The sequence below is a fragment of the Eufriesea mexicana genome, unplaced genomic scaffold (genome assembly GCF_001483705.2).
Source record: "Eufriesea mexicana isolate 0111107269 unplaced genomic scaffold, ASM148370v2 scaffold9115, whole genome shotgun sequence".
Taxonomy (NCBI): Eukaryota; Metazoa; Arthropoda; class Insecta; order Hymenoptera; family Apidae; genus Eufriesea; species Eufriesea mexicana.
In genome coordinates, this window is record NW_016916828.1 from 72,078 (window position 1) to 134,273 (window position 62,196).

Here is a 62,196-nt window from a genome sequence, read left to right on the forward strand (position 1 = left end):
AATTTTCAGGATATAAAAAATTAAAAATATTAACAGAATATTTAAGTACATTTGTGATTAACAAAATTAAAGTTTACGAAGTGTACTTTATAAATCTATGATTCATCAAATTCATAAAAAAATTGTGAATTGTATGTGATTCAAGTTTGTAATGAACTCTATCTCCGGTTGAAATCCATTCCGAAAGACCTCTCTGAACGCTGTTGCGGTACCGGGTGTAAACTAATTACGCGATGATGCTAAATTAATTTTCACAAGATTCCGATCGTTGTTTCTGACCTTTGTCACGAGCTTAAGCCGCGCGGAGAGGCCTCCTTTGTGCACCTTTGGGATCCAAGTTGCGCGAACACTTCTCTGAAACTCCTTCTGTGTGCGGTAGCTCGCTGCTCTGCCTCTGTGTGGCGGCGCGCATCCCTTTGTGATCCGACGTTTGTTCAAGTTCAAACGCTGCGGATCGGGAACACATCTCCGGCACAGTTAGACGCGCTGCAAACGGAGGGGCCCGTGTGTGCTCCGCTAGCGGAAGAACACACTGCGACGCTCGGTTTCAGCGGTGTACACACGCGAGAGATTTAAATCGCCGAGTCCTTCGCGCCGAGTTGACTTTGGTCCGATCGTTTGTCGACGGGAACAAAGAAAACCGGACACGGACGCAAGGCAGACGGATGGGACGGAGCGGAATGCGGAATAGGGCCGCGCCGTTCCGCCTCGGTAAGCCGGCGTGTATCGAAGGAACGAATACGGCGAAGGGAAAGGAGTTAAAGGGAAGGAAAAGGGGAAGGAGCTTTTTATGGACGCGAATTTTTAAAAGGGAGAATGGAAGTACATAAGGCGCTACGGAAGGATACGGCTTCACGGAGCATGAATTTTTATTAAACTTTAAAGTTTCGTTGGTTTTCCCTATGCATAAGGGACAGATGAGATGCAGAGGAATGGCGCGAGGGAAACGTTTGGATGTAGAAGCGAATATAGAAGGTGTCCTGGCTGGCTGTATGGCCAATGGACGATTTCTTGTCAAAGAAAAATTTGATGAGAAAATTATTGCGAAGATTGACTCAATTTTTCTCGGTGACTAAATTTAAATTATATTCGGATTTTCTTCTTGCGAGTTATTAGATTAATAATTCTATTCTGTGAAACATATTTTTCTCCTTTTAATATACACTTACTGCCAAAGTCGACGAACTTTTGTACACCTTTTGTTCTCTGAGAATAGGATATGGGATAATAAGATTTTCTCAAATATTTCCTATGGAGATATTTATAATTTAATTCTACATTTCAATCTACGAGACGAATATTCATCGCGAAATAGCAGAATTCTATTCACCAACACTCGTCACACCCGCAAGGGACATTACGTAACTCGAAAATTCTGATTTTCGCGAAACTTTGCAAGTGTGTCAGAGACCTCGAGAGATGTCGTAAACCATTTTCTTTCTTGGCTACAATTTGACCCTTTACACTCATTTCCGCATTTTCCTATTTACTCGTACATTTTCCAAGCTACACCACCTTCGAAAGGTCTCGAGTGAAAGCACGATAGCGTTTATGCTTTTCAAAATTACATCATCGGAACAGTAAACATATTTCAGCTGCCTATAAAATTCTCTTTAATCTCTTCGGCAAACCTGCGAGATTCAAACTTGCCGCCAGAAGGCGCAGAGAAAGGGCAATAAAAAGGGAATAAAGGGGAAAAGAGAGAAACGAATCTTCTTCTATCAAAGAAAACATTAACTGGCAGCCGTTCTATCGCGCCGAGATTAGTTCCTGGCGAACAAAGAGGGCTGGCGCGTCGTCCGCGCGATACGGATGCGAATCACGAATTTTTCATCGCGCACGCGAGCGGAATCCCGCCGAGCTGTGATTTCTGCCGGGAATACGACCGTGGGATATCATTGCCGATCTTCGTTTCTTCGATTTAACGATCTGACCCGCCGAAAACGCAGACCTCTCAATCGCGAGGGTGTCTCACTCGCCAAATATTTAGCGAATGATAATTCGCAAATAAATTATTATCGTCTATGTCATCTGTTTCACTGAATTCTTGGCGAAAATCTGCTAAGCAACGTGGTCCAGTCGGTGTGCGATGGAGAACCTGTCAAACGACGTGGTCCGCTTGGTGTCCGACGAGAAACTTGCCAAGCGACGTGGTTCGCTTGTTGTCCGATCAAAAACCGACTTTGTCCTTTGGAGCCAAGAGTAATCGAGAACTTCCAAAGGACGAGCCTCGGCTGATCAACAATCGGTTGGTCCAAGGGTCCCTTGGTCCTCCGATCGGCCACCCTGAAGAGGAAGAAGCATCCTCTATAGCGAGGTCGTCGCTGGTGGAAACCCCTCCATCGGGGTGAGGCTCTAGGGGAGTGACCCGCTCATCGGTGACCTTTCTCGAGAGGTGACCTCGACAACGTCACCTTTGTTTCGAGCGCGCTCGACCTGGTCCCCACCTCTGCAAACCTCTGTCAGCCAAATCTCAAACGATGTCTCCTGATTTCGTCGAATTAGGATAGAAGCTAAAGAATTCCTCGTGTGCAATAATCCGGGGCAATAGAAAGAAATTCGTTGAAATGTTCGCGAAACAAAGTGGAAATAGAAGATAGCGAGCATCCGACTATTTATCATTTAGGACCCCGCTGTTGGAAGACCTAGCAGATCTTCCAGGCTTTCTTTTTGTTCCACAACGGAACAACTTAAAAATATTAAATCCTAAACAGTGTTCGACTGCCTGCTGCGAAGCATGGCGGAGGTTGGGTTCCGCGAAACGCAATCTGTTTTCGCGCAGAGCCTGGGGTCTGCAATAAAGCTCGACGTCGCGAGAAAACGTAAAAACCGAAGTAGCAGGGTAGCGTGGAAACGTCGGGACGAGGGAGAAACAGGGGAGGAAAATGGGTGAGGAAAAAGGAGAGAATCGTCGGCTGCACGAGCACGAACGTTCTTTAAAGACGATCGGATCTTGCTTTAATAGATTTCCGAGTTCCCGTGGTGAATTAAAGTTATTTCTTCGAAGTTTCTGCGCCGGCAGGAACAAAAAGGAGGACGACGTGCCGGCTGGGGATTCCATAAAACCAAAGCTCCCGCACGGAAGCTGCAACTTCGCTACAAGACGCCATTTGTCGCTTCTACTTGTCACTTTCGTTCGATCCTGGCGCAGGTTGGCGAGGGAGAAAGAACCGGGGGGAAACGACGGATATAATTTGAACAGAATTTTCCCGTCGTTTATTGGCTTCGCGACAGAAATTCCTGGCCGCCGGAGATATCGTTGTCGCAATTTCGACGGACTCGAACCGCTCGTTAACCCGGCTGTACTGTAAATTTGTAGGTGCCGTAATTCGAGAAAAATTTCATTACCGGAGAGCAACTCAACGTACGATCTCAAAGCTCCGGCCATCCTTGATCCCCGGCTCGACCCGAATCGACGTTCGAGGAGCTGACCAAGGAGAGAAAGGAAAATGGATTACCCGGAGAGATCCAAGAAAAACAGGAGGAAGCGAGTGGAACAAATTGTAAGAAGATTGTATCGCCAAACGAAGTTATCTCAAACAAAAGAGGCACGAATAGATCTTCCAGCCTCGAGACTGTCTTCGTTATAATATAGTAGTACTACGCCATTAAAGGGCCATTTATGCTATCAATGAATCCCGTGCAACTATTGGATGCAATAAAAATATTGAAAGAAATCGATAATAATAAATGTGGGAATGAAATAAGCGTGGCTCTGGGAAATGTCGAGTGTGTCTGGACTTAGAATGAAAGTGACCATGTGCGCAAGGATCGACTGCAAGGATTATTTATGGTAGAATCGAGCGAAAGTTTAAGGATGCGTGCAGAGGGGTTGAAGTGCCTGGCCCACCGAGGTTGCGTGAGAAAGGAGCATGACTGGAGAAGAAAGTCAGGGTATGAATGAGGAGGATGAACTGTTTAAATAAGGGTGCAAGGGCGCGGGCGAGGACAGTCCTTCACGGTCTTCAAGATAGCGTCTAACAAGTAAAAGTCGAGCGTACCCGTAGCGAGTCTTTAGTTTCGTGGTCGATAATATAAGCATAAGCTTATTGTATTTTAAGAAGCAGTAAAGCAACGTTACTTTAGCCAATCCACCCACCCCGAGCCTACATAAATGTGGAGACGATTTCGGGGTTGATGGCATATATATTTATTTAATAATAAATTAACAGTGATAGAGTATGCGAGTAACAATAAAGATACTAATTATTACAACTTATCACAACACTCACAATTGTTAGCAACTCACAATTATTAACAACAACTACTCTGGCAACTAACTTCGACAACTGCCAACTCGACAACAACGCTATTGACAACTCTGCTCTCTTCGACAACAACTCTCTTGACTTAGAACATCCTTGTCCTTTTATGTTCTTCTTCTCACCATGCACACCCTGCACGCGTTTTCCAATACCTCACTCAACATGACCAAATATGGCCATGCCAAGGGCCTGACGCATCACCCAGTGTTTTTCCTACTGACCTGACCTTCGAACCCTCGGTGACTTTCGTAAACTACGTGTATATGCAGTGGAAAAGTTGCGATACTATATAAATTATCGTCATTTCTAATTATTTTTTAATACATATATCTATATACGAAAGTCGATTTCGAAATGACTGTGATTGTGATATATAGTCATTTATTTCTCGTCCGAAATTCACCGATTCCGGATAGTGAAGATTAAATAAAATATGGCGACAAATGAAGAATTGCAGAGTGTACACTGGTGTACTATTAATTTTTCCAATTTTTTGGTAGAGGAAAGAATTATTCTAGTATCTTCGATTTGCTCCCCTAAGACCGGTAAATATTTCTCGTATTATAATTCACGCTGTAAAATATAATTCGTATTATTAATAACTGGGAAGTATCGTTTCATACTGATTGAATTAGTAAGAGAAGACACTGTGTGATTATTCACGTGCACAGCTCGTCGATGGAGTAAATGGACCTTAATTCGTTGCAAGGCGCATCGCAGTCGTGTTAAGCGAAATTTAGGACGAATGCAAATTAGATGGATGTCTGTATTATATGGAAACCTTCTCGAAATACCGTATTACGTGAAAATCATGCGAATGAGACTCGGAAATAATGCAAACCCGATCAAATAATTCCGAATATTCTAATGATTTTAAAATTTCATGCTTTAAATAAAGTACGAGATTCACATCTGTCCAACGTTCGTGTGATACAGAAATTAATTAAGTTTTCGAAACAGTGCTGTGTAGAGAATGTTTTATAAATGTATCGCGATGGAGAAGGACTGTCACGATTTTTGTGCCATGTTATAGTCCATTTCCTGTCCCGAGATCTAATAAATCCATTGATCTCGAAGTATAAAGAACCCTGTTTCATGCCGCCCTCCTTTACCTCGCTGAGAGAAAGCTAGAAAGAGAGAGTTTCGTCTTACCTCAAAGTTGCTGACTCGACGAAGGGGATGGCCAGTCTTTTGGCCGTTTCTTTGCCTTTGGAAACTAGAATTCAATATCTCCTCGGCTAGTCGAGGCTTTCGACGCGAGGGCGAGCGTGCACGCCGCGGTTAACGATAGCGTCCAGAAAGTGGAGCAGAAACAGCAGCGAGTAAGAAGTAAAAGGGGTAAGAAGTTTCACCCTCTTGGAGAAAGCCTGGATTCACTGCGAATTCGATAAAGAGCGAAACGTATTTAGCTTCACGTCGTTTAAACGTATCCTAGACGAAGTGGAGTGAGTCTAGCAGCCACGTCGTGGCTGTTTACGATCCTTCAATGACGATGATCGACGAAGATCGACGAATTATCCATGGTGGTTATTCCGAACGAAAAATGGAAAAATTGGAACGAAGCTTTCAGGCATCCGCGATGACGAAGATCGACGTATTATCAGTCGTGATTATTTCGAACGGAAAATGGAAAAATTGGAACGAAGCTTTCAGGCATCCATGATGACGAAGATCGACGAATTATCAATCGCGATAATTCCGAACGAAAAATGGAAAAATTCGAGCAAAGCTTTTTTGCGTCAATGGTGACGAAGCTCGACGAATTATCAGTCGTAATTATTCCGGACGAAAATTGGAAAAGTGCGAATTATCAATCGTAATTATTCCAGACAAGAAGTGAAAAATTCGAGTTATCAGTTGTAATTATTCCAGACGAGGAATGGAAAAATTCGAGCGAAGCTTTCAGGCATCAACGATGACGAAACTCGACGAATTATCAGTCGTAATTAATCCGGACGAAAATTGGAAAAGTGCGAATTATCAATCGTGATTATTCCAGACGAAAAATAGAAAAATTAGAGCGAAGCTTTCAGGCATCAACGATGACGAAGTTCGACGAATTATCAGTCGTAATTATTCCAGAAGAAAATTAGAAGAATGCGAATTATCAATCGTAATCATTCCGGACAAGGAATGGAGAATTCGAATTATCAATCGTGATTATTCCAGACGAAAAATAGAAAAATTAGAGCGAAGCTTTCAGGCATCAACGATGACGAAGATCAACGAATTATCACTCGTAATTATTCCAGACGAAAAATAGAAAAATTAGAGCGAAGCTTTCAGGCATCAACGATGACGAAGATCAACGAATTATCACTCGTAATTATTCCAGACGAAAAATAGAAAAATTAGAGCGAAGCTTTCAGGCATCAACGATGACGAAGATCAACGAATTATCACTCGTAATTATTCCAGACTAAAAACAGAAAAATTCGAGCAAAGCTTTCCGACATGGACGAGGACGAAGATCGACGAAGTATCCATGGTAATTATTCCGAACGAAAAATGGGAAAATTCGAGCGAAGCTTTCAGACATCGACGACACCATTTATCTCTTCGAACGTATCTCTCTCTGCTGGTTGGTAAACGAAAATAGCGTACTGTTCGGTTTTTCGCAACGAATGACCTATTGCATTTGCTCGTGAAATTGGACGAAATCTCCTCGTCGATATTATTACTATCGACAAGTCGAGGAACTGGAGTGATCAGTCACCAACGTGTCACGAATCTATCAATCGCAAGAGCGACGTAATGGGATTTGTTAAGCAGACACCTGTATTTTTGGTTTCATTAGGAGATAGGAAAACGGGATGTCATGGATCTACGATGTGAAAGACATGTAAAAATCCGAAACCAGTATTGCGAGATGAAACGAGATATAACTGGTTTGACACGGATAATCTCCAGATTTTGCGTTAACGTTTCGCTAATCTTCGCCAACTCTCAATTTTAAAACCCTTCAAGAAGACTTTAAAGAGCCCTGACTACACCCTGCAATTCTTTTTATCCTATTTCATCTCCTTCCCTGGCCTGAGTGGCTTCGCTCACGCGATGGTTCTCGCTTAAACCTCGCACAATCTAAACTCCAAGATCGTAACTTCGCCTGCAACAGTTATATAATTGGTCGATGAAGAAAACAGTCTGAAGAACGACTATTAACTACTTAAACTGCTTAAGCTTACCATAATTACTCCAAATATTAGCTACACACTCCAACTTTTCAAAGTCCACTCTCAACGCCACTCTTAACAATATTCTTCAGCACCCAAGCATGTTCTTGGCGAGTTATCCAGCCTCCACCTGGAATTCGATCCGCGTGCTGGATGAAATGGAATCGTCCAGTGCGTCATGGATGTCGGAGAAATATCCCCGGGCATAGAAGAACGAACGAATGGACCAGAGAAACAAAAATAGCCAGCTTTTACCCCTGCGACTGGGGATACACGCAGCCTCCAGGATCTCCCATCGAGTTGTTGATTCCCAGTGGAAGTGGAAATTCCTGCCGATTGTAGGAGATTAAAATGGCCACGGTTTTTCTCCCTTTCTCGTCAAATGCGAGCTGTACTTCGCATCGAAGAGCACGAAAGAAGTTAGGATACCAGGAGGGAATAATAGAAGGTGTATTTCGTCCAGGGCCTACTATCTCGTCAGTAAGGCCGGTGCCTCAGACGCAGATTATTGTAGAAGATTTATATTGACAGTTCACTGGATCTTCGTGGAAGAATAAGAAGTTCAGCTATAGTTTTTGGACTCGAGACATGTCTGCTTTGACTGTTGATAGATGAAATGAAGACACGAGAAGGAAGAATAAGCATGAAATTATTTCGGAATGTCATTTGGCACATTATGGATAGAGACATGACATGTCAATGATTAGAGACATCGCGATTATGAGTAATTAGGTATCGACTAATTCATCGCTTGCTTGTCGAATAAGTATTTTATTGCGCTCTAGGTTAGTGAACGAATGCCGAAATATGCGATACTCTTAGTCTTATAGGGGTGTGTCTCTTCTTCGTGGCTCCCTCCTCAAGCGTAGGTAGCCTCCTCAGTCGGATTCCTATCTCGACGCCCAAGGCGTCTAACCATCCCCATTAGTCCTTGAATCTCGACGAGAGATTCGGAAATATCCCGTTGTCGCGAGACAATTACCGCAGTGACTCTAAGAAAATAACGTTCGGCTTACTCTCGGGTGGAAATGTGGTGATTGATACTAACGCGGATAATTATGTATAGTCACGAATACTAAATACAATGACAAAGTACTATGATAGGGAAGGCGTGCATTGTGTTTTGGAGAATATCCATTGACTCAGACTTGGCTCCTGAGTCATTGGTGGACTTTGGTTAGTTTTGGATGATTCGTGTCTAGCCTAAGTTTCTGCACAATTTTGCATAACATGAAAAAGTATGGAAAGATGTCTTGTTAAATTCGAGTTATTGGTCAACTTCTCCAACTCCGGCTGTAATTTTGGTCGATTAGGTCATCTTCGCAAGCTCTTCCTAGAAATACCGATAGGCCGAAGAGCTATCCCCTGCCAAAAGACGAACAACATGAAACGGACCCACGCGATATCAATCGCACTGGACCAGCACGTAACCCTGGACGTAATCGAATTTTCCCTCCAGTTCGACGCCCTGACCCTTCCATATTTCCATCAGCAATGGCGGTCGCCCTATACAGACGACACCGTTCTTCGAGCGTCACGTTGGGCGAACGTCGTTGCAGAAACAACACAGAACGAGACCGTGTAAATCCGGCAGAACGTTTCACGAGTCACCTCCGAGGAGATCCGCTTTATTGGACGCTCCGGGTAAACCCTGGCAATTGACCGGAAGTGAGAGACCGATCGAACGTGCTCGATCTCGAAGGTGGGCTTGATTACTGTTCTCCGCCGGCGTTGTTCAATCTGGGGCCAAGACAGCTGGAGTCTTCTTTTCTTCGTTACGCCATCCTTATCTCGCGGCGATAAATTAATGGCTCGCTTTGGAGAGGGAGCCACCAGAGCGGAGTAACAGGTACGTGTACGTTGCGGTATTCCCGACGCTTATAGGGATTTCGTGAGACTTGCTGGCGAGTCTTGGAATTTCTAGGGTTATTTTCTAGCGGCGAGGAGTCTTATTTTCATGTTCTTGGAGATTCGAGGGTAACATTGATGCCTCGTTTTTTGAGATGATAGATAGACTGGTGAAGACAGTGTTAGGTGAGGTCATCTGACTTGACGTAATATATAATAGTGTAACAAGTGACAGTTTTTTGATTTTATATTAATCCTGGAATAGTCTGGAAGTCTATTAGTGACTCTCGTCGTTTTCTTAATTATTTCAACACTGTGAGAGATCATTTTGCACTTGTGTCTCTGGGGTCCTTTTAGAACCATCGTAGAGGAGTCTTATGAAACCTTATGAAATAAAAATTCGACTATATTATTGTATCAGTATCACATGAAATATGTGATACGAGATGTTAAAAAGGATAGAAATACTGTCTGTGTAAAGGTGTGAGAAATGTAGAAAATTTGTACGTAAGTAAATGGCTCTGTTCTCCGTTATGCATTATTATTACACGATTCGGTTTTTCCGACCAAAAGACCCTAAGCGTGCAGCGAAATGGAAGTGCTTTTCGTAGATATCACCGACCATTCCAACAAACGACGAGGTTTCGAAATTCGCGAAAAGTCATAATCGCGTGAGAAATGATGGACTTAGTGGGCTACGACCAATTAAACTCGGCTTCCTTCCGCGAGGCTCCTTACGAGGTACGAGCAGTACATGGTAATACGTACTTAATGCGGCTGTATAAATTCCATTGTTGAGAATGTCTGAGCGTTTCCGAAGAACGATCCCCGAGTATGCCTTCGTGGAATCGTCTGGCGGCATTAAAGGAGATTAGGATCCCGGTGGTAGACTGTTTTTCGAGGGAACAATGACGCTCAAGATGTTCCAACGAGCTGTCCCCGTTTTCGTAATCTCGTTAATAAACAGCGGCCGGGATTGGAGTAAAGGCAAACGCACGACCTCGTGGATCGCAGTAAAAATTTGCTGAAACGTTAGGGGGGACGACGTAACGACGATAAAGCGGATTAAGCGATTTAAGGGGGCTTCTTCTCGCGTGCAGCCCACTTCCGGTTACGATAATTACTCGAACGAACACGGCCTGCGCCCTGTTTCGCGTAAACCTGCAGCTGCCCGTTGTTAATCTGACAGCGTCCTGACAGCCGCGAAAGAGTTTCCTTAGTCACTTTTAACGACCAGCTTGCTCCCGTTTTGTTGCTCCCTCGCTAAATGTGCCCAGGCTCCTTGGAAACGTGACTCAAAGTCCGGTCTCCTTTTCGGGTTCTTTGACACGATTCGCAGCTTCTCGCGCTCTTTGACGTTCCTCGCGGATGTGCACGAAAATGGCGACAGCGTCGCCCTTTCTAAAACTCGCCGGGTTTTTAGAGATGATTTCTTTGGGGCATACACTTCGGATCTCCTTTCATTAAATCACCGCTGAGTCGCTGAAACGAGTTTATAAAATTGTTGCCCAGTCCACCGAGGATCTTTTCGTGGTATCATAACCGAGCTTAACCATTTTAATCGGACCGATTCAACCCCACAGAGTCTGATGACACCGTCTAGGGTTCTTTCACGCGGAACGATACGAGAACGAGATACACTGGCCGAGAAACTGTCATCAACGACGAGTCTATCGGGAGCTGAAGTTCGTCGGAGTTCGAATTCGCGGAATTTGTCGCTGACATCCGGTGCAATTAACGATGACGGAGTTACCGGATAGAGGCTGTTCAATACGTATCATAATCCAGGCGATAAAATATCCAGCTAGGTTCCATTCGAAAGTTTCCGGTGAAATTCGCCCCCAGCCGGCGAAGTTCTCGGCCTTAAAGCCGAATTGTTCTCCCGAAAGGTAATTGATCTGGATTTCCCCTCGCTCGCGTCTTTCTGGCCAACTTTTAATAGCATTTTACTCGGGAAATACACTCGCAGACAACACGAGCAGCGCAACCAGGCTGCGACCGAAACTCGGTTGATCGAATCTTGGATTTCGCCCGTCTATAACCGTACCGAAAGCTCGCGTGATTGCCGTGCCTAATGTCCCTTCTTTTACACTGTCATTTCCTATCTTTATCTTTGCTTCTCTTTCTTGCACCACGCCTTTATCTTTTCGCTCTTATCGACTTCTTTCCAAGCTTTATCTTCGTACCTTGCTTCCCTAATCTATAAACCCTTTTTTACTTCATTTCCTCGCTTTATCTGACAGTTTCGTCTAGCTTTTCCCGATTTTTAAAGTTCCTCTTTATCCCTCTGTCATCTTTTGTCCGTGTCCACTTTTTTATTTTTTTGTCTTTTATTTTTGTTCCATTTTTTCCTCTCGGGTTACGTGTATTTTTTCCTCCTTTTTTATTTGTTTTTTCCAGTTCTGCCAGCCTTTTCCGTTATTTTTTTAATTCGTTAGAACTTTTCCTCATTTCGAAAACCAACACTCTTTTTTTTCAATCCTTTTTAGTTATTTTCTACTCGACGCTTTTTCCCATTTTTGACACCTTTTTTTCCACCGGTTTTGTACCGCGAGATTCCTCTTTTTTTATACATTTTTTAAAGCGCTTTTTTCCCAATGTCCACGCGGTATTTAGACTTTCAAAAGCTCGGGGGAATATCTCCCTTCAATCGAGTCCGATCAAATCCAACATGAGGGAGATCAGTCGTTCACCACTTCGTTTATTATAAAACTCCGCTTCAGGTCTTTTGGTGTTTAAGAGTGTCCTCTAATGGAATTTATATTTATTAAAAAGTGGGAGAAAAATTTTCTGAACAACGCGAAATCGTTTAGTTAACTCAAGCACATAGGTGTCGAAATTTTGTGAGACGGCTTTCTTATATTCCACGGACCCATGTGATATTCTCTATTTTTTAAACATCTCTAGGTTGATTTATTCTTTTTAACAAGCAAAGCAATCTACCAGATGAATTTTTTATTTTAATACGTATTAAAGTAACATGATTTATATATTATTCATCTTCTAAGACCCAGTTTCTTGAATTTTTCTATTTATTATACAATTTAATTCTCTATTGACATTAAACCTACTAAGCCCCAAATAATCATCCCTCAATTTTTCATTAAAAATTTATATTTTGATTTTACAATTTTTCTTTTAATATAATATTTCTGTCAAGTATATTCCATTCTCTTTTGTCATTTTCTTTAAAGAAGAAGGATCTCCTTCCTTTTCTTTTTTTCTTCTAAGACCCAGTTTCTTAAATTTTTATATTTATTATACAATTTAATTCTCTATTAACATTAAACCTACTCAGCCTTCAGTGACCATCCCTCAATCTTTCATTAAAAATTTATCTTTTATTTTACAATCTTTATTAAGTATATTCCATTCTCTTTTGTCATTTCCTTTAAAAAAGAAGGATCTCCTTCCTTCTTTTTTTCTTCAATTTTGTATGATCCTACCCATCAATTAATTAATCAATCGTGTTATTATTTAACCAATAAATTCCAAGTGGTATTATTACTTATCCAATAAATTCCGACTCTCTTTAACCACTCCTCCGGCATACCCCACGAAAAATTTCACGGAAACCTTTATGTTTCCACGAAACCTCTTGTAACCAACCCTGTACTCCCCAGAATTCCATACCCTCCAAACTCTCTCCCCTGAATAGGAAATTCACCGAGCGAAGAAATGCTCAAAATCAAAGATAAAAATTAGCAACGCATTGTACAGGAGTAAAGAAATTTCGTACACGTCTTAACCGACGTTTTACCGCATCATCAGCTCGAATCGCGTGTTTTTAACCACCGTGCCGCAATTGAGTCGCTCAAAGACGCGAACGAACGCGATTGCGAACGCAATCAAGTTTTTGCATAGCAGCCGGGTTGTTCGCGCGGCGTTATTTGCCAAACAATCGTGTCGTCGCGAAATGTGGGACGGGGACAAGATGGATGCAGTTAATTACGACGGTTTTAGCTCGCGACAATTTGTTCCGCGGAACGGAATGCAATAACTGGAAACGTTTCCGGCCGTCTTATCGCGGCCGCGGCCGGAATTTTGACCGTCGCGTGTTCTTGCGAGAGCCGCAAGGATGGCGCAGCAATTACAAGATGTATCCCTGCCGTAGCCCGTCTGGAACGCGTGAAATTCGCCCTGGGAAAGGTAGAAAGGGGTGGAAAAAAGGGAGCTAGAACGGGCAAGGAAAGAAGCTGTTTATTCAGCCGCGTGTTTATTCAACGCTTTGTTCCGCGCGTTGCACGCGAACAATGGCCCGTGTCAACGCTGCAGCAGCGTTGCAAGGCAAGGAAATAATGATGTTCACAGCGACGGAAGAAAGAAGGACGCAGGGAAAGAAACGGGAGTCGAGTAGTCTTCGAGTGGAGTAATAATAACGGTACACAATTAAACGTTTTTCGTTTTTCGTCCGGAGAGGGCTGGCGCGACGGGGAGTCCCGGATTGACATTTTCCATTGTACCGGGACAGTTTTTAAACGCTGTTTGGTTTCCAGCGGCCGCGAGAGACCGGACAATTCGCTGCGAATTTTCTCCTGTCCGCTGTCCCCGGGCTTTTAATGGGGATCGCGTGTCGCGAGATAAAACACGGAGATAAATATACCCGGTATCGTACTTTTCCATAGCTCGAGTGTGGCTTCAAGAGGGTTGTAAGAGGGAAGCGAGGGTCGACGGAGCTCGAAACTAAATGTCGATGATTAAGTGGAACCCAATGGCAGGATCGAAAGGAAATAAAACACAGTGCACATAGTGCAGCATAGACAGTACTGACAGGGAACCTCAAGAACCCCAATAACTGAGCAAATCATCCTTGGAACGATAATGGTCGTTCCATCTCACATTTTCCGTCCATTTCCAAACACTCAGAGTCAATGGGAGAGTGTTTTATTTTTTTATTACCAGAGCCCCATGATTCGTGTACACTTAGGTTAACACCACCGGTGTTAGGTCCAAGTAATAGGCACGTCGGCCTGAATTTGTTTAAAAATGTCCACCATAACTGACAGACGTCGAAATTCATACGCACCACCTAACAAACATACGGAACCAATGGACAAACATGCACCCATCACTTACAATGTACACTAACCAATCACGACACAACCGATTTCACAAAAACATTGTTACACGGGATGGAAATCTAGTCAGAAACAAAACATTGAGCTCAACATGCACAACGTACGATTCGAACATTATTCATACTCTGTGTCACAGTAAATCGAATAGGAATGGGTGCAACTGGCATAGAGTTTTTCTTCTTTTTAATAATGTTTAATGTATTAATTAAAATACAGCTCATTATGAGATTCACAGTTCTTAAGATTAACTTTCGCTAGCAGCTGTCAAACGACTCTTGTGACACTCTTTTGTGACACTCTTTTGTGACACTCTTTTGTGACTCTCTGCCACGAATACCGTGGCAACCCTTTTTGTACCCACACTAGTACAACACACTGTCAAGCATCCAAAAATACCACGTGCATTCCAGGAACTTGTTCATTAATCTCTAACTACCGATAGTCTAGCCTAAACACCCTCTCAACCCTCTGTCAAACTACTCCAAACACTTACCAATCGCATTGACAATCACTCGGTCCACTCACCAGTTACAGTAAGTCACTGACTCGATCTACTCACCAGTGACAATAAGTCTCTAACTCGGTCCACTCATCAGTGACAATAATCAGTTACAATAAGTCACTACTGACTCGATCTACTCACCAGTGACAATAAGTCTCTAACTCGGTCCACTCATCAGTGACAATAAATCAGTGACAATGAGTCACCACTCGCAATAAAAATCTACAAAAGGACAATTAAACTAGTTACAAAAATTTGTAAAAGTTTAACTTCATCAGAGTTTGTTAATTCTTCCTATATAATTATCAAACGGAACAATGGTAACCCGTCTAGCGAAAAGTATTCTTATTGTCACTACAACTCTGGAACCCGTTCTTCAAACACACTGTACATCCCCCTATCCATCACACGTTCGAATAATTCCGGAGGGACGAAGCGCAACCACACGAAGAAGGCAAGGACATAAAGCAAACTTCGTCGAGGGTGGTTTCATCCCTCTGCAAACGTGGTTCTGGACTCGAACCAAACGACGAACGACGGAGCGATCCATGATCCGAGGATCCGATCGAATGACCGCAAACAGCGTAACTCGGGATCGGAACGAAAATCCTCCGTCGCGATATCTAAACGAATCAGCGGCAATGAGTTGGAGCGAATTTGCGAGCATCCCCTGTGCATACTCCTTTCGCGTAATATGCATACAGCTGCTCGGCCGTATCCTTCTCCTCCCGATAATTCCTCGACGAATCAATTAGGGGGTATTAAGCTATTATCGCGGTGGAAAAACAGCCGAGGGAAAAGAGAGTATAAAGGGTAGCCGTGCACGAGGCAACGATAATCGCAATTATGCGCTAAGTGCCTTCCCTCGGCGGGCTCGCTGATCAATTAGCCGACGATCTTCTGCTCGATATCTGCTCTCGATTCTTATTTCGTTAATTGCACGAATGTCTGACGGAAAATGCGACTCCTCCCCTGTCGGAATAGTCCCTGCGGTTCCTCTTGGAATCGTCGAGTTAGCCGCGATTGATCGAGGGTCGATCCTCAGCGTCCTCGAGTTCGTTGTTTGCAGTACTTCAGTCTTTTATTTATTAAAAATAAATTAGAGAGGTGAGTTTGAAATATTAATACTAATTCTCTTGATCGTACTTTTATCTTTCTGTGTGTTGGTACGAGAAACAAAGGACTCTTTTGCTTTTATGTTCCATCGGGGTCTTCAGGACCAAACGCACGGACTCCTGTGGGCAATCGATGAGATATTTCATTTCTCCAAACGTGTTAGGACATTGGAATATATGGAAATTCAGGAAAAATCCAGGAAATTCTTGAATATTTGTAAATTTATTACGCTTTTCTTTTTATTTCTTTGTGAAGTCTTAAAATTTTGGGGATTTAGGTAAGTGGAGATATGTAGTTGAATAGTGAAAGAGAAACTCAGGGTGGGCCACCTTATGTGATTATTTAGATCGCTTTCATTTAGTTGAATTTCGATGTTTTTCACAGATATAATTGATCTTAAAAATTTTTTGACGTCTTACTGCTTCCGACATTATAAATTTTTATCCTTTCGTTAATTGAATAACTGGAAATAATTGAGGTTAGGTACCACGTTAGATGGCGTACCCTGTATATCATTGTATCTCGATGAATAATATCTTCTAAAATATTGCAGTATATTCGATGATTGTTGGATAATATTAAATTATTCAAATTTAGGTGAAGAAAGGTATAAATTCGCGTGGAAAGTCGTGGAATTTCGAATTTCGAAAATTAAAAATTTCATTATACTTCTTTGTGCTTTAAAATTTTTTGAACTCAGGTAAAAGTAAATGCAGAGTAATCTCATTATACTTATGTTAATCGTACTGTCTGAAAAACTTCCGTATATTCCAAATTGTTTTATAAAATTGGAATGCTTGGAATTTAGATTTGAAGAGATATAAAATCGGTGATGCAAGTATATAAACAAAGTATATCCGATTATGTTTAATATATTTCTTAATATATTTAATTCTCGACAAAAAGGGAGATTAAATACCAGCGACTTTTAAACAAGACTCGCGACTCCATATTTTTCTCTGATCTCATCTTCCTTTCCCCGACATCTAACTACGATCAATAAAGATTTATGCGGAAAGTTTGAAAAAATTCCTCTCACAGGACAGAATCAGCAACTCGAGTTTCCAAACTTCCCGAGGGACTCGAAATCCCGCAAACTTTTAAATGCAATTTTCGAGAATCAAAAAATCAGGCTTCAGCCGATCCTTGGCGCTTTATTCCTAAGTTTTCCTAGGGATAATGGACGTGGTAGACGAGAGGAATATAAAAAAGGACAGGTGCTCTCGAAATTAATTACTTCACCCTGAATGAAATCGACTCGACACGGCCATCGTCGCTTTTTGGGGGGTTCTTTCGCGCTGATTGTCCGGCCCTGATCCCGGACACCTCTCCTCGTCTTTGATCGATAGGATTAACCGTGTCGATCGATCAGGATTGGTGTCTTAGATCAATGTTTAGGATTGGAGCTTCCGATTCCTTTTGCCCCGTCGATTGTTGCCTTTTCACCCACGTCTCGCTGAATTACAGCTGGCGTCGTGGTCCGTGGCATTATTGCTTCACCGCATAATCCCAAGACGTCGTGATGGATCCTGCAGCCTGCTAAGACTTATTTGATGCTGGATTTAATCTCGTTTGGGGTATCGACCCGCGAAGTAACATTCATCAAGTGGCCAGGTATTTGCTTCGTAACGTAGCAATTACTTTCGTTCTAGACTCGACGAGGTAGAAAATTCTGATGGTTCTTCGCCGTTGATTGCCGGCACGGTTTCAAAATTGTGGAAATAGTGAGGGGACAGGGTGGAATAGTTAGTAACGTCTTCCTGTAGACGCCATTATGATGTAATACATAAGAGTCGTAACGAGAGCTTGTGGTATATAAGATGAGGAAAGCTGCTATATTGGATTGATATTGATTTTTGAAGTAGGAGATATAAAGCAGTGTCTTTAGATTGTGAGTACAGATGGAAATTCAATGAAATCTTGTTTAATTTAAAAAACGCGACAATTTTATTTTAAAAAGGTGGACAATATTTTTAATAATTCCAAAATAAATATTAACACTAGAACTACCAACCCAATGAAAATGACTGGTCCCAGAATTTTCCTTTTTGCAATCACCGAACACATACACCTGCTTTAAGAATAAAATTGGTATCGACTCGTATTAAGAAAGAACTGTAATCAATATATTCACTCGTATTTGTTAAGGGGTTATCTTTTAGGAAATAATAATCAGTGAGACGGTGTAAAATTAGATCTTTATTAAACGGGCGAACGGTTAGAACTGGCCCGTCCGTTCGGAGCCACGCAGGTCAGCAACGTCTCCAGAAAACCGGCGACAAAAGACAAAAGACAAAACGCAGGGGAAGGGATCGCCCCCTCACATCACTAGGACGTAGAGTTTATTTTTACTCCAACAGTATTCATCGTATCGCTGAAATTACTATAATCTGTGCACGTTATAGTTAGATACCCATTAAAGATCGGTAGTTCAGTGTTAAACAAGGGAGAAACAAAGACAGTCGCCTGTAATACAATAATAATATATCTGTGATTGTGTAAGTGATCTAAATCAAATATTTTAAACAAATAATTTTATTACTTATTTATCTTATATTAAAATGAAAATATCCGAAATTAATTTCTTCATCCCCTCAACAACCCTATCTGAATTTATTCTTGTTCCCCAAAATATCCATTTTATTTATAATTTTGTTCACGATGGGTCGCTCGATATCACTATGATCTAAAATAATTCAATCCCGAAGAGGCTAATTTCCAACATATTTAAATCGCGAAACTTTTAATAGCTCGGGTGGAAATATGTATATGACCCAGGAGCAACTTTCATAACGACGTATATATGAAGAACAAAAGAGCCCATCTACCGTATCAGAGGAAACGCAGCATAACGCACAGTCAGCACCGCGAGTCCTCCCTTCCGCGAACGGCACCGAAAATGGATTTACCTTGCAAAAGCTTCGCGGACTCCATCAAAAGTTACGCGAAACTTGCCTCGAACGACTGATGAGTTCTCGCGGTAAGTTGCAGAAGACCCACCCTCGTCCTTAAAAGCGCGACGTCGTTCGACTAACAAAACAGGGATTCCCCGGGTCTGGGACCGAGTGGTAGATTACGGTCACTGTTTGCCGACGCGACGACCCCGGGACAAGCGAGGAGCAGAGCCGATTTTCGGTCGATGGAGCCGTAACAATTCCACACAGCCGCGGTATTTCCCTTTCGACGAGTCTATCAAAACTCGCCGAAGACTCGAAGACTCGGCCAGGCCTTCGCTGATGAGTTTCATCCCCTAGCCGCTCGACTTATCCCGACTCCGCGCAAGGAGGGTTACAAAGCTACCGAGACATTCCGGAGAATCCAGGCCGGGGCGCGAGAAGAGGAGCGAAGGAACAAAGATGCGAACGTCAGCTCGTCTATCGACAACGACCGCAAAGAGACGTCTCGTTGTCCGCAAATTAGAGCACGCGACTCGCTTTGCGAGTCTCCACCCTCCGCTAGGAGTCGAGCCCTTTTAAAAGAGCAACGCCAGACGAGGATTCGTACGTCTGGATCGCGGGGATGTCTTTGTCGGATAGGCGGTAAACTTTGAACGAGTACGATCGAGTACGGGTGTTAACGTTCTATCCAGGTCCCACAGAGTCGGTCAGGCTGAGTCCTCGAGCTGAGATTCTCGTACTCGGGTCACTTTTGTCCGACGAGGGCTGGCAAGATTTTTCTAAAGGCGAATTCTTTCTTCACGAGGCACAGAGAGTTTCGGTCTGGATTTCTTCGCTATGCTTGTGTCTGTGTAATGTACATTTCTTAGACTTTGGTGGATTCTGTCTCTAGTTTCTAGAATTTCGTTGTCCATCTTTGAACTCGCAGAGTCTCCAAATCTCTGGCTGAAGTCTTGGACCAAGTTTGAGTTGGGTTTACGTATGTTTTTAATGTACATTCCTTGGATCTATAGAGGATCCTCTCCCATAGTTGATGAATGTCACGAATAATCGAATTTCTTGAGGGTACCATTTTCTGGTTCCACGTGAAGCTACTTATTCTGGGAAAAAATTGCCAGTATTAGTGACACCGAGGGTAGACAAGACTCCCAAGGTAAGGGTAACTCGTCGCAATGGGGTGTGGGAGGTCCCTCCAGGATTACTGTGGTCGTTGGTTGGTCACAGGTTATCTTTGATATGACAGTGGTGCTAAAAGGAACGAAAGGAAGAGGAAGGGATGCATTTCGTCCTGGGCCTGCTAGTGGACTCATCGGTAAGGCCCTGCCTTAGACGGGGATACTATTGGAAGGTCTGGAAGTTATACATATAGGAAACTGAGGTTTTCCGAGGACTTGCGAGAAAGTCCTCGAATCTCCTTGAAGTTGGGATCCATCTAGCGGCGAGAGGGAGAATGATGGTCGCTACAGATCATAGTTAATCTCTGGTCTGTAGAATTTGATCGTTGATCTTTGATATATAAGATTTTTAATTTATCACTGAAATCTTGAGGTGAGATTGAGCAAGGTTGTATAGGATTCGTTATTCTGACGAGTTGGTTGGACTCTGACTTTAGCCAGACCCCGTTATGGGTCTTGTTTTTCGGGGTACATCCATGTCATACCTTGTATCGAGGGTATGAGGATAGGTTGATGCTCACCTTCCCTCGAGGATTGCTTCCATCTCAGACCTTCTCAAGCGGTGATTGTCAAGTGCTCACCATAAATCCAGACCCTCTGGCTTTTGTAGGTTAGGTCTCTGAGCTAAAGTTCATTCGTACTGCTTAATTCTATTTTTATTTATTTCGTTTTATTCTCTTCCCTATTTTTCTGTTTATACGCGACTACGTAGCACGGTGTCATAAACAGTCTAAAAGAAATTACAGGACCGCGTAAATTTTAGAATTTTATCATTTCGTGCGAGCTTCCATTTGCACTACGGAATTAATCTCATTCCTCGTGTTAGCCACTCGCATGACGAAATTAACCGTGTCCCGGGACACAAAACGTTGAGTCTACGTGCACGCGTGCAATCTGCATTGCGTATGCCTTGAACGTAAAATTAGTGGAGTTTATGAGACGAGATTGAGGGATAGTCGAGCCCGGCGCGATTATGCTGGTATTTAATGAAACACTGACGTGCAATAATTCAGACGTTCGTGAGAAAGACCTTTCGCAGAATCTCCGTAAGTGGTGGCAGCATGTTTACGACTAATTAGACCATCTTATTACTAACACGTGTAATCTCTCTTAGGTACGCTTAAACCGACACACCTTGGATGCTAGAAAGCCTCGGGGTGAGCGTCGACCGACTATAAATTTGCCCGAGGGTCTGACAATATCTTGCGCGAGGTGATCCAGGTTGTATATCGTTTTACGATCGAGAGAAATGCGTCACGGCCTCGAAAGGGCCGGTCATATTTTCCTGCTCGCGATTGAAAATCGTACAGCCGTCTGATAAAAGAGATCGTTTCGTTTCCTCTGTCGGATCGAAATACTCCAACATATCGATTATCCGATCGCGTATCGGGCCACGCAAACGTGTTCTATTAGGTATCCGATTTTCTACCAGGCCAGTATCATTCCGGCTGGCTGTGCGCAGGGTTATTTCACTCCCATAACCGTATTCCGGAATCATATTACTTTGCCTGGCCGTGTACCACGCTTATACCACTTGCTCGGCCGTGTACCAGGATCATACTACTTATTTTGACCATGCACGGAGTTATTCCACTTATCTGACCATATAGCAGGTTATTCCACTTGTCTAACCATGTACCGGGATTATACACCCTTGTCTGACCAAAGCGTGACCTATTTCCCTTGCCTAACCGCGTATCGATCTTCCCCTATCTCCACGCTATTATACACAACACACGTGTCTCCTTTTTTTCTGGATAAATTCTAAATATTTCGTAGCCCGTGCTTCCTGCACGAGCGCCGCGGGACCGCGAATAAAAACCGAGATATTAAAGTAACTCGCGACGTATCGATCCTCGATGTTCGTTTACCAGAGGGTGCGACTCGGTGCTTTTACGCGAAGGCCGGGAAAAACATGGAGTTGCTCGGTTTCATTTCGCGACGTTTTCAGGGAAAGGGAAAAATGATTCTGTTTATCATGGTTGGGCGAAAGGATGATCGTGCATGTTGCAGACGATATTTTTTGAGAAACGCAAGGGTAGTTGGTGGAAAATGCTTGGCTTCAAATTTATGCTCCGCGATTATAGCGAATATCATGGATGATAAAGGAAAGAAAATTATTACCGGCTTTTATTTAGTCTGGAGTAATTTTAGAAGCTCCAAAAGCTCGTTCAATGATATTTTCTTTTTACGAAATACGTAAGGGGTAGTTTCTGCGAAATACTTCGTGTCAAATTTATACTTCGAGATTCCCCTGAATATTATAAAGAAAAGAAAATTATTACGTGCTTTTATTTAGTGTGAACTAATTTTAGAAGTTTCTAAAACTCGTCCAATATTTTCTTTTTACGGAATACGTAAGGGGTAGTTCCTGCGAAATACTTCGTGTCAAATTTATACTTCGAGATTCTCCTGAATATTATAAAGAAAAGAATATTATTACGTGCTTTTATTTAGTATGAACTAATTTTAGAAGTCCCAAAAACTCGTCCAATAATATTTTCTTTTTACGGAATACGTAAGGGGTAGTTTCTGCGAAATACTTCGTGTGAAATATATACTTCGAGCTTCCCGTGAGTATTCTAGAGAAGAGGAGATTATTATAGGACTTTATTTAACCTGCACTAATTCTAGAAATCCCAAAAACTCGTCTAATAATATTCCTTTTTATGGGATTTGTAAGAGGTAGTTTCGGCGAAATACTTGACATCAAATTTATACTTGGCGATTCTCGTGGATACTATAAAGGAGGGAAGATTATTACAGGCTTTTATTTAATCTTGACTAATTTTAGAGTCTAAAGGATTCGTCCAGTAACATTCTTTCTTCACAAGTTATAAAGGGTAGTTCGTGACAAATAATTAAGCTTCGAATTTATCATACTTCGCGTTTCCAATTAAATAAAATTAAAGAAGGAGACTAATCAAAAATTTTTAGTCAATACCGACCAATTTTATCAATTTTAAAGACTCTGGACAAGTTCCTCCATTTGTTCTTACCTAATTTTACAAATTTCCGAAACTCGTTAAATAACAACCCTCTTTTTCCAATGCAACATCTAGATTCTGCTAACTTCGTGTTACCCTCAATTATCGTGCCTCCAAAACAATAATTACGCGTCTTCTTTCGATCCTAGCTAATTTGAAAAATTCGAAACCCCCTTTCACTTGCATTCCTGGTTTCCGGCACACAAGGGGTAGCTCGTGGCGAAATACCGAGGCTTGGTCGCGGGTATCGCAGAGGAGAGAGAAATATTACGGGTTTCTGTTTAGTCTTGACTAATTTTAAATGTTGAAAAGACTCGTACCGCGATATTCTTCTGGTTGCCTGGCCGTGGCGGAAGCCGTCTGTCGCGAGGACGCGAGGAACGCTCGAAACGGAAAATGTTTCCCCAATACTGACACATGAAAGACACTTTTGCAGAAAAGCCACGTCGTTCGTAGATACAATACGCTTTTGCCACAATGCCGCATTGATAGTCGACCCATGACGTACGCCGTGAAATACATAAATGCCTTTGTAACTCCACGCAAAGATGCCACAATCCCATCACGCATCCCCTGATACAAAGCCTGCCGCTATGAACCCGCCTGCGAAGTTCGTACATCTGCTCAAACGTTTGACACAGAAAACCACATTACGAACGTCTATACGATGTTTAAATACCGTTGAATAAATTTGCAAAAATTTGATAAAATGTGAAGAAAATATTTGTGCAATTCCACTCTCGTTAAGGGAAATTTTCCCCGCTTCGCGAGTAGATACTCGTTGTTAATCGATATTAATCAACGACATTAACTCACGGAGATATTCCAAAAATTCCTCTTTCTCGGTAAATTAAATTTTCCCGCTCGCGATGACTCGGCGTGAATGGTGGATGTTAATCAGGGGTATTACCAATTACAAAAATTATCCGATGCTTAAAAAGTATTCGTAACATGCATTCATGAATGAAATTTCCTCTGCTCGCGAGTAATTTATTTAAAGAGTCGATGTTAATTAGAGGTATTACCTGGCGAAATAAATTTGCTTGCTCGCTAAATAGAATTTTCTTTCACTGGGAATTCGCGGAGAAGCTCGACGTTAATTAGAAATATTGCCGGGCGCGCGGTTCGACAAACATTTCGAAAATTTCACTTCGGCTCGTAAATAAAATTTCCACTGCTCCCGACGCCAATTATATACCTTGACAAAAATTATCAATATCGGGTAGCCCGCAAAATATATTCATTCGATAAATCAAATTTCTATTGTTTATAATGAGTTCCTCGATATAAAAACTCGACGTTAATCGCTCGTATTCATACGAGGGAATTGCTTGGATCACACCGATGTTTCTGTAACACCTGTACGTCGCCATAGTGATCATACTGCCAATTTCCTTGGCTTCGAAATTTCCATTCGAATATCGGTGTAGTTCGTTGGAAGAAGCTGCGGATAGAGGGAGGGAATCTTGGCCAGCGATAAACTGTAAACAACTTTTAGTCAATCTCGGTATCCCAGGGACCCTTTGGAGGAAGAAAAAGCAATTTTGCTTAAAGTTGGAAGCGTTTTCCTCGGTATAGAGTCGTCTCAATGCCCGGCTGCTCTGATACCCAGCCGTGTGCGTGTATTCGCGCGCGAGTGTGCACGGAAACTCCTCGAAACTTGCTCTAACTCGGGGCAAAGAATTTTTAAGGAAGAGCCAACGAATAGGATCCCTTCGTCGCCCTAATTTCGCCCCTGAGAAGCTGCAACTTGCCGCGATTCTTTTACACGCCCGATATGTTGGATCACTTTGCTATCTTAAACGATACAACCCTCGTTACCCGTGATGCGCCGAAATTGAATTTCTAACTAGAGTGCAATCGACTTTGCAACCGTGGACCGTGTTCCAGTTAACCCTGTCTGATAGAAATTTTCCTCGTTTCTTGGGGAAGAGACGGGCCGGTGGATGGTGGTGTAGGTGTAAATAGATAATGCGAAATTGGAAGAAATTTCGCGCGAGACTTCGTTAGCTTCGAGACGCGTGGTATTATGGGTTAACGTGTTCACGCGTGTGATATCGTTTTCGGAGTAGATTGAATTGGGTGTTAAATTGAATTAAAAAATTTGGCAGGGAATGGAAATTTATTTCAGGATCAAAGAACCTGTGCGAAGTTTTACAATGTAAAGACAGATTAGGGGAGGAACGGGTCCACAGGGGAAATGGTCGGTGATATAGTAGGCCTGTAGGGTTGACCGTGTTTAAGTTTGCACGAGAGATAGGGTTCCTTGAAAAATAATGTGGATGACTGGTGTAAGTGAAAATGATAACGTGAAAGTTTCGAGGTGAAGAATATTTTTCTGAATTATTAAGTGAGTCCTTCGCGGATACCTTTCGAAGATTTATTACGTTATTTCTAGACATATTTCTTAAATAGTATTTATTGCACCGATAAATGTATTGAGATCTAGTCAAAATATCTGGTATTTGGATATCAGATATAATATTGAATTTATGTATACCATAAGATAATAAAATTCCAATCTCAATATACACAGTACTGTGCATACCATTAAGAATCCTATTTGTATATATAGGATTTTATTACTATTTCTGTACAAATTTCTTAAAAAGCATTTATCGTACACATAAATGTATTGAGATCTAGTCAAAATATCTGGTATTTGAATATTAGATACAATATTGAATTTATATAATATATACCACAAGATAATAAAATTCCAATCTCAATATACACAGTACTGTGCGTACCATTAAGAATCCCATTTGTATATATAGGATTTTAAACCTGTTATTACCATTTCTATACAAATTTCTTAAAAAGTATTCATCGTACTCGAAAGTGTATTGAGATTTAGTCAAAATATCTGATATTTGGATATCAGATATAATATTAAGTTTATTTATACCATAAAATAATAAAATTCCAATCTCAATATACACAGCACTGTGCATACCATTGAGAGTCCCATGTGTATATATAGGATTCTAAACCTGTTAATTTCATAGTGCAAAGAAAATGGAGAAAAGAATCTTTCAGATATTATTAACCAAGAATATCAAGAATATCTATATGTCTTATAATCTACCTATAGATATCATCCTGTAGACATCAGACCTATAGATACTATATATCTATATAATCTACCACCCAGCACCCACCACCTCCCACCCCAACGAATCCCGAATCACCAATAAAACTGTGAAGCAAAGAGTCAAGAGCACCTGCAATCCTCCACCATCAACAATTACGTACCACACCGACGAACGGGTTAAAACGGATTTACTTTCGGCCGTTAGGCCCCGGTCCCGATTCAATTACACAAACGCATGATCGTGCTGGCTGCATCGAAACGAATTTCACGCGATTCGATTTGTCTGGCCGCGCGGATGATCCAGGGCCGGCCGATCCAATTCATCGCTGGGTGAATTTACTTAAACGACACCGAAGGAGGGATTAATCTAATCCGGCTGATTGGTTATGAGACTTATCGCTCGACTCCGCGTTCCACGTTTCGCAACACCGAGGAGCCCGGCCGATTTGCATACCAGCAGCCACGATACCGATGGTACACGCGCCTTGTGCCGTTCCAGCTCGTGTTCCTCATCAAGTATTAACCCCGTTTGCTTTGCTATCCTCTCCCATCCTTCGCGCAACTTCGCTCAGTGTTATTATTATTGCTTTGTCCGCCCCGAGACCCTCCGACCAACGCCAGGAAGCAGCGTTTGCTGATAAAATCCCTGGGAAAAGGACTTTGCCGGGACTTTGGAGGATCTTGGTCGTGCAGACCTTTGAAACAACGTACATTCGGGCAATGATTCTGGAAATTGGAATACCCGTGGACGTCTTGGTAGCTTGGTAGCTCGTCGATGAAGAGTCGAAGGACCAAAGTCAAAGGATCGTGGTGTATGGTGTGTATGGGAATCACTGATTACTAGGATTTTGAGTTGGAGATCGTGCATATCTAATTTAAGGGAGTGGAGAGTTGGACAGGGTTCACGAGAAAGTTTGACTTTGGTTTGTACCTTCAAATCTCGAACTTCTAGTTGGCAGAGTATTTAGAATTAAGTTTGTTGAAATTGATGTCCGACTGGTAATATGCACGATTGAATAATTTATGCTAACGATATTGTCTAGACGACAGTATACAAGTAATAGGGAAAAAATTCCAAGATTATGTCGGTAAAATTCGAAAATAATTCAAATTCAACGATAGATGTATTGTAGATACGAGCCGTGGTGGCGCTAGTGAGTTAAATGCGCAGTCGTCTTAAGGCTGGCGAAACGCTTACTCGTGAAAGGTCTAATTTAATTCTCGTTGTTCAAATGATCGACATGATCTAATCGATAAAAAAGTATATCGTGGATATCGTTTTATTCTTTTTTTCTTAGATAGTGTACATATAAGATCTTCTTTTCTTTCTAAGGTCATCAGACCATCTACCAACCAAAAATCGTATTCGTTTGTCAATCGATGGATCTTAAATCCTTGATATATCGTCAAACTGCACGTTAACGTAAAATAAAATGTGTACCGAGTAACTTATCCTTCTACTGTGTCAGGAGTATCGATTTCAAGAGCATTAAAAGTGTAGCCAAGCGAAGCAGACAGAATATCCCTCTTGCCACTGTGACATCCCGAGTAGAAACTCTTCAGCTCTGTACAGTGCCTATTTATCTTCATGCTACCACTACACCTGGCAGAAAGTTCTCAGCCAAACGCAGTAATACCTATTTTTTCGTTTTTCTCTCTTGGACAATAAGCAAAAGATCAAATTATTTATCTCGCTTTTCCTTCATATTCCACCAATTTAACTTTGCATCTGAAAAATGACTGATTTTAGATCATTTTCGTATAAATATCTTCCCAGGGTTAATACAATTACGTTTTCACATTTGTCTACGGAGTACTCAGGTCTGCAGTCTTAGTGATAAGTATAATTATTACATTTTTGGTATAGCTGACGAAAAGCCAATTTTTGCGTGTGTATATATACCTACATATGCGTTGTAGTTCCCGGGGTCGCTTAACGCCATCCCATTTAATCTCGATAAACCGTATCGAGCAGAAGGTTCGAGAAACCAATGGCCAAAGCCTTTTGCAAAGGAGCGAGGACTTTCTTTTTTGTCCGGGAATTCTATTACACGAGGAACCCGACCCGTATTCCTTTCACGGATGGCAGCCCGGTTCTATATCCTCGCCGACCGAATCTCGAAAAGTGGGTCTCCCGACACGCTAGGACAATCTTATCCCGAGAAGCAAGCTCGAAAGAGAGAAGACACCTATGAGCCTCTGAATGCTGCAGTTGTCCGATCCGTAAGAACGTCGTCTAACCTCGACGAGTGTATTTTCTGTTGTCAAAGCGAATTTATGGTGGAAAAAGGATATTGTCTACAAATACAAGTTGAAAGAAAAATTCTGAGCACTTGGAATATTTCAAATAATTTTTATTATACGTGTATTAATATTTAGGCTGCAATACATATTAAATATTGGAATATCGTAGTCCGTGATCGTAAACTAAAAATTTTCGGTATATTGCAGCCTTAAAGCGATTTTGCACTTAACTCACTAGCGCCACCGCGGTCAGTATCTCGGATAAGACTCCCTGCCTAGACTCGTATACCGTATCCTCTTGAACTGAAGCTTCCATTTAACATATATTCACTTGTTAAACATTCGACTGGCATTTATCTGACTATAACCAATTTGTAATAATGAAAGGAGATAAAAAGATAAGAGATTTCCGTTTTTAAATCAAATCTACCCTTCGCGATGCGAGACACCTGTTTAATACGTTAAAAAAGAGGCACATCGTCGTGAAAATGAATAATGTTCGAGTAATTAGCAAAGAAGTAACTAATTAATCCGTTTGCCGATAAACGCGTTGAATAGACGCGTTGTCCAATCGTGGGACGCGGCGTAATCTCGGCGCGACGCGGCGCGTCTTGATAGCTCGCAGATCGATAGACACGTACGCCGCTTTTTCCTTCGCGTTTCTCAAAATATCGGGACGTGCGCGGAATAGCCGCGAGGAACGCGTCGCGATGGAATATCGGCTGCGATATCGATATCGATGGGCCGTGTGTTCTGCGAATAAATGAATTCGAGTGGAGGAACGCTCTTCGGAGGATATCGAAATCACTCGCGTTGCCTCCTGAGCATTCAGGCTACGCGTCGTCCGTAAATGTTTCGGCGAGTCGTAAACGAGATATAAAATAAAATACGATCCTCGGCAGATATTCCTCGAGCTTCTGCCGGGAATTCTAATTTCGCGAGTATCGTTGACAAGAGATACCGTGATCCTGCAGGATCCCTGGACTATCCTTCCGGATCGTAGACAGAAAAGCTGGGCAGAATTCGCGCCATTGCGTTGAATTAACTTCTCCCCAAGCGAAACCCCAAAGAGCGGAAGATTCTTGCAGCGGCGTCCCATTTTCGCCTGGGATTCGTTCACACCCTATTTCCCTTTCACGACGGAAGAATCCACCGGTCTCGTCCGACGTCTGAACCAACACGAACGACTCTCGACAAGATCTTGTCCCCGAGACCTTTCCAGATCGACGCTGCTTTCACGGGACACGGGGGTGAAAGAAGAGACGACAGGGGTGGAATCGGGTGTCCCGATCTTGCCGCAACCCTCTGCCACGAGCCATCGAAACGTAAAAGATTACCGAGTGGTACGTTGTTCAGCGATGGCTCCTGGGCCACGCAACGTCGGACCTAGGGTCACGTCGAAGAGAAATTATCTCTTTCAACTGTCGGTTCTTCGTGATTGGTGTGTTAGGTTATAGGTTAAGAAAAATATTATTATATTAAGCTGATCACTGAGTACTGTCAAATTTTTAATTATTGTCCCTTTTATCTAGTAAGGCAGCAACGTTCTTGATTGGAATTATTTATTATAGGTCAGAATGATCGGTATACTGCTTCATAAAAATTATTTTTTGGTTAAACTAATAATATCTAAGGTAGGCTGTCAAAGTCTTTTCTCGTGGAATTTCTTCATTCTCATTGACTCAGGGCTGTAACATATTTGGATCTAAATGGAGGTGTCAAGGTTCATGCAGGAGTACTATTTTTTAAAATTTTAATCGAAGCAATGATTATACCGAGGCACTAGTATTGCAGGTGTTCTGAGTGTTCTGTAAATCTTATTTTATTCTTTGGAATTTTTAATATCGTCCCAGGAACTCGATCAGAAAAGGAAAGTACTTAGAAAGCACCTTTGCAGGGTTCAGTAGAAATAATAATAAATATGTCTGAGATATAATTAAAACGAGAATAAAAAATCAAGTAGTGGGTCTAGATTTTGTCAAACTCACCTTCCGTTCCTCGGGATCTCTGCATTCGCTCTAGATGCTATCTCAGATTTCTGATTAACCCTGTACACTCCTTCTCTGTCCATTTCTCTAGCTCGTACATTCAATGCAGCCATTCCTAAAAGTCATTCAGACCCCTAGGTGTCCATACACCCTTCGTTCACACGATGATCCCAAGCACTCGATCCAAACTCTCCTCTTTCGCAGCTCCAGCGCTCTAGCCCAAGCGTCCCTCATTCTCACATCTGTTTCTCCACTTGAAACACTTCACATAATCCCATCCCTTCCAACTATACCCAACTACCTCTATAAATCGTCCCCCCATAAATAAAAGGAAGTCCAAGACAAAGACCACATTTCACCCTCAAACCAAGAACACTCAACGAAACAACCAACTTAACAAGAACCTCAGACAGAAATAGAAGAAAATATTCATATACGAATATTTAAACGAAAAATCGCTAAACGACCAATACCATCAAAATTGAACGCAAAATTTTTACCAAAAGTCGTTGTTCTAACTGCAGAGGATTAACGCGTTAATTGCCATATAGTGCATAGGCCTGCTAGGTAGACTTACTGACAACTTCGCTAGTGGGCCCAGGACGAAATTCACCCTTCCTTTTCCTTTTATTCTATCTAGTCTCGAAGTGAGGCACGTCCTACATTTTCTACCAATTCTCGTTGAATCGGGTATAGTATCCCCGTCTCACAGACAGGGATCCTTACTGCGGGGTACCTCGCACGTTCCTGCCAATTCTTGTTGAATTAAGTAAATTAAGCTCGCATTTAAGGCACGAGTCCTTACTGAAAATTTCGCTGACAGGCTCAGAATGAAACACATCCTTCTTTTTCCTTTCGTCTTATCTAGTCTCAGAGTCATCTGCCTTCTCACATTTTCTACTAATTCTCGTTGACTCAGGTACAGTATCCCCATTTCAAAGACAAGTGCCCTTACTGTGGGGTACCTCCCATATTTCCTGCCAGTTCTCGTTGAATCATGTATAGTATCCTTGCGTCCGAGGCATGGGCCTTACCAAAGTGTTCACTGGCAGGCCCAGAACGTAACACAGCCTTCTCTTTCCTTTCGTCCTATCTAACCTCAAACTGAGGTATCTCTCACATTTTCTACTAATTCTCATTGAATTAGGTATAGTATCCCCATCTCAGAGACACGGGCCCTTACTGTGGGCCCTTCCTTTTTTCCCATTCTATCTCCTTTCTCTGCCATTGTTCACTTCTCGATCAAAAAAGTCACTTGAAGTCTCCCACCATGAATAAGACTCCCAGTAAGGGGTTACCTGTAGCATAAAGCCGACGCGACCGAGCGGTACGTTCACTTTTATACCTATAGCTACCTCCTGTATATAAAGTGAAGCAAACGACTACAAATCTCGAATTAATCGCGTGAAATACCTCGAACCGGGTTCAGAAACTGTTCACGGAAATTACTGGATCCACGAACGCGACGTGTCTGCTGAATGAACTCGGGAAGGAGGGGGCCGAAATAAAGAGGGTGCAGGGCGAAGAGCGAATATGGGACGCGATGGGATCGGGAAACGCGAAACTCGAAACGAATTGGATCACCGGTATTCATCGATGCGGCGTCGACGAAAATCCGGGACGGCCGAGCTCTTTGGAAACTCGCCTATACGTATGCACGGCTATAACACGGGCGAATATCGATTCCAAAGCCGAGAGCTCTCTTGCAACTGACGCGGAATGCGTAAGAAAGCCGTTTACATTGCCGGCAATAAATGTCTCGGTGCACGGCGAGAGAGAAATATTTCACAACGCAGACGCCTGGCTTATGGGTAGAAATTATTGACGCGACGATGGTGTACAGAGGCGACGGAGAAATTGCCTTCGGATAGAGGGTTTCAACGTTGATGAACAGAAACAGGTTGATTTACTCGAAACGCGATTCCGAGGAGGCACCTCGGTGTAAACGTGTTCCATCGACACGTGCTCGTGGCTGTGATTTCATTTTGGTTTGCAACAGCAATGTTTGATGAGATTTTTCAGTACACGGAACGGCTTCACTGCTGGAAAATTACGGAGCAATTTATGGCGCGTAAAATGGCAAATTTGCTCAGCTGATTTGGTTGATTATACCATGAAGGCTTGAACTTTGTTTAATTCTTCACTGCTTCCAAGATAACTTGGAACTTGAAATTTTAATCTTTAGAATTTGAAAATAGATCTTGGAATTGTGTTCGTATTGAACTGTGAACTGTGGACTACGAATTTTGATTTGGAAATTCTAAACTGTGATCTGTGATTTTGATCACAGTGACTACCCTAATTTTACAGGCCTTGTATCCCAGGTCCCATTGCAATTATTCCTAATAGAACGAATCTAAGCAGATGATGACTATGATCTTGGTGGCTGTTGTATGGTTGTCATGTCTGTAAAACACATTGCAAATATTTTCAGATTTCTCTTGAAATCTTGAAATCTCTCTGCTTTATCAAGAAATAATAACAGATGCACATATACGCTCTCATTGATAATTGAATTATTAATTCAGAAATTTTTATTTGCAAGTTAAATTAATATCTCCATGAATGTTATTGATTTTTCTTTGCTTTGAAGATTTTATATGACTTCTAATTAAATTCTTACTTTCAGGAGTTGGCTTTACTATCGATGAGATATAGCGAAACTTGCGTAAAATTGAACTATTAATGAAACTTACGAATTTTAATCCTGGAAGAGAATCTCCTCGACATAATTCAGTTACGAACTTTATTTCGAAGAATTTGTGATCTTTGGTTAAATTTTTAAGTTCAGAGGCTGGTTTTATTAGCGAAAGGTAGGAAAATCTTTTAGAGTTGTCAGAGTTATTATAACACGTCTAATAGTAATACAACCAATTCGACGTTACTTTCCCCACGAGGAGAAGGAAGATGTCTTATTCATACTGCAGAATATTTGTATCGCAGATGTGAGTCAGCTTTTCGCATACATCATATGATCCTTTGAGAAAAGGGAAGAGCAGTCGAGTGGGTACATGGATAAAGGTACGTAGCCTGAACAATGTGTATGTCGATGGATTCCGCGCATACGCGGCTCTGTAAAAAGAACAAAACGCGCGAAATAACCCTGTAATATACAGCCTACGATGTACCAAAAGAACGATAAATCCACGTCTTCCGAAACATTCCAACGTCATGTGGGAATGCTAAAATTTATGCCAAGCGGGCCAAGAGTGTTCGGGACAGATGGACAGATGCACGAATGAAGAATTTTTGGTCTAAATCATTAGACATCCAAACGAAAAATGCCGGTATCGAATACTCTAAACACTATTACTCGACCGGAAGACACGTGATCATAAAATATTGCAAGAATGTGAAGCATAAAAATAAAACATAGACAAGCAAAGGAAAAGGTAGCTTCGAATTTTTCGAATAATCTCTGTGCATCTTCGAGACCAACAAAGCAATATTAATAACAACCATCATGACTTCAACAAACTCACATAACTCATATATAATCGAGGAGCTACCCTGCGTCAATAAATAAACAAAAGGAGAACCCACCCACATGCAATAACAAACCAATTACCAATGTTCCGATTAAAAATCCGAGTTATTCAAAGTCAGACTCGACAAACGTATAATCAAATTAAAAATCTTCGAGTGAGCTCATTACAGAGTAAAATCTTTATTTCATCGTCAGACACAGCCATCAATGCTTCATTCGAGATTCTACATATTAAAAACCTAGCTGCAACCAACATTCCACCAGTCGTCATTCCTTCTCCCCCTCGCGACCTATTGCACCTGCAACCACACACGTGCATGCAATCCGCACAACGCATTCCCATTTACGAAGGAAACAGAGGCGAGGAAAAACCGGTAGCAAAGACAGGGAAAACAGCTGCAGAGACTGGAAGCCTCAGAGGAAGTCGGCCCAAATAGACGGGGCCGAAAAAACGGCCGGGGTATGAGGTTGAAATTGGAGGGGCAGGTAAGAAGGCGGAGTGCTCGTCGAAACGAGCCCGTTGTTTTGCCGACTAACCCCTCGGATTATACCGGATGTGTATCTCCCACGCGCACGTACCTACATGCATCCACGAGCCGAGCACGTAGCTCGGCAAAGCCCCGTCTATGTCGTATACACTCCGTGTATATGGGCAGTTATTACAGCGCCGCCTGTGGCGGGTTTCGGAACTCGCGCGGTTCCACCGGCGAACGAACCTACCGAAGCAATTATCGTAATGAGGTGTTCGAACTTGGATGAATGGAGAACGGGACACGGGGTTGGCTGAGTCGGTTTTGTTTTCGGGCTGTCTCGGTGTCTCGGTGGAGAAAGGGAAAGTTGAACTGATTAATGGCGGACGGAGTGTATTGGTTGTCGATAGGTACTAAGGGTCTATTCGCAACATTTTGTAGGAAGAGTAAAATAGTTGCACTATAGGATATTAATATCGCAATTTTTGGTATATTTTAGTTAGTATTGATGCTATTGAAAGGTTATTAATATTTTTTAAACATTCTCTCGCGTTTAGTTGATTGATTTTACTCAATATAGGGCTTTGAATGATGGAGACTCTTTCAGCGACGAGCTTCGTACACTCGCCGCTAGAGGGATACTCGTTAGAAACGTATACAATTTTTCATGTGGTTTATATTGTCCCAGCTTTTAAAGCTTGGGTGATAGCTGTTACTTTTCTTTCGTTGTCTCTTGTCTGGTTTTCATTTTATTCTGTAATTGTTAGTATAACGGAAAATGATTGGAACGAAGACTTCTCAAATTTGTCGTTAAACGAAAATTGATGTGTAATCGGTTTATTGGTTGGAAACACGAAACGAGATTATCCTGGCACATTACGCAAATTTCTGAGGACATCCAGTGGGGAGGGAAAACTGTCCTCAGAGGGAGAATAGCAATGCCGCCTAACGTTACTCTTCAAGCAAGCTCAAACAATCAAATATTGGCTTGCTGGTCGTACCACGATTGCCGCTGGAACACCGCTGATACAGTTCAAATAGTCTAAGTTACAAGGGACAGTTAATCGATCCCCCCTAATGTTACTTGCGCCTTGCGGTTCCGTGGTTCGTCGCAAAGCTGCCAAGAAACTCATTAATGCTTTAATTAAATTACCACGTTGTCCCGTGTCGAAATAAATTTAACCAAAATTCAACTCGAAGGAACACGAAGTTAATAAATCGTCGTTTAATCACGCCTTCGCAAAAAAGGACTCTGTACTCGACTTATCGGGATTCCACAGCAACGTGGTGTCACAGCAAACTCACCAGCTGAGAAATCAACTTCTGAAGCTGAACAAGGATCTTTTTACGAAATATAAATATAGCTAACAGTGATCAATTCGTAACAATCGTTTTTGGTGAGCATTGTCATACGATTCTGACAAAAATGATAGCACTCTGTCGATCTATATATCAACGTTTGCTTCATCCTAACCTTTCTTTGAGAGGAAGATACCAGACTATGTTCACATCTTTTTACAAACGCAAACTAGTCGACTAGTTGACAAAAGTGAATGTGTTTGAAGTACTGTTCTTGGTTTATTTCTTCCTGAGTTTTTATAAATTCAGTATTGTTGTGATTGGTTAACGTGACGTGTAAGTGGTGAGTGCATTTCTTTTTATTGGTTGAAGAGTGTGTATGGAGTTTGGTGTCTTTCAATGGAGGTGGAAGTTTAAACAAATTCAGTCAATTTGTTTTCTGTTCCTGAGGAATTTTAATATTTTTATTAGGGGTTAGTTCGTGTGGTACTGGAGAAGACTTAGGTGTCCGTGAGTCATGAGTCCCCTAAATACGTGTGATATAGTCAGTTTTACGCGATACTACTGTTGTAAAAGTAAACTCTAATCCTTTCTCCTATTATAAATATTATAAGTATATTATATTTTATAATAGATGACAGTTTCAAAACTGTATTTAGAAAAATGTCCTGTTCACGTGTGTGGCTCGTGATATTCATGTTTGGGCTAACATCTTCATCACGAGTCAGACTCGTCGAAATACGTTAAGGGGTTAATCCTAGCTAAACAGGATTCTCTTTTAAAATCACCAATGTCGTTGGACATGAAATTCGAAGAGGATTAACTCGATTGCTATTTTGGGAGGCCTAGGTGTACACGAGTCATGGAATGCTGATAGTAAAGGAATAAACCCTTGTTCCCTTCACTTTTAACACTAGAACTACCAACCCAGTTAAAATGACTGGTCCCAGAATTTTGCTTTTTGCAATCACCGAACACATGCATCTGTTTTAAGAATAAAATTGGCATCAACGCATATTAAGAAAGAACTGTAATCAATATATTCACTCATATTCAACGTACCGCTGAAATTGCTATAATCTGTGCACGTTATAGTTAGGTACCCATTAATGATCGGTAGTTCTAGTGTTAATCTTCGGGAATGAAGGGAATAAACAGCGTATTCAAAGATGAAAACCAGAATTCCTCGTTATCTTCGTGCATCGTATTTCCTCGAGAAGCATCGTCCTATCCAATGCACCAGAGATGCATAATGTATTACACGACGAACTATCATACTGCCAGCGCTACAAAGGCTAATGCCGATAAATGGCTCGTTTCCTCCCGCGTCATTTATCAGGATCACGAGAGGCCAACAGCCACAAGCCAACCGGTATTCGTCAACCGACGAACGATAGGATGCTGCGAGACGACTTTCGCGACGGTAATTTTTCAATTACTCTCTCCCAGATATCGTCGGCCCACGGATTCTCTCCTCTCGTGTAAGAGAGGAGAGGCGCCGCGCGTCCCGTATCGATTTCAGATTCCAATTTAACGGCGTCGCGGTATCCGAGCCACGATCTTCCAATACCAATTTCGCGTTATCGGCCTCCGCTCGACGACGACGGCTTCCGTCTTGCGACCACCAGTCGCGGCCCGCGCGATCCTCGAACCCTTAAGGCGACTCCGCTCGCGGCTCAGACGATCTTCGAACGCGAGTCTGCGAGTGGGCCAGGGAATTCGACCGGAGATCGTGCTTCGAGAGATTTTTCCAACCACGTGTGCCATTGCGTCCGAGCTTTGGGTATCTCGAACGTGACTGCGTCATCGAGTCTTCGTTTATGGTGTCTACGAATTCGTAAAATCGAGAGTATAACGCTTTACAAGTTTATAAGTGATTCGAAGATTGCGACCATGTCGTTAACGCATACTTGCAATTTTTACGTTCCGAAATATGTCCACACTGATTTTAACACCAATTTATAGAGCAGCAGTTTGGTGTCTAGAGATAGCTTAAATTTTATAATCCCAACTATAGCTAAGTCGAAATACACAAGAATAAAGGATTCCCTGTATATGTAGGAATTTTCTTTATTGGCTGGTTTTTTCCGACTGATTCTGACTCAATAGCTGTATCTCTTCACACACTGACCTGACGACTACTCTGACCAACAATTTAAGAACCTAACTCTCAATCCTTAACTAAACTCTGTCTTCCAGAATGGACCCTTTTAAAGTCCGTATAGAGAGCAAGCGCCTCCCCAAAGGAGGAGAAACTCCCTCCACGTCAAAGTCAAGGGTGGAGGAGACCTCTGCCTCCGAGTTAGCCTCTACGAAGGCCCCTCGCGGGGACCCTTCCCGAGAAGTGACCGCGGTTGCGTCATCCCGCGTCGCGTGAGACCACCTCACGTGACCTGCCCCCCCCCCCCTCCTACGGCCTATCTGGCAGCCAGATTCTAACGAATCCTCTAGATCTGGGTTCCAGATGGAGACACTATATCCTAAGGAATGAGTGTGTCTCTTTTACCATTCCTACATATAACACCTTTTTATGTTCCTAGCTATGTAGCTAATTCAAGATGTACTTTGCCCACTACACAGAATTTCAAAATTCTAAGACATATTGATTTCTTGCACACGATCTTTTTAAAAATCTCATAATTCTCAACGTCCTCCACTCTTCACGCACAAGTCCAGAATTCAGACCTCTATTAGCAGTTTCCGCATCATGGGTCCACCCTCGAAAATTCACAATTCTAAACGCCACTACATTCCCCACGCATATCTCTAAAACTCCGAACACGGGTGTACACGAAATTTGCATTAATCTTAAACGCGGCTCCGCTGCAGATACCAAAGCTTGCAGCGACGATCGTACGTTTCCCGACATAAATTCCGCTGTATCGCGCCATTCGTTCTCACAGTCGGCAAGTGATAAACGCGCGACGCGCTTCTTTCTGTGTTGCAGTTCCGCCGCACAAAATCGTGATCGTCGATGACTCCGGGATCGCACGGAACTCGATGGTGGGCCCCTACATAGAGGGCGACACCCTGCGGCTCTACTGCGACGTGTACGGCGGTAAGTACAACGTAACGTCACGTCGCACCCGTGTCCCACTGTGGTCTGCTCCAGAGGACCGCCGGAACGTCCGGGACAATTCCAAAAACGAGAACGGGCTTTCGTGGATCGTTGAAGCCTCGTTTGCAACGGAATTTACGTGACGCCGCTGCTGCACGCGGCGGCAACCCACGTTCAGAAATTCGTTCTAATCGCCACGTTGCTTCGTCCTTTGCCGAGGAACGCTTCGGTGCTAGTAGCGCTAAAATAAATTCCAGATAAGAGATGTACACGTACCATGCTGAGAAAGGAAGTCTATTTGCACCGGTGACTATGAATGGGATCTAAGTTGTATATGTTTTCCTTGAAATATTCAAAGTTTCGCGTTTTATATATATCATAGCATAGGAGAATTAACCCTTTGCACTCGACGAGCTTTTGGCTAAAGAGGAGTAGGACCTCGAAGATTTTCTGCTATAAAATTGACGATATTTTTTTGAGCAATAAGAAAGGAATAGTATAATAATTGACACTTAGAATTATTTGATTTCGACACCGTTACATTATCTTAAATTTGACATATTAATTAATACCGATCTTCGAAATTTTAGCAAATGGCGACTGAAAGATGCCTCTCGAGTGCAAAGTGTTAAGTACGACAAAGTTTCAAGAATTTTGTTGTTGTTGCAAAAATAATTTTATGGTACTTCTTTGTGAGTTTATTTTGGAGAGCACTAATCTGCGATTAGTGCAAACAATCACTAACAACTTTTCTCAGACACGACTCTAACGTCATAGAAACATCATCAGAAATACCCTTCAGTATCTAAAAGAGATTTAATTGTATCACAAAATCTAAAAATTGTCGTTTATCACCATGCTGTTGATTTTATGTTATAATAATGTAAATTGAAGTAATATAAAATGGGAATTAAAATTTTCTCACCATTTTCGAGAAAATAATGTTATATCATTATAACGTACATTAATGCAAAATGCAATATTCGATTTAGATTACGTTCATAATTACCGACACGTTTGTTTCTCATCGATGGTATCAATAATCGAAGAGTGGAAATAAAAAGGTTAAAAATTGCAATTTCAAAAGATATATTGTACGAGAAGATATTGTACGGATATCGTAAAATCATACAGAGTAATATGATATATATATATAATAAATAGAAATAATGTTTCGTTCATTAACTTTTTTGACAAGTAAATTATTATTTTCTTCAAAAATTTAATTCTGCCACTTTCGACCCTTTCTATTTCCACTCTGCAATTGCAGAGGAAATTAAAAAATTGTGGATTTGTTTCTTCTAATTACACAGTCGATGTAAACTTTTAGTGTAACGTTTTGAGGAAATCACTTGGGAGAACGTTTGTTAGAAAAAATGGCAATTTCGGTGCAACAAAAATTGCATCTGGCAATGCTACATTGAGAACAGTGCAACGCGAGTTTTGCAATATAAGAGTTTTCAACGGCGAACAAAATGGCGGTCATTTCGTGCGTTGTCATCACCGTACTCGCTTTATTTAGTTCCTCGATATTACCTTTTATTTTTGAAAACGAAATTGAAGCTGAAAACGTAATGTTTCGACAAATTTTAAACCATCTAAATGTACGTTTAAAAAATATACCTTTACATATTTCATCCCTCGTCTCTTCAAAAATTTTCCTGGATCCTCTCTCATTCGGAATTGCGAAAAAATTCGCAATCAAAGTGTCATTTCGGTGTACCTATATCAAATGAGAATCGTTTCCCCCCTTTTTCTTTTTTTCCACAAAAGGTGGTTAAAAATCTGCAAAATTATTTTGAAAATTGGGTAAAAAATGGCGGTGATGTGGTTCCACAGGTAAGCCAGCGCCAACGGTGTCCTGGCATCGCAACGACAGGCTGATCAGCAACAAAACCCTGACGGTGAGGAGCGGCGTGACGCGCAGCGAGCTCGTTATAAAGAATTTAGGACGGGATGATGTACGCTCGATGCTGACCTGCAACGCAACGAACAACAATAGGTCGATCCCGCTCTCCTCCTCCGTCCACGTCGACATGAATTGTAAGTATCGTTTTATAACTACAACAATAGAGAAAAGTCGCAACAATCGATGGTTGGTTTTGTCCGAGAGCTTCTCATTTATCCCGCCATAACCTATCTTCCTAAAGAGTTCGAACCCTCCTCGTGCATGTCTTTCACAACGCACGATAGTCCCGTTTAATATGTACAAATTATAATCAGGATCCTTTGTCTTCGTGCTATTTTAAAATCATAAACGATCTCGTGTCTTTGTTCGCGAGATTAATTCAGATATCCAGCTCAAAGACTGTTCGTGCATTTTTATGTGCGATGCTAGAGCCTTGATAACCTTCGTTTATTTTTACCACTTACCACGCTGAATATGAAACACGAAATTCGCGGAACAAGATGTCCTCAACATCGTTGTTCGGCAAAAAGTAAGCGAATTTCCTGCGCTGAGACTCCATCGATACCAGCGCCACTGCGCGCTAGCCTTGTGCTATTGACAAGCCGTCTGCACGAGATGTTTATCGGGCTAATAGAAAAGCGAATGGCCATTTTTCTAGAGCCGTTTCGCGTGCCGCGATGCGGAATGGGAACAAAATGCCTTGTCGATGCACAGAAACGTAGTTTCCAGCGCGCGAGCAACCAGAGGCTCTGATCATCTTCGATCCGACCTGAGGTCCAAACGACCTCGAGCATCCGAGTGATTTTTCCAGGGTATCCGATAAATATGATAGAGGAAAGACCCCGAAGAAGGCACTTTTGGGGTTTCTTATTAGACACGACCCTGGGACCATAACTCCGCAGCTCCCGGGGACCTAGACCGGATCGTGCCACGCGTTTCACCGGGAACAAAAGGATATAGAACAAAGAGATATGGAACTGTACGGCTGACATGTCCGCTCCGTCATTCGAGCCACGTGGTCGCGACCACTCCACGGCCAGGGATGGTCTTTTGAATCTAAATTATCGAGGGTTAAGCCCATAAAACCGCGGTCTAACGAGAAGTAATAAGTATACGCGTCAGGCTAGAATCAAGATGGACGATAAGACGTTCCGAAAGAAGGCACGCAGCGGAGGGTAGGGCATCCACCCACCCCCTAGGGTATCCCTTTATATTCTTTACAAGACCAAACCCATTTTCCAGCCACGGTGCGTAAAGGAAATAGGGATAGGTGGCCACCGGCGTGCGGCCATTACGGGCTGAATTACGTCCATGGGGTCGCTGATACCCGCCGTTCTTTACCCGTGGAAAGGATTTCGATTATCTATACAATGATTTCGAATATTCTCCGATAACGACCACGGATCAGGAAGTGGCCATTCCCATCGAACGACCCATGGTCCGCCTGACTTCTTACTGCTACTCTCGTGGAAACAAAGCGAGAACTGATATACCGTTTATACCTTCGTATCGCAGCCGTGGATACTCGAAGAATGGCCTGGATAAGGCCGATGATCGATTATCACGCGCAAAGGTACTTTGGATCTTATCTATATAGTACTATCCGCGTATATGGCCACGAATTTTCCATGTATACGGCAATAGATTATTCCCGCCATTTCGAAGCAAGACTCGATGTTACCTGAAACTCGCATAGACCGTAATTCAACCAGTGTTGAATTACCAGAACAGAAGAAGTTAAATCTGTTTTAGTTTTTATTTTAGAATTGAAAGAATACCATAGTCGGATTACTGAGACTCTTGCGAAGGAAGTAGTATCAAATGTTTTAAATAGAACATTTCGTTGAGACGAAACGGGACTACTAGCTCCATTTGTGAACGGATGGATGTTGCAGCGAGAGCTCTAGGGACGTGCGTGTGAACCCCGTGGGTCTCGTAGACCCCGAGCGTCGTAGTGAGGTTATCAACTATTATAATCCGGTCTTGTTATGCTCATCAAATCGAAGACCCTGTTAAGTCATTTATACAGAATCTAGTGTTCAATTTGTCGCTCTTGAAAACCGCCTTTCGTTATTTCGACCAACCTAACCTCAACTCAATTTAAATTGAAAGTCAACGACTTAATGGTGCCATTTTGCTACCTAACAGAGCAATCACGACGCGAATGTAGTCTATTCTACCAAAATTACCAACGAATAAGAAATTTTAACGGTTGACCAAAAATCGCTATCAAATACCACGAGTGTCAGACGTTAACTGACTATAGCTACCATTAGTAACACCACAAGTGCTACCGTCCATCTTGAACGACCCATTCTTCTCAGAGCAAGCAGTTTCTCTCAAAATGAACACTTCAGCTCGTAAATTTCAAGGACGACGACTTTAAACCGAATCCAAGCTCCTAATTAGCAGCTAAGTACACCCAAACTGGGTTACGTGAAGTCTTACTTCGTGCCTTTCGGACAGATATACGGTTTCCGAGGGATATACAGACAACGCAGTCCTCTTCCGCCTAAATTCCATTTAAAATTCCCGCTAGTCGAGTTCGTTGCATTTCGAAGTATCCCTGAAGGATCAATCGGGTGCAGATTCTGCATTGGTTCAGGTATCCAATGACTCGTGGAATCACTCGAATATGGCCACGACCACTTCGAATTGGGCCGGGCTAGTCCATCGATGGGAGCTTTCGACGAGCAACACGGTCGATGCGCAACGGATGACTAGACCAGATTACCTTGTCTTTGGACGGACAAAGTTGCGCGAGATCGTGGCGCAATTTAGGAGAACGGTGAAGTTCCGGTTGATAGCCCTGTTTCGCGTCGGCCAGTTCTTAAACAAAGTTCGCCCCTCGCAGGTTGCGGACCCGCCATGTCATTTGCTCGAGCGTCCCGGCCTGAGCATGGCCGGCATTCTGCTCGATTGTTCCGAGATTGTCGTCCCTGAAATGATAGAGGTGCGACTGAGCCGACTGGCCGTTCTTTATTCCGGGGCTTTTAGGTGGGACGAACGGAACACCTTATCTTTTACATCCGTGAGAGGTGTGGGATGGGGTAATGATATCGGAACACGGAACTCTTAAGATCCTTTCAATTACCTTCCCGTGACGCCTTCATCCGACACGCCATTTTCTATGAAGTCACGTGACGGTTTGACAGCCATTTCACAAATTTCTTAAATATTCCACAAATTTTGGTTTATTTCTTGTGTTATCGTATTTTATTTATTTTTCCTGTTTAATTATCCGTGTCTTATTAGTTGCAAACGAGATACTGATCATTTTGTGTATTTTACATAGTAATTTTACGTAGCTTTTTCCGAGCAATTCGTTTTTACACATTACTTTTTTCCAAGCTTTCACGCTATTTTATTCACATGTTTCGTTTTGATTGTTTTACGTTTTATTCGGGTTGAACAGTTTCCTTTTTAATTAACACAGGTTTTATACTATAAAATATTGAATACCAATATTTTTATGACTTTTCATTTTGGTCAAACAGAGTCCTAGGTTTATTATTATAGTATTTATTTTTATCTCGCCATTCTTTATTTATACGTATCGCTTTATTAATATCGTATCAGTGTTACAAATTATATTATCCGTATATTTCATTAATTTCTAGTGCAGTTATCGATTCCCATAATTAGAACCAATAATATTATACCTTCTAATTCCAATCAATTAATCCACCAAATTCTAATTACAATAGTTAACTCCAATTCACCCAATATCATCTAAATAAATTATCTGAAAGATTACTACGGTACATCCATTCCAAATAATACGTGTAAAACATCCGACACCTTCTCAAAATGAAAGACAGCGAAATTCCTTCTTCTCAGGATCACATTCATCCATAAATGCATGCCCAAATCTCAAGTCTCTGGCTTTCACCTTGCAAGGAATAAAGGGATTAAAATACAAATTTCGGAATAAAATCACTCACCCGTTGTTCACCAACAAGCCGCGAAGCGTACACATTTCTATTCGCCCCGAGTTTCCCTGAAATCTCCGCCACGTACCAAACGTCATCTCGCGGACGTCCGGTCCAGACCAGTGACTCGAGGAACCCTGCATCCGTTTCTGACAACCACTTGCACTGGCCACGACAAATCCGATCACCCAGTTCCAGACTTCTCGATTCCTCCACCTAAGTAATCTAACCCCGTGTAATTCCCAGAAGTGGCGAAGAGAATATTCCTTATTGTCGCGACTTCGTGCAACCGGATGTTCCGGTCCCAGTGGGATATCGTAACCTGACTACTAGGACTCTTGCCCTCCATCTACAGATTCTTTACGATCTTCTCGTCGATATATCCATTCCTCGTTCCCCATCCGTTTCCCGATAAGGGTAATAATTTAATCCCGACCAGTTTCGACACCCTTCGTCCTATTTTAAGCTTGCTTTACGACGTCGTGAATCGATCCTGCTAGAACTGCCGCGATTAAACCGTAAGGATGGACTCCAGGCCATGGATGGACTCCAGGCCATGGATGGACTCCAGGCCATGGATGGACTCCAGGCGTGCCCGTGGTCAGAGCTGTTTGGTCGTTTCCAGTGCTGACGACGGGTCGCTGCAGCACACGAGGCTTATGACACTTTCAAACTTCCAGAGACCACCATCCGTTTCTTTCATGCAAATTTTATACGCCGAAGCATGGAGGGACGACTTGTGGGATTATCTCTTTGGCTGGCAGCATCGGCAACCCGGAAACTTTCGCGGTGATGGCTCGGTGTCGTGCGTGGAAATTCATTAGAAGGTCGCGGCAAGCAGCCGAGTCAAAGAGACGATGTATAGAGGTACACAGTCGGGATTGACGTCGCTGGAATCGGTATCAGTGCCGCTTTTAGATCTCTGACGAGGTTGTAACGCCAGGTGAACCGTTCTAATGAATCCGCAGCGACGCCGAGCGTCTCGGCCCGCGAAACTTCCGTATTTGGGGATGGTTGTTCCTTCGTGCAAACGTTTAATAACAGCCGGGTAACAGACGCTGCGATTTTTTCAAGCATTTGCCAATTTTGCCCGAGTAATATGCGTAATTAACGTTGCCGCGTTCTTGTTTTGGAAAATAAGCGAGAGGTTAGTGCAGCTGGCTAATTTGATTAATTTGGAGAATTGGTTATTACTCGAGGCTGCATTCTCGTGCTTCTATATTTCGCAAGAAAATGGAGGAAATATAGTTGATTAAAACGATGCAATTTTGCGAACAATTTTTTAAAATAATTGACGGAAGTGTAATTGCAAACAATATCATATTTTGTTGGATCGTTTTACATTGTCTGACAGAACAAATAGAGATCCAACGGGAAATATTAAAACTGGAATATAAATATCGGAATTCTAAATTTGTATCTGGAAGAACATATGACATAGAATTATACTCGAATATAACTATCATTGGTACTTTGACTGCCACGTTGGTCATATATGATCAACCACAGTTTCTCTTGTGATTAAAAATTAAAATTTTATTAGTACATCGATCAAAAAATAGAACAAATCTTGCATCCAGCGTCCTGGGGAAAACACGTGATTTCAGCGTGGCAGTCAAAGGGTTAAGTGAATATATCTATAATTTAAAGGCACATTATTGTGAGTGTTGGTTTCATATGTGTGAATAGGAATGAGGTAGAGTAAGTGAGAGTCATTTGAAATGATATAAATATACTATGTGCAAGTGGAGTTTAGTATGAAAGTTGTTAGAAAAATGTTTAGAGGAATGTGCCAAAATAAAACAGTTACGTGAAAATCGACAAAGAGTAAACATATGTTAATAAAAGTGAGATAGAGAGAAAAGAATTTTCTAGATAGTGTGAATCTTTTTGTTTAAAATATTGAGAATCATTGTCAATATATTTAAATATTATTATTTAAATATATTAATTTGTTAACTGTTAAAAAACGTACAAGGTAGTGATTTCCATTTTTATTCACAATTATGACCAAGCATTACTTCTTATTTATTTCTTTATTTCACTTCTTAATTTCCATGTAAGCAAATAGATCGTCAAATTAATCTCGTTACGTAATTAATTGCGAAAGCGCGCGAAATTTGAATCTACGAACTGCAGTTGGCCAGAACACTGCTCCCGGCCATTAACTATTCGGCAGAATTATCAAATCTGACAGAAGACTGGGCCATTCGGACTATCCGTAATATGATCGTCTACATTAATTTCTTTTATTATCCCCATAACCCTTCGCTATCCATCTAGGAATTATCTCGGGCGAACGCGAATCGACGTTGGGTACGTAATAAAATTCGAGGAGTAGAAGGGTAACCATTCGTTTGAACGGCCAGCTTTTAGGGTCTTCGCGAACAGTTTATCGCGTTCACTCGTAAAAACTTTTACCGACTTTAATCTTGTCTATTCGCGAAAACGAGCCCTGCTCGTGATCGATACCGCTGCCACCGCGAGATAAGTCCGAAATTTATCCGCGGCCAGAAGGGACGGAATTTTTCAAGAATCCTCGGATAAGGATGAGTTCCCGAGGACTCGGGCCGGTTCGTTACCTCGTTAAATTACCATAACGCGGACGATAAAGGCCGCTATTAGTTTGTCACCGCGACAAATCGCGCGCCCTCAGGAGCAGACTGTCTTTAATTGAAGCTTCCGATGCTGCTCCACCGGCCACCCTCTCGCGATTCCTCGCAGTCCTCCGAGTTTCCTATGGAGCGTGAGCTGCAAATTCAATTTGAAAGGATCGATTGGCAGGGCAATTGAAATGCACCGAAAATAATGTGGACGAGACGGGCGAGAGGGATATTAAGAGGCTTATGAAGGGGGCCAGAAAGTGGGAAATTCATTATTCCAAAGCTGCAATTAAAAAATGAGAGGCACTAAAGGTTCCAAAGGAAAATTCCGGATGAAATTGTGCCCGTGTTACGTGACCCGTGTGCTTTCCAAAATGAATAACGTAAACGATGTTACACCCCTGCGAACAAGTATAATACACTCGTCTAAAGTTAGGAAATGGAGTAATGATTTGCGAATTTTTTAAAATTCTTTACCATTTTGAGATACATGTGTAGGTATTAGGGAAGGAAGCTTTTTGTGATTTTTATAATCATTATAGGAAATATAATTGTTTTAAATAATGAAAATATGCTTTGTTATTATATTGAAGTTAGGAAATGACGTAATGATTTGCGAATTTTTTAAAATTCTTTATTTTCTTGAGATACATAGATAGATATTGGAGAAGGAAGCTTTTTATGATTTCCATAATCATTATGTGAAAATTATATGTAATTGTTTTAAGTAATTAAAATATGCTTTGTTATTATATTGAAGTTAGGAAATGAAGTAATGATTTGCGAATTTTTTAAAATTCTTTACCATTTTGAGATACATATGTAGGTATTAGGGAAGGAAGCTTTTTGTGATTTTTATAATCATTATAGGAAAATTATATATAATTGTTTTAAATAATGAAAATATGCTTTGTTATTATATTGAAGTTAGGAAATGAAGTAATGATTTACGAATTTTTAAAAATTCTTTACCATTTTGAGATACATAGGTAGGTATTAGGTAAGGAAGCTTTTTATGATTTTTTTAATCATTATAGGAAAATTATATATAATTGTTTTAAGTAATGAAAATATGCTTTGTTATTATATTAAAGTTAGGAAATGAAGTAATGATTTGCGAATTCTTTAAAATTCTTTATTTTCTTGAGATACATAGATAGATATTGGGGAAGGAAGCTTTTTGTGATTTCTATAATCACTATGGGAAAATTATATGTAATTGTTTTTAAGTGATAAAAATATGCTTTATTATTATACTACGGTTTGTAATTTGACGAAGTGTGAAATTGTGGGTTTTAGAAACGAAAACAGATCGATTGCACGGTCGTTTATTAAAGGCTGATCGTAACCATAACTTTGTATATTTATCCCGCTGATCCATTAAAGCTTCGCGAAAACATACGAATTTTATGTAAAATTTCACTCGTATTTTTATATAGCTTCCTGATGAAATAATTTACCGTGCGATTTTACTCTATCACTTCCGATAACTCGCCAGTATTTACGTTTACCAGTACGCGAACTAAAAATACTCTTCTCGTCCGCGAGGGGTTAATACGAGAGCTACCGACCTATAATATACTAAACATAGTATACACAGATAATAATAATTAAACTGATACGATGAAAATAAACAGCTCTATATAATTACATTTTTATCTCGCCGAGCATCGGCAGTAACCTCGCCAAAAGCATCTGCGCGCTTCCGCTAACCTCAAAAACGAGAACCCTGAAACCAGTCATTTCGAATGGTTTGCTGCTTCCAGTGCTAATTTCTCCCGCTATCATGGCGTGCTAACGAGCCACCCAGCTGGGCCAATGAAGATATGCGGTAAGAAAAATTGCGATAAGGAGACGTTGAAGTATCCTGCCATCTAATTTACCACTATATACCGAAGTCGAGCGAACTGAACAGACTGGGATATTTATTGGACACGTTAGACCCGGAATACGGAGTAGAATCGTTCAGATAGCGCGATTGCGCTTTATAAGAAGCCTCCGCACGAACGTGTCGGCCATTAGCGGGTTTAGTACGCGAACCGGAAGTGGCGGCGCTGCAAACGAACGTTGAGGTTAGGCGGCCCCGAACGGCTACAAAGTAAATTCCACTGTAACACGCGACAAGGCTTAATAACTAATTATTCCCGATAACGCTGGATTATCGGGTAATTATGCGTATCACGATGAAACGAAGAAAGTGGCAAGAAAGGGAGAGGGACGGGAAAGAAGCGGAAAGGCGCGTTTCTATGCGCGGGGCGAATCAGAATACGCTGGTCTTTCTCAATTACGACGATTCCTATCGAAACGAACCGCGGAAGAACCGACTATCAGATCGCTGCTAAAAATTTCACTTTACGTTCGAACGTAATCACCATTTCCAAGCGGATACGAGATACGAGGAATTTCGCCGGGACAAAGAAACTCACGTAACTCGAGCATCCAGTGCTGAATAATTCATATAATTCATATAATTCGTATAATTCTTTTATACGAATTACACGAATGACTTAATTCGTTGATATCGGCTAATAAACTGACTTTTGGGAATTAATGGAAGTTTTTAGAGAAAGAGCGGTATTTTTTCGAGACTTATAGAGATAATGTCAGTATGGTGGTTTATTGGGAGAGATAACGGGCCGGGAAATAATGGGAAAAATTGCCTTAGACGTGTTATTTCCTCATCCATGTTTATCCTTTTTGTGAGACACGAAGAGAAGCGTTGATTCGAGCTACGTTTTGCATTATTCGCGCATCGGAATTTGCTGGAGATCTGTTTAGATGTGTTCTTTTTGGTATCGAAGCTTCGTTCAATTTGTTCCGTTAATATTCGTTATATGCACCAGAAGTTTTCAGGTGCAACGTGGTTTAATTGAAATCTGATAATACAAGTAATCGAATTCGTGGATTCCTTTTTCATTTTTTCATTCGAAGCCTTGTAGTCTGATCGGTTTCTCGTTCTTATCGATTCTGATGATTAAAAGGATCATCTTTTTCAACCTGAACTTCGACATCGCGATTTTTATAGCACTACGATTTTCTAGAGCCTAGGATCCGTGTTATCCCAGTCACCTGTATATATATATATCGATGTAAAATGGCGAAAAATATAAATTGTTGCGAGTTTAGTGAATTTGTTGACTCAGTCACCTGGATCGGATAATCCTCCGAAACTTTGGTACCTTTACGTTGATAAGCCGAAGCATCATGATCGAAAATATGGCCGACAGTGGTCCCAACCGTTGAAGCCACTCAGAGTAAAACACACGAGACATCGGAAAACCCCATAACCCTCACATTCCCAAGGTTTACCACCACAGATCAACCTGTGGCTCGAAATTATCCGAAAAACGTCTGGAGGATCTGACGAGCTAAAAGCTGCAGCGGAATATTAAAAGAATTCTTACAAACAGGGACATTTATCTCGTTTTTCCCGTCACAAGCGCTCGTTACCCCGTTAAAAAATGGGGGAAAAGGGAAAAAGAAGGTGAAGGAAGGGGGAAAGCAGCAAAGACGAAGAGAGCGAGAGGACGGAGGCGAGAGAGGAACAAAATAAGCTATCGAGCTGCTTTTATGCGCGTATCACAAAGGACGCGCGTGGAAACGAGTTCCATGGGGTTGGGGTGGCACTCGCGGAGTTAATAATACGTTTCCGGTGTTTTCCACGGCGAAAAGTATCGTTTCTACGGGCTGCTGGCGAAGCTTAGAAAAGGACTGCTGCCTAGGAGCTTTCTTTCTTATTTGCCTTTCGGCCACGCGGATACGCGGCAGTCGGTGACACGGATTTCCGGCCCGATGTGTATCGTCGTGACCGTCCTCCTTTTCCAGCCGGCTCCACCATGCCGGTCCCTTCACGCTCTTTGCCAAGTACCGCGCGATTCGTTTCGGCTATGCTCGTAAAGAAATTGTTCGACGACCTCTCGCGAGGCCAAAGATGGCCATTAAAGACACTCGCCGCGTGCATCGAATCCCTTGGCTCGGGGAACGCGATGGAGGCTGCGTTTGAGCAGCACGATTTAGACATGGAGTTTCTCGTGTTCCACGTCGTTGGCTCAATCCATCGTTCCATGATGTGTTGGAGGTGGTATAAAGGTGGTCTCATATGCGATCTTCGTTTTATTCTTGTAAGTTGTATCGTGGTGAAAGGAAAGGAGGATAAGGATTCGTGTTTTCTGTGAATTATTGGGGTTCTAGGGAATTTTCTAGGGAATCTTGTGGGGAATTTTCTAGGGAATTTTCTGGGTAACGTAATATTTGTGATGATAGTTATGAAAGTGGTTTAGGTTGGAAACTATTTTATTTTGCACACTTTGTTGTATTAATTGTATTATATTAATTTAATCTTTGAATAGAGTTTGCAGTTATAACGTTGGTTAATTTGCTAACTTGTTCAGTTGTAAAGTGTATAATGTATTGTAACTAGGTATATACAATTTTGATTTTTAAGCAATGCTTTTCTACTGTTTTTGGAAGGTATTTTTTCCCTTACATATTTTTGCATACCCACGTCCTGTCTTCGTCTGTCTTTTTGCGATGATTCTAGGGAGATATTCAGGCATTCATCGATCTCGATGATCTCTCATGCATCCCTCGTTGGCGAGATGATCTCAAGCACTCTGTCCAAACACCCTTCTTTTAATGACATTCTGAACCCATTATTCTTTCTTGGTATATCTATCACAAATAAATACTGCATATTTGTTTCAGTGCAAAACAAAATCAATTGTGTAATAAATAATAATAAACAATAAATTGTGTGCACTGTAAATGAACAATATCCAATTGTTTCTATTTTTGTCAGAAATTTAAATTTAATAAAGTCGAAATATCTTAAATATCCTTTCTCACTTCAAAGATTCCACACCGAACATTCCTACCCCTCAGACCCATCACCAAAAATCCCAAATATTTCGTACTTATTTCATTTCAAATTCTACCATCCCTAACTCAACAATTTAATTCCTCTTATTTCTCTCTTGAATCTAGATGTAATAAAGTCAAAGAATTCTAAGTATTCTTCCCCACTTCGAGAATTCCACAGCAAACGTTCTTGCTTTTCATCCCCATCACTAAAATACCCAAATATTTCGATACTTATTTCGGTAGAAACTGTACCGTCCCAAAATAAACCATATTTAATTCCTTTTGTTTCTCTCGTGAATCTAAATTTAATAAAGTCAAGGTGCCCTAAGTATCCTTCCCCATTTCAAAGGGAACCCAGACACTACGTACTTATTTCACTGTAAACTCGACTACCCTTCCAAAAATGCCTGGTTTTCTCAAACTTTCCGCATCATAAATCTAAATTTAATAAACTCGGAGAATCTTAAGCATTCGAGTGTAGAAAGTTCGCTTTGGAATAACCGGTGCCCCTAAATTCTCCGACCCCCTGCATGAATCAGCCCGAACGTGGGCACATTTATCAGCGTGTCTGTTGCTTCGTGTTTCCATTACGGCTCGCGTTTCGCCACGGAACGAAGCCAGACTTTTCGCCCACGCGTTTGTTACACCGAGACAATAACACTCGCCAAAGGCGAAGGGTTCCAGCTGAATTTAATCCACGCGCAGGGTTCTCAACCAGGCCCCGTTTAACACGGGATTAAATGGAGTGTACCGACGCATCCACCGGTCGGGAAATTATGCCACTCTTTGTTTTCGGTTATACCTAGCCTGCTTGCTCGTAATAGATTCACGCTTAAACTGTATATAAGTACATCCATTTATCGCGGTTTACAGAAGCCCGGGTCCGCCATTTGTTCCCAGCCGGCCATCTCCGGTACGCCAGAGACGCTCGTCTCCACTTTTTCCCTCGTCCCGGTATCCTGCAACGAGCTTAGCCGTGTACGATTCGTTTAAAAGAAGAAAATGAAAATTCTGACGGTAGCTAAAATTGAATTAGATCGGGGTCTTAGGTTAGAAAAATTGCGAAAAGAATTTATGAATTTTGGTTGATTTCTGATGATTGTAATTTGAGGTGCAGAGGTGAGGATAGGGTTGAATCGTCTTTGCTGGATGAAGTTATGATCATTTTTTAAAAAATGATGTTTGAGAAGGGACTAGGTAACGTGATGGTTTAACTTAGTTTAAGCGTAATTTATTAAGTCTTGTCTTAAGTATGTCATTTTGCATAAAATTTCTGTGTAAAGTGGGATTTGATTATGCAAAAATTTGTTGAAGTCTCTCGGGCTTACGGTATTCAGGTTTTTAATGTCCTGATACTCTTCAAGATAGGATTATGAGAGTTATTTTTGTTAGCATAATCAAATTCCATTTTCTTCGACTATTGCAAACAATCGACAATTTCGTAGCACCCTAATTCCCTAAATAAATAAATAATTCTCTCTTCAACCCCTTGCACTATTCAGCTCTTATCTAATATCAGAATTATATACTGCACTTGCTAAAATTACACTTAACGTGTTTTAACGTGGACAAAATCTGAAGAAATTCCAAAATTTTTTAATTTAATTAAAAATTAACTAAAATTAAATTTCCCAGTACATACTGCAAAAGTAATATACATTTCATTTTATTCCAAAACTAAATAGAAGAAACATAAAATTCTATATTATTATTATTGTTTATTTATACGGGATTAACCTATTAGAAAAATTACAAGAAAATTATTACAGTGATGTATAAAATTGGGTATAAAATTATTATAAAATTATTATAAAATTATTATAAAAGTCTCATATTATACACGGACCTACTGTATAATACTCTAATTCAAATTCCAAGTTCCAAGACAAGCCTAAGTTGCATATCGAAATGAAGTCAGCTTCAAAGACACCGTTATACCCTCACCCCGTTAGTCTACCAGACATCTAACAGAGCAGCTTTTCATAGAGCTGCAAGCCGGACGGAGAGGGTGGTTTTCCTCTTGGCGAGTCCCAATCACCGAGGTTTCGATGGAGCAGTTATTTCGTTGCTTCTACTGAAAAGCCATGGGGGGTTGGGCTAGGGATACGCGGAAGCTCGAGGGCCTCGCACGAAAATGGAATAAGAGCGATCATAGGACGGTGAATCGTGCCGTTTTCTCGGCTGAATTTCATTATGTGAGCGAAATTGGATCCCGTCGATCAATTACTCGGCTGAAGAGAACCGAGACGATCTCGCGGGCTGCAGCCACTCCGGGATCGGAATGGTTCTCACGGCCGATTAGCGTTCTCCCGATTCGACGAAAATCTTCCCGGCTGCAGCCGCGCATCCGGTGCTTTCTTCGATCCCTATACAGAAGCTGCGCACGTCCTAGACAGTGCACCGTGCAACCGGCACGATGTTTCGTCACGTCCCTGCTTTCCAAACGCTCGGTTAGAGTGCTCCGGGTAGCTTCTAGGCTGAGGGAGAAAAGAGTTCGAACAGTTTGCACGGAAGGCTGGTTGGAGAATGACGAGCCTGTGTTGGCAAGTACAGGCTTCTGTACTTGATCAGATGGGTTGTTCGACGGCGAGAGAGCTGGATCCGTCGGCCTGCACGTGGCTATCGCGGATGCATTTGGAAAATGGTGGTTTCGAGTCTGAAATTGGAATAAATCCCTTCTAGGAATCCATTTTGTTCGTAAGAATGATGCAAGATGGTGGTATGATGTATTTTTCATATGACGTTTTCATAAATTTGTTTTATAACCTGGAGTCTATGCACATGTAGCGACCGTCATTCTCACTCTCGCCGCTAGGTGGCCGCCGACTTGAAGGAGGTTCGGGGACTTTCTCGCAAGTGTTCGGTAACGCCTCGACTTCATATAAATAGAAGTTCCGATGTCATTTAATTATCCACGTCTGAGACAGGGCCTGCTAGAATCCCTTACCGATGAGTCCAGTAGAATGTGATATCCAGGCTTTTCTCCAGCTGGTGTGGATTGTTTTAGATGACTATACTTTATAGTTATCACCATTTAATTATCCACGTCTGAGACAGGGCCTGCTAGAATCCCTTACTGATGAGTCCAGTAGAATGGTGATATCCAGGCTTTTCTCCAGCTGGTGTGGATTGTTTTAGATGACTATACTTTATAGTTATCTATAGGTGTGTAGCGAACATCATTGTCATCTCGCCAATAGGTGGATAGATTCCTACTTGGAGGAAGAGTTCGAGGAATCATCGACATCCTATAAATAGAAGTTCCTAGGACAACACACCACCTACCCTTAAGTATCCACGTTTGAGACAGGGCCTGTTAGAATAAGAATCCCTTACTGATGAGTCCATTCATTAGCAGGCCCAGGACGGAAATACCTACCTTACTTTCTCTTTCGTCCCTTTGAGCACCACCGCTACATCGAGGATTCCTGCGGCCAGTCAACTTCAACAACAGTAGAGAAGGGAGACAGACACCCCTCACATACACAACACATACTGATGAACAACTGGTACCAATTTGATCGCTTTGGTTGCAGGATATTTTCAGGGTTCCAGAGTGAGTGCATGGGAATGCTTTGGGTCTTCCTTGAAAATTAGGGATAATGAACCAGCGATCTGGGGTTCGGTTCGAGGGTTCAGAATGATACCTGGAATGTGTGCAGAAGGAAGAATGACAGCGCGAAAAGATTGTATGGGCAGGATATTTGTGACTATATATCGAATGCGAGAAATGAGCGAATGTTTAGGAATGTGTCTGAGTGTTTGAAGTATACCTGGCCCACAAAGCGAAGTCATTGGGAAATGAGTGATTGAGGAATGAAAGAGGAATGTTAGATTTAAATAAGGGTGCAAAGGCGCCGACGAGACAGTTTGTAAAGGGTAGGCAAAGAGTGTAGAGAGTTTTAGTGAATTATAGTGGGAATTATATAGAGTGCATAGAGTGTATGTGATCAGCAATAGAGTTCTAAAGAATTGTAAGGAAAAACCAATGCTGTGTTTAAGCTCAAATAAATCTGTTGTTATTAGTAAGTGTTATTTATTATCAAACCAGCAGATCTTTGTCTGCGAAGGGATTATCGAGGAATAATGTATGGTAATGCAAATTGCGAGCTAATCCTACAATAATTTTACAAGAGTAAATAAATATCCTGTAAAAGATATTCCAGGTTTAATTCAAACAGTACAAGAATATTGTAATAAAATCTGAGGATTCTTTTTAAATTATTTAACAATAAATTAGGGATAAATTATTATTGACGAATTTCATTTTAGATAATGAAAAATTTACAGATCGAAGCAATTTTCACCGCAAAAATAAAGAAAGCACATATGCCTAGTCTAAATTTCGTACTTTTTATTCGAAGAACGAATCCAGCAACTCCGTTAATTTCGTGTGTTCAGGGTGGTATTTTACCTTCGGAGGAACACTATTGGCGAGAAAAATGGCGGGGAAGAATGGGAGAAAGAAGAAAATGGGGACGTAGACACTGCCGAGTACGTCACCGCGATTTCGCCCATCGACGACTCCTTATTCACGGAGTTTGGTTTTCATTCGCTTTGCAATTCAATCCGTCGAATCTCGCGGGATATTCCGGTCTGTCTCTGCGTCCCTTTCAACCTTCTCAATCGTCGTCGTTCCAACGGCGACAAGGTTGCAACCCCTGTGTTCGGCAACGTAACACCGTTCAGCTTATACCAGCTGCCGGAGGCGTCGAATTAATGATTCCGAGCAACCCCCATTCGCTCCTCCACCCGTACAGTGCTCGCGAGGATATGCTAATTCGGTATCTTCCGCGGTATCTCCAGTCGCGAAATGACAACGAGACAATTGCTTCGCGACGCGATCGGAAACGGAAATGGCCGCCTCGAGGAAGCCATAGGCAGACGAAAATTATTATACCGTGTGCGTAGATCTGAGGAGGAAAACGCGAAACGGAGAGTTAATTCATCTTCGTTAATCTTCATTTTTCATTAATTTCTGTGAAACTTTGAATTATAGGTAGGAGGATTATTTTGGTGAATTTTTGTTAAAGGGATTATAACGCAAAGGAACAGTAGTCAATGTAAATGGTGGCAAAACTGTATAGATCTTTATCGAACAGGTAAATGATTGGAACTGGCCTGTTTAGGGCCACACAGATCACAGGACGTCTCCAGGAAACAGGAGACAAAAGACATAACGCAGGGGCAGGGATCACCCCCACATCGGTAGGATATATAGTTTACTTTACTACTTAATTTTACTGCAACAATTTTTTATTATTTATTTATTTATTTGCAGTGTAATGGCGAATATGGATGACTGTAGATTCTTCGTATCAAGTTCCATTAAAGTAATTGCTATTCGCATAGTGTGATTAAAATTCAGAAATTATGATTTGACTCTTTTTATCGTGTATTATTGTAGTTGAATATATTACTTTGAGATAAATAAAAATATTGGTTGTCGGCATTAATTGTTGTTAGAAATAATTATAATTAAATTCATTTAACTTCGACTGCGACTTCTTTGTAATACGCGTATAATTTTTTACGTGTAATTGTGTATAATCGAAACGAATACGCGTTTCCTGAAAACTGCGATACAAGAAGCAACGCATAATTAAAGAATGCCGCAATATCATTTCACAAGGGAATCCGACCATTTCCAGGGGTAGAACGAGTGCACATGCACAGGCGCGAGTTGTAAACGGAAAATTCAATGTTGATGAAAGTATAATGAGGAGCCCACCAATGAAAGTACAAGAATAAACTCTCCTTTCTCCCACTTGATGATTTCATGCAGTAAAAATGAAAGCTAAATTTACAAGTAATTTAATCTAAATATTTTAATTTGCATAACAATGCATGCGTAGCGCTTGAAATCATTTTCCAAAGATTTTGCTTTGGAAAAGGAGCGCTCTCGCAATGTGAGAATATCAAGAAATTGACGTTTTTTTTTTAAATTCTGGTCCTACAAATTTCGCAGCATTGGCATGGAACCTACTGCCAATTCTGTGATTCTGTATTAGGTGATAATAACATTAAAGGAGGTCGCGCGCTGAAAAAATTCTAATAATATGTAGCCTATAAATTTGATCGCGTTGGCATGAAATCTTCTGTCAATTTTTCGATGTTGTATTAGGCGAACATAACACGAGAGTAGGTCTCTCGCCAACCAATTTTAAATTAATGCCATTTCCAAGAATTTCGTGAACAAAATTAAAGAAAGAAACTGATTTTTTTAGCCTATTCTTTAGAGCTCTTTTCGACGAGTCTTTTGATATATAAAACGTTTAAAAAAATCGAGGGGTAGACCTGGTACGTATTTCCAAAGTCTGCAAAAGCGATTCTCAGATCGGCGCAATCGGATGGCTAAAAAACACAGTTCCCGTGTACCGATTTTTTAGATTTTTTACACACAAGTTACTTGAAGCATAAAGAACATAAAACAGTAAAAAAATCCGCATTCGAAAATTTGGTCAAAATCTGGCGCTCCGATGTATCCATCGTGCACTCCGAGGCTCGGCAAAAATCGGAGGGTTTAAAAAAAATATATTTTTTTGTCATATTTTTTAAAGCATTCTTGGACGAATTTTTTGACGTATAAAAAGTGTAAAAATGTCAATGGATACACCGGTGGCGAATTTCTAAAGTCTGCAAGTACAATTCGCAGATCGGCGCAATCGGATGGCTAAAAAACACAGTTCCCGTGTACCGATTTTTTTGATTTTTTACACGCGAGTTACTTGAAGCATAAAGAACATAAAACAGTAAAAAAATCCGCATTCGAAAATTTAATCAAAATCTGGCGCTCCGGTGTATCCATCGTGCACACCGAGGCTCGGCAAAAATCGGAGAGTTTAAAAAAAATAGGTTTTTTTAGTCTATTCTTTAGAGCAATTCTTGACGAATTTTTTGATGTATAAAACGTTTAAAAAACTCGAGGAATAGATCTGGTACGAATTTCCAAAGTCTGCAAGAGCGATTCGCAGATAATTGCTTATAATTAATTAATTAGAAAGAAATTAATATCCAAAGTTATATTAGAAAGATCGTAAAGAACGTACCTTTACGATGCAATTCTAAAAGTTCATAAATTAGTAGCAGAAATTGAGTAATTTGTTAATTTTTCAATGCAGAATGAAAATTGAAATTACATAGATTTTACGTAATTTCCATGAATTGTCTGGACAATACTGTTTCTGCTTTAATTATTTTACTTACCTTATACTTACCTTACTTACTTACCTTTTCATACTCGCATTCCTCTCCCTACTTAACTTAATTCCTCTTCATTTAAATATCATTTAAACAGATATTGCCCACTCCATCTTCAAATTCCAAAGGGAACAGTGAAAATTCACAAGAGATAGGACATATACTTTGTGCGTAGCTCTTAGCTTGATATCGTTTCCCAAAGGAAAACGATACCAATTACCAGGTCTCACCACGTGGAGGTGGCTACGCATCGAGACCCGACATGCGCCCTAGTGACGCTGCCTGCTGGCGCTACCTGTATCAAAGGTACCCTAATCTAACTTGGAGCGAATTCAGTTAAAATAACTCTACTGACACTTTATTATATTTCGTGTCTTACAAAAGGGGTTTCGATTCGGTATACTGAAACTCTACCGTCGCAACACTAAGATATTTTCAAGTTCCCATAAAATTTGGGAACGAAATATCAAACACGCGAGCTAATAGAAAATCGCGACGCGTCCGAACGAGTTCGCGATTATTCGAAAGACCGACTAGCCTAGGCGATGTACTCCCGTGCACAGAGATAACTTCATACCTCGGCACCCTCCCGATCGGGCCTAGCTCAATTCCAGTCACTGTCGCACTCGCCAAGACTTACACGTGGACCAAGGATAGTCCCTGAATCAATGAAACTTCTAGTGTCAACGCGAGGGCCCTGCTGGGCGGTTGCCGGCCAAGACAGACACTTCGCATCCCAGCCACACGGGGTAGAACTTAATCATCCCTGTGGTCTAACCGTAGATGGTACTAGTCCGTCAGCCAGCATGTGCCCGAGCCCCAGTCGCGTACGACTTAGGCAGCGGACCGCCCCGTCGAGGTCAGAAGACGCACTGATCCGAGGGGGTCACCCTGGAACCCGATGCATGACGAGATTGACAGTGACTGGAAATGAGTGTCGGAGACGAGTCGTGAGGATGACTTACGAAGCATGTACTTATCGAGTACACGAGAGCACGTCGCGTAGGCTAGTCGGTACTTACGAACGATCGCGATTATCGCGAGAACAATTATGTTCTATTTGCTAAACGAGGGGGATAAGAAAATGATAGAGAATTAATAAATTTCGCTCCAAGTTAGGTAGCTTACCTTTGTACAGATAGCGCGCACATGATACTTAGTCTATGGATCTATCTTATGATTACTTAAAAGTAAACGCACGCATCGTTCATTGATGTGTCGCAAACAGAATCTTGAGAAACCTAAAAGCTAAAACAGAATATATTATTGTTAATATGTAGCTGAAAGGAAAGGGATTAGTACGAGGAAACCATCAAGGATAATAACCAAATGGAACGAGCAAGCCAACGACGAGACCTGAGCAACATAACTACGAGACAGAAACATTCCAACGGTGAGATATAAACATACCAACGAGGAAGCGCTCGAGTATTATACGAAATACTCGAACGCTCTAACGAAAACAAATCGAACGGAAGTCGTAAAATTTGTGAAAGGAAAGATTTAGCCAACGATGAGACATAAGTAAACCAACGACGAAGCATTCGAATATTGTGCGAAATACTCGAATGCTGAAACAAAGACAAATAGAATGAAAGAAATAAAATCTGGAAGAAGGAAAATAATTAGTACCTGAAAGAAGAAATTATTGTTAAATTATTTAAGATAGTGGACAATGGCTACTGAATAGCCACTGATCTAGCCAACGATGATATAGAAATAAACCAACGATGTAGTATTCCAATATTGTGCAAAATACTCGAATGCACAAACAATGAAACCTAGAATAAAAGAAATAGAATCTGAAAGAAAAAAGAAAATTAAAACCTGAAACAAAAAGAAAAAAGATTAACGCGGTCCCCCCGACGTCGAACCGACAACTGGCTCGAGCCTTCACGCGAGCCCCTTATATAGCGGCGGACGGTCGAAGATCGGCGAAAATTTCCGAACTTTACCGATTCCTTTAAAAATTACTTTTTAGCTGTAATAACTAACAATTTATTAACTTTTTTGACTTTTATCGTTAATATTCGTTGCAAACTATTTGTTATCAACAACTTTAATTTGTTATTAGCAATAAATTTAATGATTTATTAATTTTTTGTAAGTTATGGATACATTTTAGCACGAATATGTTGTTTGTTTAAGTAGTAGGTAATAATTTACTAATTTTTTCACTTTTATTATAAATACACGTTGCGAGCAATTTGTTATTAACAATATTAATTTGTTATAAACAATCAGTGTAATAATTTATAAACTTTTTGCAAATTATAGTTACATTTTGACACAAATTCGTTCCAAGTTCAAGTAACAGCCAGTAATTCCTTAATGTTTTCACTTTTATTATAAATTTACGTTGTGAACAATTTGTTATTAACATTAATAATTTATTACTAACGATGAGTATTATAATTTACGTATAATAGTATATGTGTACTTATTACTCAAATTTTTCGAATTGATGCTGATAATACTATTAGTTTTTCATTAATTACAATCTTCTATGCAATTAATTTACAAATTATATGCACACTTTATGAAAACAATATCCTTATGAACATTCTCATATCATTTTTGTTCTTATTTTACTTCTAATTTTGTTCATAATTAATTATTCTGTTGGATCATCGTGCCGATCGTTGTTATCGAATCACGTACGTCGTCAAGTAAAAAATTGTATAAGAATGTTGCGCAAGGAGCCAGCTATGCGATACAGTTATAAAAGTTTATAGATTAATCGCAGAAATTGCATAATTTGTTAATTTCCCAATTATTCCCCAATAATTCCCAATCGCTAATATGGTCTTCTTTCCTTTTTTTATTTGGAGGTCCAGGAGGTTCAACAGCTAATTATGAGCTTAATTTTGGATCAATTAAATGATCATGAGCTGATTTGCTCTTGCCACTAGACTTTTTATTTAATATCGCAGATTCTTCTTCATCTTCCTCTGCTTTTTTGCCAAATGATAAAAGATTGAAATTTCTGTAACAAAATTTTTCATTACAAA

General features: G+C 41.3%; 1 protein-coding gene across 1 annotated transcript; it reads left to right on the forward strand.

Moving 5' to 3' along the window:
• Positions 1 to 38,584: 38,584 nt before the first annotated feature.
• LOC108553044 (synaptogenesis protein syg-2) lies at positions 38,585 to 40,724 on the forward strand (the record flags this gene model as incomplete). Its single annotated transcript, XM_017907794.1, has 2 exons — positions 38,585 to 38,681; positions 40,521 to 40,724. Coding segments are annotated over exons 1-2 (262 nt in total), but the record flags the coding sequence as incomplete, so codon positions are not given.
• Positions 40,725 to 62,196: the final 21,472 nt, after the last annotated feature.